This window comes from Glycine soja, chromosome 6 (assembly GCF_004193775.1).
Source record: "Glycine soja cultivar W05 chromosome 6, ASM419377v2, whole genome shotgun sequence".
NCBI lineage: Eukaryota > Viridiplantae > Streptophyta > Magnoliopsida > Fabales > Fabaceae > Glycine > Glycine soja.
Genome location: NC_041007.1, coordinates 1,126,015 through 1,191,416, shown reverse-complemented (window position 1 = coordinate 1,191,416; position 65,402 = coordinate 1,126,015). Strand labels below are relative to the sequence as shown.

The following is a 65,402-nucleotide window of genomic DNA, read 5'->3' as shown; positions in this document are numbered from 1 at the left end:
ATGTGTCTTGTTTCTTCAAAGTTAATTATATATATATAGTCTTCATCTTCATGTATTTGTTGTCTCACAACGGTTGAATTATTCATTGTGTTGTTTGTTTGAAATCTTGAGCTAGTTAAGGCATTTATTGATTGTATTAAATACATGTCTCTTCTTCATTTAAAGTTCATCCTGGTAGGCTAGCATGTCTTCTATTTCAATAGGGAAGTCATTTTTTTCATCATAGCAGGTCTGCAACAACAGATCGTGAATTTTGATGAGGATCAACATTTTTCAGATTGTGGACTTTATTTATTCTTCATATGACTTTGACAAATCTAAAGGAAATGTTTTATGCATAAAAGAATCTCAGGCATGGAATATTAGATGAAGGTCTTAAATGCACTATTTAAATACAATATCAAATTGTCTTACGAATGCATCGTTTAAAAATATAGACGCAAATATATAGATTATGATTTGACAACATATCAAACAAAACTTTTATCATTTGTATTTATTTGTATCTAATCAAAATAATTAAAAGTCATGATTTATCTTTAAAACATAAATATCTTTTGACTTAATATTAAGAAATAAAATAAATTTAAAATAATAATTAATTTTTAAATTTTTTGAGTGACCAGTAATTAAGTTTTGTAAAGTCTTGTTATTGTATGATGTTTATTAAAGAGTTTGAGAGTTGATAACAGTTAAATATGAACTATTTTTTATAATAAAAATATATTGGAAATATTTTTAAAAATAGTTATTTAGCAGTTATTTTTTGCTTAAATGATAGGAATTGATATTTTTCTTATTTATGACTTGCAGGTATGAAAAAGAAGGATTAAAAGTGAAAAAGATTCAAAAAATACAAAAAATATGAATAAGGAAGATTTTTCGCATGAGGCTCAAGTCGACTCCACCAATTATAGAAAGGGAGTCAAACCCAAGTCCACTTCAGTAGCTATAAAAAGGGAGTCAAGCCAAGAAGAAAAGACACCACCCGAGAGAGTCAGAGTTCTCTAATGAATACATCATAAGTTTGAGTGTCTTTAGGGAAAATCTTTATTTTTCCATTCCTTCTCCTCCATCAATTTCTATACCCCTTTTCAAGTGTAAGGTCCCTTATGGTTATGAGAGGCTAAACCCTTAGTTACAGTCTGACAAGCCTAAAAAGCCAAAAGATGTAGTGTACACTTCATATTTATCAATGCAAACAGGTGTTTTCTTTCCTATTATCTTTTCTTATTTTAATTTCATGTATCATTCATCCTTGCATCATCTTTAGGGGTTAGGTGCTCAATAGAGGATAATCCTAAATAGAAATACAAGGAAGGTCTTGCATGCATCAATCTTAGGAATTAGTCGCTCGACAAAGGATAATTTATAATAGAACTGAAAGGAATGAGTATTTTAATAACATCATTGCTAGACATAGAGTGATTGCATTATGTTCATGTATCAAAGCAAACATCTAAAATTAGAACTTCATGTATTTTATCCATCGAGTGTTTGCAAAGACATTTGGGAGATAGATAGGTAAGATAGGTTTGTCATCCTGAGAGACATCAGGGGCAAGTATTCTAACAGATGTAGGTAGGAAAAAATTCACCAAATTGATAGTGAAAAATAAGGCAAGCTAGGTCTCATTCTAAATTTATCTTTCTTTATCTTCATCTTTTATTTTTCTTGTCTTTTACTTTTCTTATCTTATCTTTTTTTATCTTCTATTTTTTATGTTTATAATCTTTTAATTTAAATCTTTTATCTTTTCTATCTTCTATTTTTATCTTTAAATCTTTTATCTTTTCTTTTAAAACTTTATCTTATCTATTGTCTTCCTTTATCTATTATTTTTCCTTATCTCTTCCTTGTAAATTGGGTTTGCATCAATCTAAATACAAACAAAGTCTCCGTGGATTCGATACTCGGACTTCCGAGTACTTTACTACTTGTGACAAATTGGTGCACTTGCTAACTAGTTAACAAGTTTTTGGTGCCGTTGCTGGGGACTTTGTTCTTCGTGTTGCATATTCCAATTTTAAAGCAATCAGTTTTATCCTTTAACTTTTTATATTTTTTTAAAAAAAAAACTATTTTCAATTTTTCTTTATTCACTTATATTAAAAAAAAATTCTTGTGAATCTATGCTTGCAGGGTGGAACCTAAGAAGAACTTAATCCATGGAAGACATTTTAAAGACTGAGTATCTTGACAACACATGATCAAGGGTCAATCATCCACCACCGATACATTGTGATTTTTGTGGAGGAAAGCATTTCAATGACAACTGTCATCTCTACTCCATGAAAAATTCTTGGTGGGGACAGGAGTTACACCCTTACAATCAATATGAAGAAGAAAGAACTTCTAATCTGGATGAGGTGTTCGCAGAATTCACGGCATACCATACTAGCTCTAAATCTAATCAAAACTTAATGCAAAACCAGGAAATTCAGGTTGACAAGAGCTACTCCATGGAAAATTATCAGTGGGAGCAAGAGTTACAACCCTACAATCAATATCCAGAAGAAAGAAGTTCTAATTTGGATAATTTGTTGATGCAATTCAAAGAAACAATTGAATCTACTCAACGAGCATCTAAAAGTCTAGAAATTCAAGTTGGTAAGTTAGCAAAAGAAGTGACTAAATTTGTGGCCATAAGGGAAGAAAACTTTATAGAGGTTAAGCTTCATGAGGAAAGCCTTGTAGAAGAGCATGATTCAAGAGAAAAAGATGAAAAAAAAAGTGAGGAGAAAACACAACATAGAAGGAGTGTTCACAAATAGAAATTCAACATAATTAAAAAATTATATATATATATATTAAGAATAAAAAATGAAAGAAAATATAAAAAAATAGAAACTAACATTTTAAAATACCTTACTTCAAGTACCATTTCAAAAATCGTTAGAAACTACTAAAAATATTATTTACTGAATAATCAAACAAATTTTTTAACTAGTAAAATAAATAAATAAAAAACTAGTTGAAATATCTTACTTTAAAATAATTATTATCCGTTAATATGAAATTATCGTAGGTATATTTTTCAAATTAAATTTTCCTACATAACAATTTATAACTGAATGAGAACACAATTAAATGTTTATTGTCATTTTTCTTCACTTAACAATTACATATTTTGTACATGTATTATAAGTACGTGGAAATAACAATGGAATTAATATTAGAAAATTGAATGTTGTTTAATATAAATAAAAACATTAATTGTAAATTTAATTTATGTATGATATTTTAAAGTGGGTCATTTTTTTTAAATGCAATATAATGAATGAATGGACGATTCATTGGATATCGTTGGCTGTTATGGGGTATAGAATCATAGAAGGAGGAGACTTGGCTCTGCCAACTCTGATGAAAATTGAGGCATAGCCATAATGGGAATGGCCAATATTTTGCAGCTTTTAGTTTTCATTGGATTTGGGTTAAGTTGTCCTTTGTTAACCGATGCCCAAATCATGCGTATCTCTAAATAACATTTGAGATGTTGACACCCAAAAAATGAAAATGCAACAAAAGGGCCAAATGGACATTGTCAATGAATAATAACTCAAACTCAAATCCCTCCTCTGTATATCCTTCGGCTTTTTTAAACATTAACGAATGTCTTGAATTAGTCAGATTGAACAAACCGTTTGAACCTCTCTCCATTCACGATTGTTGAATTAGTCAAATTGAACAATACAAGTGAGAAGGAACTCTTTGCAGTTTGTCCACAATCTGAGGGTTTTTTTTTATTAAGTACTGGTTTGTTAATACTTAAAAAAACGTTTTAAAAACAAATCAAATATATGAAATTTAAAATAAATTGATCAAAATATGTAATAATAATCAATGTTAACAAAAATTTAGACATGCGACCAAAAAATTAGTGATGTATTGGACGTACGTAAATGGGTAGTAAATTATTTGAATCCATACTCATTTATAAAGACAAAATCTGTTTAACGAGTAATTCTTTTTCCATTATCAATAGAAAACAAGTAGCTTCCCTCTCGTGACCATTTTTATAAGTATTTATTGAACTTGAGTTTAATTATCACATATGCTCATTAAAATATATGTAAAAATTAGTTATAGTATATTTTTTTTTAAACCAAGAAGGCGAGCACAAGAGTTATGAGGTTGATGTGATCCCAGCTATTAGACAAGTTAAAGTAGTTCAAAGTTAATGAAAAACTAGAATATGAACTAGTTTATTTTAATTTTTTTTAATTCAATATTTTTTTAATCAAATAAAAATCTAATGTCAAATTATAAAATCTAGCTATGAAGTTCAATACAAATTATTATTATTATTTCTCATTTTACATTAATGAATTGTTTATATTATCAACCAACGAATCCTAAATTAATACTTGGTCCAAAACTTCCATAGTTATTTCGAATGACACGTTCAATATTAAGTCATCGAATCCAACAATTAAATTTACTCGTGGCTGCGGTGTCTCCTAAGATCCCGCTCGTCTTCATAGGGTATTGGAACCTTGGTGTACGTGGACAAATAGTTTTGAGACAAGTCAATTAATGATGCCACATCATTATTACTTTTCAAATTTTAATGTTTTGCAATTTAGTCCTTCATGTAGTTACTTTTTCTTTTCTTTTCATTTTGTTCTTTTTGGCTTACAAATTGTCTGAGAGATAGGGAAACTTTGGGATTTAGTAATTGTTGCAATTATTAAAAATATCTCAATTATGCTTCTTCAACAACCTTTTAGTCTGCCAATTAAGTTTTCTTAATGATTTTCCTGGTAAGTTGGATGAAGACCAACTAATAGAAGCCATCTTGTTGAATCCACATTCAGGAATGCTTTATGCTACTAGAGATGCAAATTAAACCCAGACATGATGTTCGGCAGAAATTCTTCATCCAAAGTTCTATCAAGTTTCGAAAATTGTTTCTAAAAAAGTGTTTTGACTTTTAACATCTAAAAAACAGAAACAACCGAGACATTTTCCAATCCTCTTTTGTTATCCTCAAGTGCTCGAGTGACAAACATTTATAAAACAGAAATGTACTAAGGAACCAACACTTTCAAATGTGCCTATAACTTTTTTTCCTCTCTCCACACTAGTAGATAAAGTACATAAAAAAAGATCTCAAAAGGAAAGGGATTGTGTATGATATGACCAGTGAAAAGAAGATCAACCCAAGAGATTAACACTAACACATCACAAAACAGTATTGGAGGGACAGATGGAATGAAACCACTATATTTACTGAAAACAAGGACAACATTGTTTTAACTGAAGTCAACAATAGAAATATAAGTTGGGTCCAAGGAAAACTTTAATCAATAAAAAAACCGTGCAATTATTGTATGAATTTATAGTTCTAATTCAGGAAATTGATTACTGCTGAGCACACGGTAAAACCAAACAACTAGTTGCTTGAAAACAATCATATATGTTAAGCTATATATCTACGACTTGATGACAGATTCAACCGTTACAGATGGTAGACTACCATGGAGCAATGGCATCTCAAGTTATCATCCACTGAAAGATAGAAGTCCTTCAGTAACATGAACTTGTGGGTCCAAAATCCCGTGGAAAACAAATCTAAAAATAAGAATAATACAATATAATCAATTTAGGGTGCATCTTCCAGTCACTTTCTTCTCATCCAATATTTGGTACAATTCAAGGATAAAAAATGGATTTCATAAACTACAATCAGCAGAGTTTCAAACAAATTGAATCTACTAGGCAAAGAAAGATCAGTAGAATGATACTTGAAACCAAGTTCGTTTGGTCACTGTTAATGACAACCTACTGATAAAGAGCCTGTCAGGTAATCTACATGTCTCCTCTCCTATACAATTCCATCCAGCATTTCACCTACCTTCAGTTTCTGCAGTTAAAATTCAAGCAATTCTTCCCTCACCAAAATAGAAACTCAAATCACAATTTTGTATTGAATAATAATAATAATAATAGTTTACACATGAACAAATCAACGTTTCTTTACTAATTATTTCTCCAAGAATTAAATTAAGTTCAAACCAGACAACCAGAGTAACCAAACTTATGTCGTAAACCCATGTGTAAATTGTAAGCAGATAACATTCAAAATGTGAACAGAAAAAATTGTAGGCAGCATTTCTACATGATTTTTCAGATTAAAAACACGTAATTGATTCAAGGCCATTGAGCTAAAGGAATGTATATTAAACAAGAAGGCGATTGTTGCACAAGCTGTACAAACAACCAGAGACTAATATTCTATCCTTTCTTGTTGACTCCTAATACAGACAAAGTATAATAAAATCATGAAAGCCAGCCAGAGTTACTGAAGTTTACCTTTCATTTTCCAAAGAACTAAAAGCAAAAAACACCTTATGTGAAGTGGGCATGGGAAGCCCAAAAGGCAATCAAGTTAAAAATCACTCCCTTGTGTGATCATTGGAGAGGTTCTTAGACTTGAGAGTCCTTTCTTTTGGCATGTATAGGTGTCTCTTCCTCTAAAAAAGAACCAAAGAAGAAAAAAAAGGTCAAACTCCTCCATTGTTATGTCTTTGTCCGCTGAGTTGGTTAAAAATTTATATGCAATTGAACTTATCTGATTCCCTCCCACCACTGGGGCAGTGCTTGACTCTGCCCAACCGCTTCTCATAGTGACACATTCGAGATTGGGGGCAGATACCCCACCAAGATAGGAACAAAGTTTCAAAAAATCATTTCTTTCTCGTCCACTCAAGGGGTGAAGACACCTGCATAACATGTGCTATCAACAACCTTTTTTTTTTTTTTTGCTTTCAAGAGAAGAAGAAGAAACATCCTAAGAACTTCATACTTAACAATTTATGGCCATAAATAAGGAAATGTGAGCATCAGTGAGAGAAAGTACCATTCATGGTAACATTTCAGGCACATGACATGGTAGTAGTGAGGCAACACAATCTTACTATTCATCTCCATGCATATTGCACATTCTTCTTTTCTTTCAATGTCTATGTCTGAAGACTGTATGTGCCCCTCACCATCTCTTCTGCGATACCTCCTCTACTGAAAACATTAAAATTATTTTCTCTACTCTACTTTATGTTAGCTTAAATAAAGACTTTTAAGGCTGTAGGAATAGTAGAAGGCAAAACGATGAAATATCAAATTTTGAAAAAAGAAACCAGGAAGATCCATAATCTTATAGAAAATTATTCTAACTAATAGTTATTTTCTTCATGAATTCTGCAGCCCGAAATTGAAAATGGTGATAAAAGTAAGTTTCCACATCTAGCCAGGTTTAGTTTTATATCGTGTAATCTATTACCTGTCTAATGTATTGAATATGCCATGACTGTTGCTGCTTCTGATGTTGATGTTCAATTGACAAAATATGAATTGGTTTTGTTGAATAAAAAAAAAAAAACAATAATGAACTCAACCTAACTCATTGAGATAGCCACATACACGAACCTGGCTGGATACTGGAGAGATTCACGCAGAAAGGCGACTGTTGGGTTCGACTTCACAGATTTGCAAACGAACTTGACGGTAGCGGCGAGACAAGTTATGGGATACATTCATTAGGTATCTGGAAATCAAAAATATAAAATAACAAAAGGACTACATTGCAAATAACAAATTTCAAAACAAACACATGACGTGGCAGGAGTAAATGATGTGGGGTACCAAAACCCTTCTGGAATTCGCGGGCACAAAAAACATTTCATCACTGAAAAGTGAAAACCGTTCGATGAATAAGACTCCACGCATAATAGAACAAACAAGTAAACGACAAGGCTTGTTGCAAATTAAATGAATAAATAATTTAATGGCATTATTTAGACCTAAACCCGTGAAACTTAAGCATGTAAATTGTCTTCCAAGGGCCGGCTTTAACATTATTAATTAATTAACTATGTATGTCATGTTTTCTAGCTAGAGTGTATGTGGTTCCCGCAAGAGCAATACCATTACGGTCTGTAAGCATATGACAAAACATCATTCTCTATAGAACTGAATATATATTACTAATAATAGCATTCTTAATATACTAATTAAGCTCGTACCGACGTTGAGGCTAGAGAATTAATTGGTTGTTTGAGAGCAAATTAATTAACATGGCTGGTGGTGGTGCTACTGCAGAAAGAAGCTTAGAGGAAACACCCACATGGGCAGTAGCTGCTGTTTGCTCAGTGTTCGTCATCATCTCTGTATTAATTGAACACGGAATCCATTCACTTGGAAAGGTACGTGCATGGTGCTTCATCCTTTATTTTTTGTTTTATTACTTGCAGTAACTAAATTTAATTAATTTCCTTCCACACACTCCCTATCTTATAATTACTTTCTAATTACAGTGGTTTCAAAAACGACATAAGAAGGCCATGAATGAAGCCTTGGAGAAAATCAAATCGGGTAAGCCGCAAAATTAGAACGAGGCAAAGTTTTTTTGTTCTTTTTTTTTAAAAAAACTCCCTTCAAATTTTAATTATATATATATATATATATATATATATATATATGTATATGGTTTTTGTTTTTGCAGAATTAATGTTATTAGGATTCATATCCCTATTAATAACTTTTGGTACACAATATATTGCGAAGATATGCATCCCTGTGTCAGCCGGTGACATAATGCTTCCATGCAAGAAGGTGGAAGTGTCAGATTCAGATGATGACTCAAATGACAGAAGGAAGCTACTTTCTTTTGACGACAACATGGAATGGCGTCGAGTTTTAGCAGCTGCGTCTGGGGGTGACTATTGCTCACAAAAAGTCAGGATCCGTAATTAATTATCTCTCATACTAATACTACCCCTTTCTCAATTAATTAACTCTTAATTATATGTATTGTTAATTTCTCTCAGGGTAAAGTGTCTTTGATCTCTCAGTCTGGGGTGCACCAGTTGCATATATTTATATTCGTCCTCGCTGTTTTTCACATTTTCTACAGCGTCATGACTATGGTACTAGCCCGAGCAAAAGTAAGTTAATTACTATTCCAAATATAAGATTTTATAAGTTATGGTTCTTCATCAGCATGAATATCATTAAAATTCTAAGATGTTGATAAATGAATTGACTGTCTTTTTAAGATAATATAAAGTCAACTCATTGGAATGACCAAATGATTTGGGTTATTTGTACAAGGAAAATGATTGCCTACATTATTAGAAATAATAATTTTTATAGGTTTAATTACCCATTTACTTTTTATCGTTAATTTTTTTTAACTTCTTTAGTTAATTTAACATGTGACTTTCTAGTTATTAACACAACACTCTAACCAATTAAGTTAATAGATTAATTATGATATAAAATAATTAATATCGCTATATATAACACTAAATTTTTTAATATATATTTAATGCACATGTAAATTTTATGATAATTAATTTTAATCTAATAATTAATTTGTAAAAATTAAATTTTAAATAAAAATTATAGGTTTTATTTATAATTCATATATATGTAAACAAATTAATTATTATAACAAAATTAATTATCATAAAATTTATTATGTAAATTTATATTTATATTAAATATACATTAAAAAATTTAATGTTATATATAAGGACATTAATTATTTTATAACATAATTAATTTATTAGTTCAGTTGGTAATAACTCGAAAGTCACAAGTTCAATTCTATAATTGATTTACGGATTCGTAATCTATAAGCCAATAACAGAAGGATAATATGGGAATTACATATGTTATGCTGGGTGTACCAGCAAAATGAATGGTGCGTTTAGCAATTCCCATTAACTTAACTCACCTCATTTGTCTTAAATAATTACCGTCTATGCTACCTAACTTTTTTTACAAAAAGAAAAGAAAAGAAAAGAAAAGAATAACGACAACGATATGCTTAACAGATGAAGAAATGGAAGGCTTGGGAAGCGGAAACATCTTCCCTGAAGTATCAATTTACAAATGGTAATTCACTAATTCTTATTGCAATTTATAAATATAACATACAATGGACCTTTGTCTTTTGTATTTTCATTATCATGGCAGATCCTTCAAGGTTCAGGTTTGCGCATCAAACATCATTCGTTAGGCGTCACTCTGGTTGGTCTAGGATGCCAGGAATTCGATGGATAGTGAGTTTCATCCATTGTTCCTCAGGAATAATTTAAATGAAAAACAAAATAAATACCATAATTTATGCAATTAACAATTAATAAACCCTTTATTTGGGTTTTTTTGGTAGGTGGCATTCTTCAGGCAATTCTTCGGTTCTGTCAGTAAGGTGGATTACATGACCATGCGGCACGGATTTATTAACGTGGGTGCCAAAGCTTACAGTACTATAATTAAATTAAATAAATGCAACTGTTTTTAATTAATTGAGTTTGTTACGGAAACCCAAAAACTTTACCAAATGCAGGCACATTTTGCTCCGGATAGCAAATTTGACTTTCAAAAATACATTAAGAGATCCATGGAGGATGACTTTAAAGTGGTCGTGGGTATAAGGTATCTGTCATATGACCTAAAGTCACACTAATGCATTAATCTTATAAGACTTTTTAATGCCAAGTGTTGTTTTTTTTTTACTATATTAGTTTTTGTTTTGCAGCATTCCGTTATGGGTTTTTGCAATCGTCTTTATGCTTGTGAACGTTTACAGTAATTCCCTCTTCATGATCCCTCTTTTTTTTTTTAAACTGTCCAATTCACACACGCAATGCACAAAGCCGTGTTTTTATTGGCTTACTTTTATAACTTTGTTGCTGCAGAATGGTACACGCTCACTTGGCTATCATTAGCACCACTAGTGGTAATTCATAATTGAAAAGTTATTAATTATTAACCTGAAAAGAAAATTAATATTTAATACTACTAGCGTCCATCGAACTTCATTGCTTTGCAGATACTTCTATTAGTGGGCACCAAGCTTGAACTTATAATCATGGAAATGGCCCAACAAATCCAAGATCGAGCCACAATTGTTAGAGGAGTCCCTATTGTAGAGCCAAACAACAAGTATTTTTGGTTTAACCGGCCACAGTGGATTATCTTCTTAATCCACTTTACCTTATTCGAGGTGATAGTTGGTGTGTCTATGTATAAATATAAATTTGGGATTTGTGTGACTAGAAAATTTATTATATAATTTGAGATTATCATGTGACTGTCATCCCAATCAATTTTTATATAATATATAATTAAATTTTAATTTATGGAAAAAGATAATAAAATATAATGTCACATAAAGATTGATTGAAATTATGATTATTCTGAACCGTATAATAATTTTTCTTGTGATTTTGACATGCTTAATTGGTAATCCAATTTGACTCAAAGCTGTTTATTCGTTGTTTTTCAGAATGCATTCCAAATAGCCTTTTTCTTGTGGACATGGGTAAGTAACCTATATAACCAAGATATTTTATTCGTTATGAGAAATTTCGAGTTTTGGGGTTTCAAATTTAGAGGATTCATTACTTTTTAATGATATTTTAAAAAATGCAGTATGAGTTTAAGATCACATCTTGCTTCCATGAAAGCTTGCCGCTAATACTGACAAGGGTTGTCCTTGGAATAGCCTTACAAGTCGTGTGCAGCTACATCACATTTCCTCTCTATTCCCTAGTAATACAGGTATACAATGTCAAACTAACCCATCAAATTACTTGATTAAGAAATTATTACCCTTTTCTTATTACTATATAAATGTTACCTTGTAGATGGGATCTCACATGAAGAAAGCAATCTTTGAGGAGCAAACTGCAAAGGCACTTAAGAAGTGGCAAAAGGCTGCAAAGGACAAGAGGAAGTTAAGGAAAGCAGGGATAGATATGAGTGGGGAAACAACACCAAGCCAAGGCACATCACCCTTGCATTTGCTTCAAAAGTACAAGCCAAGCCACACAGACACCGATAGTGTTCTCTACTCTCCACGATCATACCAATCTGACACTGACTTGTCTGAGACAGAGGGATCTTCACACCAATTGAATGAAATAACACAAACGCATCAAGCTCCAAGGAATGGAGAAACTCATAATATCGATTTTTCCTTTGTGAAGCCTTAACGATGCTTAACTCTAATAAGGACTTGTGGCTATGTCAAAAGAATTAATGGTTAATATCAACCAAGATTTGTGTTCAAATTAAATACCATATATAACATGATTAATATAGTAATACAACAATATAGCTGCCCATAAGAGTCATGGCCTGCCCAACCTCTTCCGCAGGCTAATATTCAAATACCATTGTAGCTAGATAGTTACTCAGCTAGGTCATTTTTTTGCTTGCATATTCTTTTATGACATTCTTAACTAAATAATATTAGTTATAACACAAGCAAAGTTTACATAATTACTAGTCAAATTCAAGCATATTAAATTGATAATAGTCAAGTTATCGCCTGGTATTCAATTTCAGGATTTGATTTGTCACGTGCTAAGTTTTGGACACAATCGTCAATTTTTTGCAAGTCATTGATATATATATTTTTGGTCAAAATTCATGATTTTGATTTATTTTTTATTTAGTTAGGTTTTTGGTGTCAAGTCATCACGAGTTTCAGAGTTTAATGTATATTTTTCTGATGAGTTTAACTTACGTTTAATATCACATTAACTTGTTTGCAATAATTATAGAAATTATTGACATTAGCATTAAAAAATTATCAAATAAATAACTAAAACCAACAACATTTGTATTATAAATGAGATTAACTTTATTATTTTCAAATGGATAAAAATAATCAGATTTGCCAAAATTAGAAATAGAAATTAAATTTTATCTAAATAATGACATTACAACAACGAATAAGCCTATTGATTAAATTGAGTCACCTTTTAACCAATCAACAATGAAATAAACTAATTCAGATAAGCAAGGTTGACCCACATTCACACTCTAATTGCATGAAATTTAAATTTGGAGCTTGAAATTGATTACATGATGCTCTGACCCTTACCAGGACATCTATGTTACCCTTAACCCTTTATATTTGATGCCTAGGTGTAATAGTGAAAGAACTAGACTGAGATTCCATGTGCTCTAAGAGAAGGAAATAACCATGTAGAATGTTTTTTAGGGCAAATTACATCATTTCATATCACATTCTTGTTTTTTAAAAATTTCTACAATATTTTCCTTAATAGTTTTAAATTACACTGTTTTTATTGTCCAAATAATATATTACGTCGTGTATTTTGTAAGAGGTATTATAAATATTAAAAAAAATGTTTCAATCACAACTAATGTCAGTATAGTTTACCTTATTATTTAAGTAAACTTGCTGCAGCAAATAATGACAAGCTTCGAATCTTCCATTCTCCATTTGGAGCCATTACCTCGCACTTGATGGAAAACGCCATTGGCGTTTCCTTCCTCATTATTGTTAGTATTTTGTTTTGTTTTATTTACCTTTCGTTTGCCAAAATAACTATTTAAATTGAAACTGAATTCAGAAATGTAACTTTATATTATTTTTTCTGACAACATAGACCATGTGTCTTCCAATTCGTTGGATAGATACTGATTTCATGTTAAAAATATTGTTAAAATTTAGTATGCATTTCGATCAATTTATCTTAGGAGTAAAAAAAGTAAGTTTTAACTCTTATGTTTTATAAACTAATTCTCTTAAAAAATCTAAACAGGTACACTTCACTTTAATTTTTTTATTTTACACTTTTTAAGAACAAAGTAATCTGCAAAAGAATTAAATAATCCAATTACGGTTGGTGAGTCAAATCGGTATGCTTTTCATTCTTCTGTCTTTCCGTTCTGCATATACGAAAGAAATATGTTTTCGGCGTATTATTAGAGGTTGCTAACAAGTTTCAGCAACTCACGGCATTGCTTTTGTCACTGTCATATGAAAGTGGAATCGGAAGGAATGGTTTGAACAAAAAAATGATTACTCGGAAGATTCCAAATCATTATGTTCTAAGTGAGGACGGCATATTAAATAATTAATTATTCATTGAGACAATAAAAAAATGTCATTGTATCTAGTAGATTATATAAAGCTAATCATCAAAGTATTTCACTAAAAATATAAATAAATTTGTACGAGTATTTATTAATTTTTAAAATAATTATCTTAAAATAATTCTAATAATAATTTATGATTAAAGAATTATATAAAACTACTATTTTATACCCACGTTACATAAATATTAATCTCATTTTTTAAAGTTAATAAAACAAGTTCTATATATAAGACAATTGTGATTGTTACTATCTTAAAAAAACATACAAAGAAATCTAAACTCATCCACATGTGACTTTCATTTTTTTTAAGTCACTTTTAAAGTACATATAAAAAACAAATAAGTATATAAACATATGAATTAAAACTATTTCAAACAATATGAAACTTGATCTTTTCTAATATTCTTCAAACTACAACAAATTTTTAACCATTATTATTGAAAATTAATTCTCTTAAAATGTAAAAATTAATAGAACACAAACATTTTTAACAAAAAATGGAAGAAAGCATCAAAATAAAATATTCAAAAACAAAAAAATCAGAATAAAACTTTTCAAACTTAATGTAATAACATGAAACAACACTAAAATATAATTAGATAAAAAATGATACTTAGCAAAAAAAAAAACTATCATATGTTTCCGTTGTAAAAAAATCATGTTTTTTTAATAATCATTTGGGTGAATTGAGTTTTAGAAAGTGACTAGAGTAGTAAGTCTTTGTTTTTTTAAAGGCATAGCTTGACAATCACTAATTAAGAATATTAGTTTTTTAATTTTATTTTTACAATGAGAATATTAGTTTTTTAAGAAGATTAGTTTTTTTGTTACATAATTAAAAATATTAGTTTGATATATGTAAGACAAAATTTAATTTTGTAAAATCTCAATGATATTTTTATCTTGGCATGTAATGTAATTGAGTACACCATTCCCATTTTATTTAACTGTTTAATTATCTTTCCATTAGCTTTAACGAAAGATTAACAATGTGGTGTCCACTTACATCTTTGTAGCGGCGGACACCACCACTGTTAACGACCCTCAAAAAGCGACCAAAGCCTCCCCTACCTCCTTTTTCTACCTTGGTCAATGCCACCACTAATAACAGAAAATGAATAAAAACAAAGAAAAGGAATATCTATCCAACAACTTTTAAATTTATTTTTGCCAAAAATTAAATTATTTATACACCTGGAATATATTATTTGTTTTAATTTTTTTACAATGTTAAATTATTAAATAACATCTCTTTTATTTTCTTTAATTTTCTACAAATATCCTCTCTAGAAAGCAATTTTTTCAGAGACATGATTAGTTAGAGACTAAAAACCTATTTGATAGATTCGAAGGAAAGTGAAAAAAATAATGAAATATAATGTAAAATTATATGAAACTCGTACTTTTATTTTTTTTTACCTTAAATCAAAACTCTCATCACTTTTCTTTTTACTATACCAGTCATACATTAATTGTAGCTGGTAACAGGTCTAGACCCAACTCATTGTTTAAAATAAAACATTTATTACAAAATTTAATGAATTTTAATGATACGACAATTCAAGATTAGTTGATAATATATATAATTAGATTGATATATTTTTTAGGATTAATTTGATGATTATAATTATCATATTAAAAAGGAAGAAACCCGGGCTTTTTATTTGCATTTAATTGATGCACGTTATTATACTGACAATCAACTAACTTTTTAATATACAATTACTTATTACTTTAATTGAATTAAAAAAAGTATTGAAAATGACATTAATATTTTTCCAATTGAATTTTTTGTTAGGAGGAGGTTGTGAGAAGATGTTTGATGTGAGTGTGACTTTGATACTATGAATGAATGAATACAAAGACAAAGGGTAAGGAAGAGTAGAGTAGGTAGGAAGGAGTAGGAGTGAAACAGTGAAAGTGATTATGTGTATAAAAACGATAATAATAATAGTCGGAGAGTGAGTGGCCTCATCTCACCTCACTCGTTCTTTTCTCACTCTCACATCACCCAACAACCTCTCTCTCTCTCTCTCTCTTGGGTTGAATTTGACTTGGCAAACCCTAGCCTGGGAATTCTTCAGAGAACCCGTTGTTCTGCTATTCTGAATCTGTTTCATAGTTTGCAGCATTCAGAGCAAAGTTTGGAAGGGTGAAGCGGAAATGCTTCTGATTTGGTAGTAGTCCGTTGGAGATTCGGTCATGGCTAGGCGTCATGGATGGGAGCTCCCCTTTCACACTTTTCAGGTACGTACTCTAGTTTTTCAATGCCACAGCAATCATTTGCAACTTTGTTTTGTTTTGTTTTTTTCTCATTAGTTTCAGATGAGGGCTTTCTTTCATCTTTCCCCCTTCTTCTTCTACCCTTTTGACTTTCTCCTTTACCTCGTTCCCTTTTAATCCGACTGCATTCTTTTTTCTCTCCGTTGTTTATTATGCTTTTTCGCCGTTAATTGATCTTCTAATTTTATGCGGAATCTCATGCGTTTTGTCGTATATATCGTGTCCACGCCTTTTCTCTCTCACTTTCTTACGGCGATGAATGTTTTTCAACTCCAATATCCATCTATCAAAGATTCTTTTTTTCTTTTTCCAGTATAGAAACCACGCCAATTACTTAGCATTATTGTGCTTCTTCATTTCAGGCTATGAATTTAGTGTTATCATCATATTTTCTCATTTGCAGAAAGATAATTTCAGAGTTAACATACTTCAGTATATTGTTTAGTATGTGTGATAAATTCTTGGGTAAAATAGCGTTTTGGTCTCTAAATATTTTGAAATGTTGGTTTTAGTCCAAAAAAAAAAATTAATATGTTTTTTAGTCCCTATTATTTAACAAGAAACACATGTTTTTAGTCACTGAAGACTGAAGAGGGACTAAAACTAAATCACTTTTGGTAAATGCGTGGACTAAAAACACGCATTAAATTTTTATAAGTACTAAAATCAACAGTTTCAATTTTTTTTGGTGAACCTATATACCTTCACAATGCTGCAAATTGCCAAGTATTATTTTAGTTTCATGTTTTAGAATTGAAGATTTGTGTATTCTCATAAAGCTTTTCCCCCCCTGCTTATTATGAACAGGTCGTGGCTATAACTGTATTTTTCTTGCTATCTATAGCATATTATGCTTTCTTTGCTCCTTTTCTTGGAAAGGACATCTATGAATATGTGGCTATTGGTGTTTACTCTGTATTGGTAAGCAGTACTCTGATTCTTCTCTGCTCCCCCTCCGCTCATGTGTTTTTCATACGGAAGATTCGTTCTAAAAAATGGGATTCAATATTCCTTCATTGACTTCAACTTAAATGTTGAACTGCAGGCTCTCTCTGTGTTCTTTCTTTATGTTCGATGCACTGCCATTGATCCCGCCGACCAGGGAGTCATGGTTGATTGTGACAAGACATCAAAGAATAGATCAAAACTTGATGAAGAGTTGGCAGGTTGGACTTTGAATGCTAGTGGCATCTATTGATTTTTAAGTTTATTCTTGGGAACAGATTTCTTAGAAATAATGTAATAATAGGAATAGAGCAGATTATACATTATGTAATTGTGTTAATTAGAGTAACTGTATATTCTTGTAATTGTTATATAATTATCCTTGTATTTATGACTCTTGATATAAATATCTGCTCTGTTGTGTTAGTCAACACGCGGAATTCATTCCATGCCTCTTGTTCTCTCTCTTTTCTCCATAAGATTCATCATAACCGTTGACAGTTCCCATAAATTTAGTAGTTTTTTGTTTGATCAACAGTGCTTGCTAGAACACCAAAATAAAAGAATTGTGCTGAATTTAATTATCCAGTAGTGACACTGTTGGATTAGGTTGTTACTTGGCTGCAGACAAACCCTAAATCATATGTAACAGATTTATATATGCCTTTTTGTAGGTCTGGAACTGATCATTTAGACTTTTACTTGTTCGATGAAATTATGAATATATAGTCACTTTGTTTGTTACCTCCTATATGGCTTATACAGACAAATTGTCATATGAATATATTATCTTGATTGATTTGGCAATGATACTGTTTGGAATATATTGGGATATGATGGCAACAATTGATGGTTTCCTATGCCTTTAATAGCAATTTTTCCAGTGTAGTTTGATAGTTTATATTTAGGATTTGCATCTCCTATTGCAGAACCCAGCAAGATGGGACTAAAGGGTGAAGGAATGTCTGATCGTCACAATTCAAGTTGGTGCTCTAAAGTTGGGTGTTTCTTCTGTAGTTTCCTTGTTAGAGAAGATTGCCGCAGTAATGAAGATATTAGTCTACAGCAACAATCTGGAGAAGAGGAGGCTTTGTTCTGCACTTTGTGCAATGCTGAGGTTGACATGAGCTATCTGAAAAATCTTATTTCATTTTCCATTACTTCTTCAAATAAATCAAAAGGAGAAAAACAAGTGATGAAAGAAAAATGGAGAAAGAAAAGTATAATATATGGTTTCGTAGAATGCAACACAGATTGATTCTAAGTAGATGAATCCAATTTTGCTTCCCAAAACTGCCATGATTATAGGCAAAACAGGAAAAATTCTGTTATAGAGATCCCTTTCTTGATGGTTCATGTTTGTTCAAGAATAAATACAAACCCTTTCAACGAATAGCCAGTCAGAGTCTTTTTGATTTGAGAAAACATTTTCTGTTTTAATTTTTTGTTTTCATAAATAACTATAAAATACCAACTTGATTTCACTTTGATTCTTGTTTTATCTTTTAAAATATCTAGTTGAAGAGTTTTCTTTCCTTTCCTTGCCTCACCAGAATATGGAAAAAAAACCATGATGTATTTACATCTTTTTAGTTATATTTTGCAGGTTCGGAAGTTCAGTAAGCATTGTCGAAGTTGTGACAAATGTGTTGATGGATTTGATCACCATTGTCGGGTAAATTTGTGTTTTAATCCCACCCCAAGTCAGTTACTGGGTATTTTTAATACTCACTGTTGTAGTGTCCTAGTCTGAGGTCTAATGGTCCATTGTCATACTAATAAAAAAATTGATGATAAAAAAAAGTGGTCAGGTCACTTTTACACTTATCCCTTTCAGAAAAGATTTTTTCCCCTTCTGTTCTTTGAGACTTATTGTTTATCTGATTGTCTCCAATGCTTGATAATTATTTTTCTTCAAAGTTATTTTGCCTGCAATACTTGCAAGTTGCAATGTATAATTTTTTTATGTTTGGGACCTGAGATGTTGTGTGCACTTGTGCACTTGTCAGTGCTTGTTTTCCGTAACTATTAGGTTCTTCAAAAATTCATTATCATCATATACTTTCTTTGTTTTGTTCAGTGGTTGAACAATTGTGTTGGAAAGAAGAATTACATCACGTTTGTGTGTCTTATGGCAGTGAGCCTAGTTTGGGTAAGTTGCATAAAGTTGTTCATCCTGAATCTAGTTCCTTGCCCAGTTGCCCCCCTCCTCTGGTCCTTCAGTTTTACATTGGAACAATCCTTCCAGATTAGAATTTTTTATTTTCTTACTTAATGCTCATACATGTAACAGCTTATAGTTGAATGTGGAGTTGGGATTGCAGTACTTGTCAGATGCTTTGTTGACAAGAAAGGTACAGAGAATCAGATTGCTGAAAAACTTGGAGCTGGGTTCTCTCGAGTCCCATTTGCTATCATTGTGGTACATTCACTCTCTTTTTCTTTCAGATTTTTATATAGGATAAACTGAAATAAACTTTACTTGACAAATGCTACTTTTCTATATGCTATGAGTTCTGTTGGCAGGAACGATGCATAATAGGCCTTGTATGGGCTTTCCATAGACTTTTTTCATTGCATCTTCTATTGGTGCACATCTCATGTTAACTTAAAATGCTGGATTCTGTCTACTGATGGAAGCCCTTATTTGGCTTGAAATGTCAAAATATGCATTGATGTAAAACATTCAATGCATCTCATACAAGCTTTTTTTTTATTAAAAAAAAAATTAGTTCTTTTGTTGTTGGTTAGTGATCCTGATTTGAAAACTTATTGGTTATGTTTGCTGAAAATTATTCAACATAAACTTCAAGTAATCATCATTATCCAATCTTTGAACATCATTAACTATTTGAGTGGTTAATTGTTCCTAAATGATAATGTTTTTTTTTTTTACCAAGAATTTCTTTCTTGTTATTTTCACTTCAATAAAGTATGAGTTGCTATGTTTCACATAATTTTCAATCCTTTGACAGGCCATATGCACAGCAGTTTCATTCCTTGCAACTGTACCTTTGGGAGAGTTATTCTTTTTCCATATGATCCTGATACGAAAGGTATATTCATGAACTTTTCCTCCTATCGACATGTATATTCTAAGCTGTCTTTTTCTTTTACAGGGTATCACAACTTACGAGTATGTTGTGGCCATGCGAACTCTAAGTGAACCACCTGGGCCTTCAGTTGATGGGGGTGAACAGCAGAGTCTACCATCGTCTCCTACTAGTTCAGCTATCACTGCAATAAGTGGAAGAAGCTCTGTTGGAATGAGTATACAGTACAAAGGTGCCTGGTGTACACCGCCAAGGATCTTTATGGACCACCCGGTACTGCCATCTCTGTGTATTTTGCCTGAATCATATGACCAGTAATTTCATTGAAAGACGTCTTTCCCATCATTGAACATTACATATAGTCAATTATGGTGAGAGATAGGAAAGGAGAATTGAGTGGAACAAAATGATTTTGCAAAACACAGTATGCCATAGCTCTATTATATTTTTGCTTATATAGTATGAATTTCCATGGTCAATAGAAATAAACAACTGCTATAGGTGAACAGTTGAAGGAAGGAGTAGTGCATTGTTTAAATGCATGCCCAATAAGAACTGTCACAAGAGCTACTGTGCTCATTCTTAGTTTCTGCAATAAATTAAGTTCTTAGTTTATGTTGATTAACTATCTGGCCTTGGATAAGCAGGATGAAATTATACCACATTTGGAGCCAGGACGCCTACCATCCACTGTTGATCCAGATGCAGTACAATCACCTGACAAAGGGAGAAAAATGAACCAGCGCCCTGTGCGAATAAGTGCATGGAAACTTGCAAAATTGGATTCTAATGAGGCAACTAAGGCAGCAGCTAAGGCCAGAGCATCATCGTCTGTGCTTCGTCCTATTAGTTCTCGACCTCATGCATATGATGTGGATCATTTATCCAGTAGCAATGTGAGTGGAAGAAGCAGCCCAATTAGCAATCAAGGATTTCATATCAAATACGATACAGCGGGGACATCAAGGTTATCTCCTTCCAAGAGCTCATACCCTCCTAGTCATGCAAGCAAGGAAGACATCGATTCTTCATGTCAACACAGTATGAGTAACATTAGCAGTCCACAAGTCTCCAACCTTACTCCTTCACCAATGCAGAGGCCAAGTTTGAACAGAGACCATTTCAACCCCATGTATCAACAACCATCGGGAAATCAGTCTCCTTCGTCAGGTAAAGGAATTGAAGGGAACACAAATCCAGTTCACGACAATGTGGCACGTGCACCAATGAGAAGCAACACCTTAGGTGTTTCAGATAATAGAAGATCGTCTGTGTTTTGGGATCAAGAAGCTGGACGCTTTGTCTCATCCTCATCAAGAGGTCCCGGCAGTTCTCAGATTCCCGGAACAGAGTTATTGTACACGGGCCGTTCTATATTTTTTGGCAGCCCCGTTGTGAATGAACAGCCAAGTACGGGAACAAGAAGTAGCAGTTCAGTAGTAGCTGGTATTCCGGATAGAGATTCTTCTACATTAAGGGATTTTCAGCAAGGTAGATCACATAGGGGTGGCCAGCTTCCTGTGTTTGTTCCTGGCTATGCCCAGCAAAACAAGTTCCCTTAGATTGCTTCCTTGACCATTAATTTGTTACGGCAACTGTTTCTTATCCTTTTTTAATTTTTTAAAAATTCCTAAACTTTTTCTAAATGTCCATCTTTTTACTTCTTCGTTTCTCCCGTATGACGGTATGAGTGCATTCCCCTTTCCATCTGTATAGGCTAATGGATCACGACCTTTTTCTGTACAAAATTATTTACCACTAGCTTTGCATTTTAAGTTTGAATATGTACGTCAGAGAGTTGATGTAGCTTTGCGTACTGAGTAGTTTTGTAAGTTTATTTGATTTAAATTAAAGTGTTTGTAATTTTTTTTCTTACTATTTTAGTACATTTCCTTTTTATTTATCTTAATGATTTTCAAAAGTAAAAAAGAAATGTATAAACAAATAGAGTTAAATTATTTTAATTATTATTCTCTTTTTACTATATTTTTGGGGGGTGATCATATAATATTATTCATATACTCAATGATTAATAATTAAAAATGCCTATTAAACAAAACTAAAAAATTCATATAAGTTTTTTTATTTATGTTATTTTACATTTATTAATTTCTTAAATAACTAATGTTATCAAACACATTTAATTTAAAATTTATCTTACAAGTTATCAGGTTTTAGCTAGTAATTATATAAGGTTTGAACCTAATTTATTATGATAAAATATTAGGGTTTGATATAATAATAATAATAAACTTAACATTTTACAAGTTCACAAAATATTTTCTGTCTGTATTTAATTTAAATTTGTTCCTATGTTTTTGTTCTTGCCTTTTGTTATCGTTGTAACATCACGAGATGGTATGAAATTGTAGTGAAATTGCTAGGGGAATTAAATAGAAAATGACTATGAAGTATATAGGATTCAATTTAAAATGATTATTAAGCCAGTAAAAATGTTATTAATAGAAGTAAATTATGACTGTAAAAATGATTATGATTTACGAAGTATATAGAATTAAACTTTATTGTATTAAGTCAGTTCCTTCGCTATTCAGCAAAAAAAAAAAAAAAAAAAAAGTCAATTCCTTGGCTTAAGTACTGTAACATAAGTATAAATAGTATATTTTTTCCCATGTTCATAGAGTAGGGGTATCACTCAAAAATTATATATTAATTAGGGTCGTGATTTGTGATTGCTATTATTTTAAGGAAATTTTATATAATGTAAAATTTAAATACATATTCTCTCACTGAATAAATCGGTCACACTATATGAATCTAATATAATCTTACACGGCTACATAAATCCTTTCGATTAAAAAACTTATTATGTCTTTAATATTACTTTGAGGATCATGTGAGGAGTACAATATGTATACTACTGTATGCCCTTGTCAGAGGCTCTATCCTTAATTATTCGGTTTATAACTTCGTGTTGTAACTTGTAAGCTTTTAAGTTTTAAGTACACGTGTGGACAAAAAACAAGGGAGTACATAACTGTTAAATTTTAACAAAAAGTGCACTTCTTTAAACTGGAACGTATATAAAAACTAAAATCTAATTTGTTATAGTACAGTGTTAAGTATTTTGGCCTTTCACACGAATGACCCGTTCGATCTCCGGTAACAGCGAAACTTAATTTTTTTTACATAATTTATTTATTTTTGTTCATAATCATATATATTATTAAAAAAAACTAGAGGCAGGGAAACAATTATAAGAGTAATAATGGATGGGACCGAAATTAGATGAAAGGTAGACAAATGGCGATGGGTGTAAAATGCAGAGTCAGTTGTTCCTCTCCGTTCATTTGGATCGTTGTTAGAATGCTGCAACTTAGGAAAACAACATGAACATCATCGACAAGACAATGCCATCCAAGAATGTTCTGATTTTCATTTTCAACACAAAACGCACACTCTTTAATAATAATAATTAAAATTCTGCTCATCACAAACACATTATATCATCATCACCGTCACAACTTTTTTCTTGCCAACAATTTATTGAATATATATGGCGGGAGGAGGAGAAGGCGGTGACAGCAGGCAGCTAGATCTCACACCTACATGGGCCGTCGCTGCGGTTTGTGCAATTATCGTTATCATTTCTATACTCTTGGAAAAAATTATACACAAATTCGCAAAGGTACATTACATTACATATAATAACAATAACTTGTAACAATGTACATATTTTCGTTAAATAGATTCATGCATGATGGATGATTTACGTGATGAATGAATTTATTTGTTATTGGTCTCAGGTGTTTGAAGAGAGAAAGAAGCATGCATTGCTAGAAGCTCTTGAAAAGATTAAAGCCGGTGAGCAACCTCATTAAAATATAGTAATGTTTTTCTTGTTGGTTTGTTTGTTCTCATGAATAATGAATTATTTCCTTGTTGGCATGCAGAGCTTATGGTTTTGGGATTTATTTCCTTGCTCTTAACATTTGGTCAAAACTACATTTCTAAAATGTGTATTCCCGCGAAGTATGCACGCACAATGCTCCCCTGTCTTCCCCTTGAAGAACGTCATGGAGGGGCTCCTGCAACCGAACATGGAGCTCAGACAGAGGAGGGTGGTGGTGGTGGTGGTGAGGCCGAAGGTGGTGGCCATCACCGCAGGCTTTTATCATATGAGCGTAGGTTTCTAGCAGCTGAGGGTGGAGGCCAAAGTTGTAATCCGGTAATCAACTCTTCCCAACTCAATGTTCTAACTTTTTTTGTTTGTCTGTTACCTGAACCAAATAAAATCATTATGGGTGTCAAAAACTCTCTCTTCAAGTTACATACTTTAGTCAAAAAACTCTAGATACTAGTGAGTTGGAAAAACCCCGTACCAAGTTCGGTTGTTAAAACCTGTTTTTTTAGTATAGTATAGCATTTTACACTTCTAGTAAAATTTCATGTTGCACCATATCAGAGTAGTTGCAAATTTTCAATTTAGTCCAGATCTTAGTAGTTTGAGAAAAGCTCATGCTATCGAATGTTGGCTATGTAGGGATACACGCCTCTTATATCAGTGTCCGGATTGCATCAGCTACACATTTTTATATTTTTCTTGGCTGTCTTCCATGTGATATACAGTGCCATAACAATGACGCTTGGAAGAGCAAAGGTTGGTTGGTATTGATTCAGGCCTAAAAATCTTGATTCATTCAAGGAATCGAACAATAGGTGAATCAGTTTTTCATTATATATAGTAAAACCTTTCTTTCTTCTGATAGATTCGTGGATGGAAGGAATGGGAGGAAGACCATATCGTGGATCAAGATGCCTTGAATGGTAAAGCTATGAGTCATTAATAATTTGTTTCTAGCTTCAAGTATCATCAGTACTAGGTCCCCACAGTTTTAACATCCTCAATATCTGTTCAGATCCTAGAAGATTCAGACTCACTCATGAGACATCATTTGTGAGGGATCACAACAGTATCTGGACTAAAACACCAGTTTCCTTCTATTTTGTAAGCAATTATCACTGACAACTCTTTTTCCAATATTAGATTATTAAGCGGTTATTAAAGGTATCACCAAAGACCTCAAAACTAAGTTTTTGGTTTAGAAAATTGTATCTCCCTACCTATAGAGTATTCATTCTTTTATGAATAATTCTTGTGAGACATATTTAAGTTGCATTCTTTTAAATATAGTTTATTTGTGAAACCAATTCTTGGTATATTGAAAGAGGGTATCGAGGTTGGTTCATTTTTAATTCTTATTTTTTGGTACATATGATTGGAAAATATCATGAATTAACCAAGTTAGATGGGGAACAAAAGTGTGATATTAATATCACAATTTATTAGTCTTTTCATGTTTTGCTTTAATTCAAGGTCAATAATATGTTCTCGATCAATTTTCAGGTATGCTTTTTTCGACAATTTTTCAGATCTGTTCGTAGGGCCGACTACTTGACCATGAGACATGGATTTGTGACTGTTAGTAGTTTTGACAATGCAACTTCAGTAATATGCTTGCGCTGTTTGTCTTTTTCATTAACTAATGTTAATGCCCCCTTCACTTTTGTAGGTTCATTTAGCACCGGGAAGTAAGTTTGATTTTCAAAAATATATCAAGAGGTCATTAGAAGATGACTTTAAGGTAGTTGTAGGAATCAGGTAATTTTGGCAAGTTCGTCATGACTTTGGTTTTATGTGTTATAGTAATTTAGCTTCATGGAGTCATGTTGTTAAAAGGTACTTCATTCCTTAATCCCTTAATCTTTGGTTTCTTCTAATGAGGGTACATTTGTGCTTTTGATAGTCCACTACTTTGGGGATCAGTGGTGTTATTCTTGCTTGTGAATGTCCATGGTTTGTCTTTCACCTAAGTGTCAATTGGTTTCCTTATATTGCAGTCAAATTCTTAGTAATTGCTAACTTGTTTTCAGGATGGCATGCTGCTTTTTGGGTGTCTTTTCTTCCACTAGTGGTGAGCAGATTTATATCTTCACGGCCAAATGCCAATTGCGTGTGTGTAATTCAGTTTAGACTAATGATTGATTAACTTGAAGGTGATTCTGGCCGTTGGAACAAAGCTTCAAGCAATTATAACTCGAATGGCACTTGACATATCAGAAAGGCATGCTGTAGTGCAGGGAATCCCTCTTGTGCAAGTCTCTGACAAGTATTTTTGGTTTGCATGGCCTCAGTTAGTTCTTTATCTCATCCATTATGTCCTCTTTCAGGTACTCGGTCAGTCCTGTGCTGTTCATTTTACTATAGTTTAGTAGCTTATGCAAATCTGAGATCCTGAATATTTGAAGAATTTCTCACGACTTTGATGTTTTGCTTCACATGTCCAGAATGCATTTGAGCTGACATACTTCTGGTGGACATGGGTAATTAACAATTCAAAATTCCATTGTCTTCTTCTCACACTCATAATTGTGTATTTGACTCTTGTTTGTTTCTGGTGCAGTATGAATTTGGTTGGGCATCTTGCTTCTACGAGGATGATAGTCTCATGATTTTTAGAGTAGCTCTTGGGTAGGTCATGTCCCATGGCAGTGATGCACATTTTAACTAACATAAGCAGAGAATTTTATGTAATTATTTAAGATGCCATTGAAGTTGCAGTGTTTTACAAGATGAATTTGCAGGTTAGGAGCTCAAGTGGTTTGCAGTTATGTGACACTTCCACTATATGCGCTTGTTACTCAGGTGCATTCAATATTATTTTAGCTTTGGAATTTGGCCTCCGAGGAGTTCAATAGATATTGAATGAATTTGTTTCAGATGGGGTCGACGATGAAGAAGTCAATATTTGATGAGCAAACATCCAAGGCACTGAAACAGTGGCATAAGAATGCTCTGAAGAAGAAAGTATCCAAGGGACGCACCGAAACTCGAACGTTAGGTGAGGCTGTGGGCCCAGGAGATCATTCACCGGAGCAATCGCCGAGGTCAACGGGAGCCGGAGAAACAGAAATGGCTGAGCAGAGTGCCACCATAGTCACCACCCCCTATGATAATCGCGACCTTCTAAGTGAACCGTGACACGTGTCAGAACATGCTGTAAAAACACAATCATAGGTCAATTAGAACCACTAGTAAACTAGCTATTGCATTCGTTAATCAATTTTGTAGCACAGTTTAGATAGTTATATACATGCATACGCTTGTAAGCCCATTATCTTCATGAATGACGCAGTTTATTTGCGTTGCGTCGCATGTGTAATCATCTATCATCACATCCTAGACAATGCCATTCTTTACTCTGCTTTAGGCATTAATTATCACTTCACAAGAAATATTTAAGCCTCAAGATAAGGCAAATATGTTAATCAGTGAGAAAGTGGAATAATACATAAAATTAGGTTGTTGATTATATTTTTCAATAATGTTAACAATAAATATTTTTCTTATTTCCGAATTAATGTTCTTAAAATAATAATTATGACATTGATTAGCAAGACCTTGCGATAACAGTTATAAATATATGTCACCTAAAACTAAGAAAAGAGAGAAAAGGGCATATGGGTAATTTGTGGTTCGAGAAGACCAATACATTACTACCCGCTAGTCTCTAACACTTATTTTCCTTTCCTGTAATAATCAATTTCAGGTTTCTCATCTCTTGTTTATTTCTTCTCTCGTTTACTTTTCATTTCTAGTTCTCACTCACATTGATTGCTTATATCGCGGAATCACAGCTGTCTCCAGTCGACAATCTAAACTCCTAGCTGGAAATCTTATCATTGCTCAGGTTCCAATCTTTTCATACTAATGGAAAAACTTAGGCCCAGTTTAGATACAAGCTACAATAGCTTTTCTATTGAAAATGTATGACTTTTTCCATAACTCTTACTTTCTTTTCGAATTTTATCTCCCAAGTCCAAAGTCTTGTAAAACCTTGTTTATATACACTTCTTCACGAGTACTTTTAAAATATTAGATGAGATAACTTGTATAAAAAGTTAAGTGCCTAAGTTGATTTTAGTTTATAAGAGAAACTCATTTCATTTTATTCAGACAGAACAGAACATAAATTTCTTAGATACTATTAGAAGGTGCAGGGTTGCTTAAGTTTGCTTGAGTTGAGTGGTGCTGAATGCACCCAAATGGTTTATTCTCTGCTCCAGCTGCTGTGTATACAATACTGGAAGGAATGCGAGTTCATTTTATGTTCATTTTATGCTTACAAGAGCCTGGAGCTACATTTGAACTAAATGTTGAGCTTCTGCAAGTTGTAGTTACCTGAAGACTAGACCTCAGCTTGACTCCATTCTCATGAAGCGGTTGATGATTTAACTTCAGAATTTGTATCCCGTGAGGCTGCGACTGTTATTGTTTTTTAACCTATGTTTCGATAGAGGAAAATAAGATAGCGAAGAAAGAATTTTTTTTGAAATACAAAAGAGAAAATGAAGAAAAAAAAAGTTGACTTTAAAGCTTTATTTATTTATTTATTTATTGAAATTGTAATGGACTCATCTTCTGCCATTTCGAAAGTGATCTTAGTATAGATTGAATTGATTTTTTTTATAAAAACTTTTCAACAATATTGATCATTATAATATTTCCATCCATATTATAATATTGTTCAACAAATTGAGTTAAAATTTCTTATTGTTTAACATTATAATTTAGATAGATAAATGAATAGATCATCAATTTTATTTTTTAAGAGTATTACCCTCTCTTCTAAATGTTTCTTAATATAAGAAATTTTTCAAGAATTAAAAATCATGATCATGTAGATCATGAATGAGAGGAGGAAAAACGAAACTTTTACGTTCAATACAAAATCAATGTGTAAATCAAACAAAACTTTGTCGCTCGGCCTAGATCATGAATGTGACCAATGTTTGATTATATCCTCCTCTTAACTACTTGTATAAACCTTTGACGTCAACATGAACCTTGTGTTCTACCATATATAAATTAGTATAATTATATTGGGTAAGAGTGTTTTTAAGAGTTATTAGTCAACCAGAGTCCAGAGTGTTTTTTAAGAGTTATTTTTCTATGGAAGTATTTTTAAAGATTTTTTTAACCTTTTTATCCCTTTCAATTTATTTATTTTTATCTTTGTTTTCAAATTAAATTTCAATATTTTAAAAATAAATTATCAATAGTTAAAAAAATAATTTTAAAAAATTTAGATGAATTAAATCTTGAGAGTTGATTAAAACCAAAACATGTTACAAGGCTCAAAGAACACATACTTAAAAATGTGGTTCACTAATAAGATCCTTGTATTAACAACATGGTATTATGTGAGATATGAGTTCAATTTTTATGAATAGGACTAGCCTTTATTAGCATCTAATACTTTTAATTGTTGATATAAAAATATTTATTTATTTAAAAATATACATTATTTTATTTTATGTAATGCACAAGTTAAATTACTAATTAAAAATATTATGTGTTATTATAAAATTAAATTTTATTTTGATGTCTTCCAGAATTTTAATTATGTAACACGCATATATATATATATATATATTAATAAAATAATGGTCATAAAATTTAAACCAACAACTCCGTATAAATTATAGAAGTTCTTCATGCAATTTCAATAACTTGTACATATTTGTTGATTGTTTTTTTAGGTTAAATTTCTTGTGACTGTATTAAAAAATGATTTCGTGGAACTGGTGATTTTTTGTAGACGAAGAATAACTTGAATTTATTATTTTACTTGCATTGTTAATTTTATCAAGGGTGGACATACTCTAGTTGGAAGTGGTAAATTACTCGCTAACAGGGAAGGGGAGTTGAACAAGAAACAGCAGTGCCTGGCGAAGAAGAGAAAGAAAACAATCATGAGCTTCATTCTGTTTCCGATTCTCTTTGCATTTACCTTTCTGTCCTCGCCCGTTCTCTCTGCTTCGGATCTGATCCTCGCCAAGGTTGACCGTCGCGTAAGTCTTCTCACATCTTTCCTTTTCTCTTCACGTTTTAGGGTTTCGATCTCTCATCTTTTACTCTTTCTCTTTTCTTCACAACACATTACAATACACCGAGCCCGTTTAAATTACACACTCCCAAGGATTTCCTCCGATCTACATTTTTTATATATCGCTTGCCTCTATTCTATTCAATGTCGACCATATAATCAAAAGGAATGAATCGGAAGGATTCACGATATATGAATTACTTCACTTGCTCGCTCCTATGTTTTCTGTGCAGTATTCTAATGAATTTAGGAATCAGACTCGCTTATTTTCTTATGTAGCTGTAAATGTTCAGTTCTCTGTATCTAATAATTGTCGTTGCAGGTGTTTGCTTCTTCTTCTTACCATCTTTTCCTTGTGCTTTGCAGATTGATCTGACTTCACAGATTGTGCGCATCACTACTTCACTAAAGGTGCTTAAAATATCATTCGTTTTCTATCCTTCATATATTTAGTGTAATTTCTTCATTTATTCTTTAATTTTCTGTGACGAAGACACGGGTGTGGTAGGTGGTAAATGACAACCTAACTTCTGTAAGAAACACAACATTAACTCTAGTTTAGAAATTTGGACTGAATAATAATAAATGCATTTTTAACTTGAATCGTTTTCTTCTTCTGAAATTAGAGGTTTAAATTTGAAAGAAAAAACTGTTGTTAAAGCCACTTACCTAATAATATTTTTTCTTAGCATGTCCTATCTCTTTTAACTTTCATTTTCTAATATAATTCTCTTTCTTATTATATTTGTTTTTATGTCACACTTTCTGTCCATTTTTTGCAGGTGCAGAATACGGGATCTGATGTTGTGTCTGAGATTTTGCTGTCCTTTCCTGAGAACCAGGCAAGTAACTTGGCATACTTGAAGGCAACACTTGGTGATGGGAAGGGAAAATCAAAACCATCTTCTGGTGTTGGTTTACCTGTCCAAGTTGTCCGGCCTAAAGATGTGCCACCTTCCTTGACAATTTATTCCGTGTCTTTACCTAAGGGGCTTGGGAAGGGAGATAGTCTGACGTTGGATGTCTTGGCTGTTTTTACCCACTCATTGCAACCATTTCCAGAGAAAATCAACCAGGCTGACATCCAGCTTCTACTGTTTCAAGAAAGTGCACACTATCTCTCCCCATATGCAGTCAAGGTCCAATCACTCACTGTTAAATTGCCTGATGCAAGGATAGAGTCCTATACAAAACTAGAAAATGCAAAACTTCAGGGATCTGAATTAAAATATGGTCCATATGAAAATCTTCCTCCATTTTCATACCTGCCAATAGTTATTCACTTTGAGAATAACCAACCCTTTGCTGTTGCTAAAGAGTTGGTTCAAGAGATCGAAATTTCCCATTGGGGCAATGTACAGATCACAGAGCATTACGATATTATCCATGCTGGTTCTCAGAGCAAAGGAGAATTTTCTAGGTCACCTTGTTTCTTTGATTCTTAGTTATTTGATTGTTTTCTTAGTTGAGCAGGTCATAATAGTTTGTTTTCTGCTACAGGCTTGACTATCAGACCAGGCCATTTTTAAGAGGTGCATCAGCCTTTAGGCGTCTTGTTGCCAAGCTACCACCAAGAGCTCATTCTGTGTACTACAGGGATGAAATTGGCAACATTTCCACTTCTAGTTTATGGGGTGACTCAAAAAAGGTGGATATTTTCACATTTGATAAATTTTTACTGTGAAATACTTTTTAAAAAAATTTGCCGAAAATAATTATTCTTTAAAAATCAGACAGAACTGGAGATTGAACCTAGGTACCCTATGTTTGGTGGCTGGAAAACTGCCTTTACCATTGGATATGGCTTGCCACTTGGGGACTTCTTATTTGGATCGGATGGAAAGCGCTTCCTTAACATCTCTTTTGGTGCCCCTATTAATGAGTTGGTCATTGACACACTATTTGTGAAGGTGACCGAGTTTATTTTATCTTGATTCTTGATAATATATATTTCACTTTTTATTTTTCATTTCTGTTGGTTGGAAACTTGGAATGTGATCTTACAATGGAGAATTTATCAGTTTGGCTTGTGCAACATCGCATTTCGCTTTTACCTTTTCAAGGGAGAAAGAAATATACCAGGGGAAAATGAATTTCTATATATAAATATGACCATTTCAGTTGTCTATGATTAAATTATGAGAATATAATTGTGATTTTATTATATTAATTAATTGGCACCTGAGTTGTTAACAAGTAACCACATCTTGACAATTGTTCCTAAGTTGGAAATGTTTTTTTACCAAGATTCTTTTTTCCTTTGCAATTTTTCCTAGACTCTCCCCCTCTCCCAATTGTAGTCTGTGTAATATAGTTATACCAGTTTGAATAACTATTACATCTGCCTGATTCTTGTAAATTCCAGGTTGTTTTGCCAGAGGGTTCTAAAGATATTTCAGTGTCTGTTCCATTTCCTGTGAAACAATCGGAGGAGGTATTTCTATATTGATATCTTCTGCCAAATCATAGTTTTTCCATTCTCTTGATTAGGTTTTATAGTCCTTCCATGTAATTGTTGCAGACAAAGCTTTCCCACTTGGATATTGTTGGTAGACCTGTTGTTGTGCTGGAGAAGAACAATGTTGTTCCTGAGCATAATGAGCATTTTCAGGTATTACTGTTGCATCTGTTCATGAAGCTAAAAGTGCTAAATTTGTACTATCTAGCCATAAAAGAAAAAAACAGAATGTTTTGTCAACTTCATATGATCCACAAAGATCATGTTTTCCAAGGGTGATATTAGCACTATTCAGATTTTGATGAACATGACAAAAGTAACACATTTTTCTTAGTTTTATATTACAAGAAAAGAAGAATTAATATCCCTAAATTTCATGGAGTGGTCACCTTATTGAATTGGGTGCTCATTGCTCACTGCCAATATAATTATAAGTGGAGTTTTTTTGTTTGTTTTTATATAACCTGCTTCCAATGTTTCAAGTATACCCCATCAGAAAATGAAATACAAGGGTTAGAGTGATTTGCTAGAGACACGAACTAAGGACAAGAGAAAATTATAATTATGATTTGATTACTTAGTATATACAATATTTGTTTTCTTCTGATATTTGATTGGGCATACTACTTATTACCATTGCTTATCTTGCAGGTCTACTATAAGTTCAACAGTCTTTCTATGCTCAGGGAGCCTTTGATGTTGATTTCTGGCTTTTTCTTTCTGTTTCTTGCTTGCATTGTCTACACGCATGCAGATATATCAATCTCCAAATCTTCTGCATCTTATTTGGCAAAGCTCCAGTTGGACGAGGTAATCAACTTGTTGTATTATGTACAGAGTTCGGTATTTGTAATTGAATATAATACTTGTGTTTTGCTATGCAGGTGCAAGCAACTATTCAGCAGGTCCATGGTATCATTAGCCGTTGCTTAACCGCACATGACAAGCTAGAAATGTCATTACACGATCTTTCAAGGACAGGAGACATTCAAGCCTGTAAAGCAACTCGAAAATCAGTCGATAGCTTACTGAAAGAGCTCTCTAAAGAGTTGAAGCAACCATTGGCAATTTTGCAATCTTCTCCGCAAGCTGCTCAAATATTACCGAAGGTTATGTTGTAAATATTTTATTCTGTGTTATTTCCCTCTCGATTTATAGTTACATGATTTATGTTTTTGTTTTCAGGTGGAGGAACTTGTTACCAAGGAGAGAGAGTTGCAGGATAAACTTCTAGTAAAACACTCTACAGTTGTAGACGGCTATGAGAAGAAGTCAGCAGGAAGGGAAATTGAGAATCGGATTGCTTCACAACAGCTGAAAATTACTGCTTTGAGACGGGAGATTGATGATCTTATGGACTTGATTGATGAGATATGATACGTGACTATGCTGCTCGAGATGATGATAATATGGCTCTCATTTTGACCTTGTTTTATAGTTGCAAAGAGATTAGCGATACTTCTGACGGTTGGAATTTTGGTGCAGTCTATTATTGTCTAGATCTTAACTATCGCTAATTTTATATCCATGCTTATCTATACCTATGTGAAAAAATGGATTGCATGCACTCCTAAATGGTCGTTAATACCCTTGAACCCTTTGGTTCAAGTTATGACTCGAATCTTGTGTTTCACAAATGTACTAAATCACTCGAGTGCATGTCTGGAAAAATTATTTTTTTCAAAAGTTCTTAGGCTTGATTATAATATTGCTGGTTTTTAATATCTTGCGAGTTTTTTAGACAAATGATATTTACACTCAACTTTATTAATAAATTCACCTTCACCTTTCAATTAATTTTCCTAAATCTTGTAATTTATTTCTCATATTCAAATAATTTTCATTGAGCAAACTTTATTTCCAGAAACCTTTTCCGCTCAGCCCCTCTTTGTGACTCTCTCTTCAGTCACTCTGCGTTGATTCACCTTTCTTGTGTTTTCTTCCTCAGTTCCTCTCTTGTCTGGTAATCGAGACTTTCATTCTAAATTTGGTAATATTATGAAGAAAAAAAACATAAGTTCAATTGTACCTTGAACATGCAATGACTAGTACTTGAAAGCGCAATGACCACGTGTTTAAAGAAAATACATTTTACTTTTTTCCTTTATGCTGGGGCCAGGGAGGGTTAGTCAACAAAAACAAAGTCAATAGATGTTAACCCCCTCTAATTAGTAATAATCTGTTACCTAAATCACACAAAGTATCATTAATGGAAAATATTTAAACACATTTATTTGTACCTTCTATTCAATTTAGGAATAAAATTATAGTAAAGTTCTATTATTTTTTATTGAGAAAAAATAAGGGAGAAAATAGATGCAAAAATAGGATTTAAAGAATAACGAAGATGAGGATTTGAAAATAGGGTTTGAAGATGGAGTTCAAGAATAAAGGGCATTTTGGTAATAAAATTATATAAAAAAGGAGGGGAATTATTTAGCTATTAAGGGAGGTGTAAATATTACCCCTCTTCCCCCGCTTTTTTTTTATCACAATACATAATAAAAAAAAAGCCGTAGTTTTTGGGCTTATCTCACATGAAATTGGAGTTGAATGGGTCCATGTCCATACAGAAATAAAAAAAAAAAAAAAAAAACGAAGTCCTGGACGACTATTATTAGGGTTGTATGTAAAGTAGTAGTAATTAAAATTGGAAGTAAGGATAGCATATTTTTATCCGGAACGGAAAATGGAGACCTCTCTGCGATACGGAGAAGATTCCAAAGCTTTACGAATCCATGCGAAGCAAAAACTCCGAATCGACTCCAACACCTACTTTCAGGTAATCCTTAATCTATGACTCAATTTGCGTGCGTTATCTTCTTCCCCTTCGTCAAAATTTACACGTGTGATTCTCGTTCGTCCTAGTTGCGCGGAGAGCTTGATACAAGACTTGGACAACCAAGTTCGTCCAGTGCCCTCATCAGACATTTCTATCCAAGTGTGAGTCTTCATTTGGTCTTCTTTTTTTATATTCAAATGATTATTGTTTCTTCTGACTCTATTATATTGTTTTGTAGTTATCAGCAACCCTTGGCGTAGGAGTGCGTTATGATAAGCGTGACAAGTTGCGTTACACTGTGAGTGCAAAGAAAACATTTCCTGTCACTGTTGACGGCTTGCTCAATTTTAAAATCAAGGGTGGATGTGATGTTGACAAAGACTTTAAAGAGGTAGTTACATGCACTCATTTCCCTTCTTTTTACTCCATTATATAATCTTTAGGTTAAAATTCGCCATTTCGGTTTTCACATTCTTTTATTTTCCAGAGGAAGTCCAGAGGAGCCGCCGAGTTTTCATGGAACGTGTTCAATTTTCAGAAGGACCAAGATGTTAGACTTAGGATTGGCTACGAAGTATTTGATCAGGTTTGGGTTGCTTCCCCTCTCAATTGCAACTTGCAAATATTATAACCATCATTACAATGGCGTGTCTACACTTTATTCAATTGTTATGTTAGAGTTAGAATATCTGAAGCTCATTTGTGTTCCTTTTCCTATTGTGGTGTTTTCAAGACTGCTTTTGGTTATTAGCATGGTTTTAAATTGCCGTGGCAGTTTGGTCATGTTCCTTGATGTTGTGGCCAAAATTATGGACAAATGTGGCTCATACAGTTATATAGTCTAAAAACCTTCACATTGCAGCTGAGATCATGGTCACAGACCATTTTTAAAACCTTGGTGATTAGCAAATAGCAATGTCCATATTGTCAATTTAGAGGGTACACCTTTGCCCTGGTAATTTTTTTGGATGAGAAGAGATTTATGAAGGATTGAAAATATGGGGAAGAAAACCAAATTAAAATGAGAAGAATATTGTCTTGTGGTATCTTGTAGATCACCTATTGATAACAATGATTTTGAGTTGAATGGAGTCTCCTCATTGTTGATTTATATTGCTGTTGAAGGAAGAATAGCTTCTGAAGTTTGATGCTGCCAAGGTTAGTTGTGTGATCAAGGCTGTTGTGCTCATTGTGTTTTCATCATTTGGGAAAGTTTTCGTGAGCCCCAATGACTTCACTTCCCATTTTCCTGTCAGTGCCTATATGAAGAGAAATCCCTTTTCTGCAACTAATTTGTTTAATTTTATTTTCTATCATTCTCTTGTTCCCCATGTTGTTATTGTTAGTTAGTTTTGGGTTTCTTGACTCTGCATAAGACTCTGGTTAGGTAGAGCTATATTGAACTGTCTTTTGTAAAAGTAGTTAGCCCTTAGGTTTCTTGACTGCGATTTTGGCTGCAACGTCAAGGTTTTTAGGGTGGCGATGACCACAGCCACAATGCAACTACAATTGGGGCCTCATTTATTTGTAATTTCCTGCATTATCAAGTAATGTGACAAGATCATGACCATGACCACAATTTAAAACCTTCCCTAATTGTCAACTATATAGATTTTGACCTGATAAATAAGTGTACCGTGCATTTTACCAAAAGCTAGCAATTGTATTAAAGTCAAAGTAGTGAATAGTAAGCCTTCTATTTAAACTTTATCATTTTATCTTTACGTGCAGAAGTAGTAAAATTGCTATAATCTGTTGCTGATGTTTCGTCTGGTGCCAATCCTATATGGTTTATGGAATTAGGAATTAGCAGAATTCGTGAAGTTGCAGTTGGTGTCATTTTGTCAAAAGTTATTTTGATAATATAGTTCAATGTACCTTTACCCAATTTTGGCATGCTATACTATTATTTATGATGTCTTTTCTTAATGCTACATTCCATCTTAAAACTCTTGTTTCAGGTTCCTTACCTGCAGATTAGGGAGAATAATTGGACAGTAAATGCAGATTACAAAGGTAGATGGAACGTGAGATATGACTTGTGAGAAGTGCAGAGAGCTTTTTCTGTAGACGTGTTCTGCTTGTCATTTTTTTGTAGACGTGTTCTGTTTCTCACCCCAACCTTGAGCTCCGCCCTTAAAAAAGGGACCATGCATAAATTTATGTTTAGTCATGCATGCGAGTTACTTTGCATGAGGAACTAAAGTGATTCTGATTGGTTGAAAATGAAGTTCGCATATGATTTAATAATTTTCTGTATTAAAATAAAATTCTTCCCTGCGTATGTAGGATGAATCCACATGTATGACTAACTTGTGTGCTGGAATTGGATAAATTTTCAATAAAGACTTGGTAGAGAATATATGAAATAAATCAAATTCTTTCTTTTAAGTTAAAATTATGCACTTTTAACATTTTAAAGTTGAAAAGTATAAAGTAGTTTTTATCTTACAACTTTTTTTATATATTAATTTTATTTTATTTATTCTTTCTATAACTTTTATGGCAAAAAGTTTAATTAAATTATCCGATAGTGATTTCCGGGATGACCCAAGTCCATCTTTGCCGTGAGATTACTGGGTTTTTTATTTTCAAACGGCCCGTGATATTGCTGTTGAAGAATTGAAAAAACCAGGGGCGGGGTATTTTATCTGTAATTTTATTTATTTTTTATAAATGAAAAGTAAGGATGTGGTATCTTTTTTTTTCTTGGATATGATTTTTTTTGTGTGTCTGTTCAAGTCTTAAGGTGTAAAATATTGATAGCTTGAACTTATTTGCACGTAACTTCTGTTCAACCACTAGAACAATTGTCTCTAATTCGTGTTTGGCTTTCCTGGACTTTAATATCATCAAAATTCAATTTTAGGTATACGTATCGCTTGCGGGTTCTCTTTTTAGACTAAAATTTCAAAGTAGATGATAAAGAATTTAATTATTCATTTTAGTCTAGATGAGTCAAATCTTACATCTAATAATTGACAGGATTTTGAACTGAAGTCTTTGATGAGCTGAATTTTAATATAGTAGAATATTCTAATGAAATTGCAAATAAATTCGTCAACGGTGAAAATAAAAATAAAATAACAGACTATTAGCATAAATTAAAAAAAAATAATAGGGAATATAAACTTTGTATAAAAAAAATGAACAAATAAAAAAATAAGAAAGAGAGGTGCAGCGCAGTAGTAGTTACTTATAGTGCTACTCCAACGCAAACAAGCCAAAACTTGAAACGCACACTCTTTACATCTCTCTCTCTCCAAAGCAAACAGAAACAGCGACAATCACATGACTCGTGCCTTGAGATATTTAGGCGAGCGAAACTCGGCCACGGACTCCGCCGTCGTCGATTCCGACTTCGTCGTCATCTTCGCCGCCCTCCTCTGCGCTCTCATCTGCATCCTCGGCCTCGTCGCCGTCACCCGCTGCGGCTGTCTCCGCCGCCTCCGCCTCTCCTCCTCCAACGCTACTCCCCAGCCTCCTCCCGCCTCCGCCAACAAAGGCGTCAAGAAGAAGGTCCTCCGCTCCCTCCCCAAGGTCACCGCCTCCGCCGAATCCGCTGTCAAGTTCGCCGACTGCGCGATCTGCCTCACCGAGTTCGCAGCCGGAGACGAAATCCGAGTGCTTCCTCAGTGCGGACATGGCTTCCACGTCAGCTGCATCGACGCCTGGCTCAGATCGCATTCCTCCTGTCCATCCTGCCGTCAGATTCTGGTGGTTTCTCGCTGCGACAAGTGCGGCGGGATCCCGGCTCCGGCGAGTTCCAGCTCGGCGCCACCGCTGGCGGACTCGGGGGACAGATTGAAGGGAAGGGAGGAGGACGCGAATAGATTCTTGCCTTAGCTACTGCTTTCGGTTTATATCAACTCAAAATTCATGAATCCTTCTAAAAAAGAAAAACATTGTCTATATAGTGTGGAAATAGCAGGTGGTGTGTAATTTGATTTTTTATAATTCTGATATGGTTAGGGCTGTATGTATTATTGCATTTGTGGGCATCAGTTGGATCAGCTGAATTCGCCATGTCTCATTTGTGGAAACTACTTCATTTTTTTTTAATCATATATTTTTCTGTATAAAGAAATTAATTTGTTTTAACTAGTAGAGCAGTAGTATGTATGACTGTGACTTTTACTTTGCCGTGTGCTAATCGCTACCAAATGACGCCACTAAATTCACTGAGAAATGATTTTGACACATAACTATTATTATTATTATAAAAATTTATACCGTTAATTAATTTAAAATAATTTAGATATATGATATATGATATGAATTGAATTTTAAAGATTCAGGTTTTTATTTGGGCCAAGCTGATGATCCAAGTTTTTATTTTTTTATAATTTTCTGGATTTTATTTATTTAGACTATATATTTTGCATTAGCCTGGATCTTAAAATAAAATATGAAGATCTAGTTAAGGAAAAGAAATTGAGACGAGTTTCACTAAGTTATTAATATATATATATATATATATATATATATATATATATATTAATGTAATTTTGAAGTGAATTTTTCGTTCGAAATATAAACTAAAAAAAGTAAACCAATGGGACTATTATAAGAAATTGTTAAAATAGAAAACAAAAAATAACAATTTTATTGTTTCCTATGCAAATTTATAAAAATAGAAAATAAAGTGAAAATATATACCTTCTTGAATATATTTGTTTTATAAACAAGAATAAAAGACAATACCAAATAATTTATACTCCCATTGGTTTACTTTTTTTAGTTTATATTTCGAACGAAAAATTCAATGAATTGAAGTATACTCTTTAATTTTTCTTGATGATATGAACTCCACTCACTCAAATGTAGGAGTGGTTATTTATTCTACGCTTTTGAATTCGGACACAATTGCTATTTTAAGTTCCAACATCTGTCAAAAGTAAACAATAATATATAAGACTTGAAATTATTCATTTAGTTTTTATAGTTTCTAAATTTATTTATTTTATTTTCTATATTTAATAAGTGAATTTTTTAGTCTCTGACTTTTATATTAATATCGTGTGTAAATATTATAAATTTTCAAAAATTACATGTGGTTAAAATTTTTTAACTAGCAGAATTAAAAAAAATTAACTACAAAGATCTTGGGAATTAAAATATAAACTTGGGATTAAAAAATTCACACATTAACTATAAAAACTAAAAGAAATAAATTTAAAAAATAAAGAAACTAAATGAGTAATTAAATTTTTTAAATAACATAGTCATCTACATCTAATTATAATAATTTAAAGAGAATAATTTCTTTAATAGGAAATGAAGTGGTAGTAGATACATAACTTTTTTTGAGTAAATTACAATGACAGAGGGTTTGCTTTTACTTTTATTATACTGAAGAGCTCTGTTTTTTTAATCCTATAAAAAATATTTTCATTGTTTATATTTTTTTAATTAATTATAACAACTACTCATGTGACTTGCTTTTATTACACTCATCATCCTTCTCGGCATTATTTTTAATCTCATCGGTTAACTATATGAAACTTTCATTAGTAAAATTAATAGGAAATGAAAATGGTAGTAAAAATACATAACTTTTTTTAGTAAATTACAATGATAAAGGCTTTGCTTTTATTATACTATTACATTGAGCATCTCTGCTTTTTTAATCCTATAAAAAATACTTTAATTGTTGATCATCTTTTGATGTTTTTAAAGTCAATTATAATGATCATCCATGTGATTTATTTTTAGTACACTCAGGATTTTTTTTTTTGGCATTACTTTTAATCTCATCAATTAGTTAATCCTATGAAACTTTCATTTAGTAAAATTAATAAAATAAAAAAATCATTCATTTATGAAAGTAAAAACAAAAACATTAGAAAATGATATTTAAATAGTGACATGAAAAATTCGGTCGACCGACATTTTAATATTTAACTACATGTATTTTTTTTGGATTACTTAATTGAACTTAAAATCTTGATTTACCTTAGTTGAAATTTAATGTAAACTAATTTACGTACATACACTTCTTGGCAGCCATGTCAATGTGGAGTAATTGCAAAGTTAAAAAGAACAACTAAGAATATTTTGGGTAAAAAAAATCATAAAAAACCATGTACTTTTCATGTGATAATTTCAAACTAACATTTCTCACGTCTAAACCATCAAATGATAGCTTCCAAAAAAAATAAAAAATAAAGGATAGCTAAAACAAAAAATCAGCTATTATGATATTTTTTATAGGATTCAAAAAAGGAAGGATGTTCATTGTAATAAAAACAAATCAGATGAGTGATCATTGAAATTGACTCTAATAGTAATGTTAGAAAAAAAAAATAACAAATAACGAGTGTAATAAAAACAAACGATAAAGGTGATTATTATAATTAACTAAAAAAATATGAAAAAGTGGTTTGTGAAACGAAAGATTAACAACTAAGATATTTTTTGCAAGGTAAAAAAAAAAAAAAGCAAAGATACTATGTGTAATAAAAGCAAATCAAAGACAGAGACATGTTAATTCTAATTTACTCTAACTTTTTTCTATTAGTTTGTACACGAATACATATCTTAACTTTAACCTTGGTTGATCAGTGACAGTGTGTTGTTTTAAGTATATTTGATGGGATTCTTGTAGTGGTTTTGCACACAACTCATGATTGAGGCAAAGTCAATCCCACATGCAAGAAAATTCTTGAGTGCTATTTTAGTGCTACCTTAGCCTACAAAACCAAACACAGTTTTCGGTTGACTTTAGATTGCATTAAAATTAGCCACCAAATGATGGAGGACATGGTGGGTTGGTGTTTCTGTTACCAAATCAATGTGTAATAGTTTGTCCACGATTGAGTTAACCCGGTCATCACACGTCTAAATTTTAACCTTTCATCTTTCATTTTCAAACTTCATAAGATAAAAAAATAAGAAAAATAATCGAGTATAACAATGTTTGAAGTCTCCTTATATCAGCGCTCTCTCTATTCAAATAATGTATTCCCACAAAAATACGGAATTTGAGTATTAAAATGAATAATGTGGCGCCACTGCCATCCATATATATGGCAACGGGTGGCGTAATTTAATTCTTAAAAGGAATCAAACTTGTCCATTTCGAAACCAGTTATGGTAATGAGAAGTTGATATCCCACTTACAATCAATTATTGGAGAATTAGGACAAAAAAGAAAGCTTAATATTCTAAGACGCCATATATCATTAAATAATTGCTTGACTTTCGTTAAAATAAAAGTGATTCCATCGGGACGGCTATTTTTTGCCACTACCCAACTAAAGATGATGTTCCAATTCGTTTATTGATAACCATACATTTTGTTACTTTTTATTTTATTTCTTAAACAAAATCAATCAAGTGTTTTCTTTTTCACTCAATATGTTCAACGTAAAATCTATCATATCATTAAACATTTCGTAGATTTTAAAATTTAAATAAAAATTCCATTATTTGAATAGAGACACATAGGAGTAGTATTCGAAACCGCAACCATGTTATTTGGATTTTGGGGTCATTTTTTTATTTTATTTTGAATAAATAGTCATTTTTGTCTCTAAATGTCTGATTCGTTGATAAATACATCTCTAAAATATAAAAATACAAAATTTAATTCCTAAAGTGTAAAAAATGCGATAAATATATCTAGACGTTAATAATAAATTGTGACTAATTATTATAATTTTGGAAAAATCTATAATAATTATGATTTTTTTAACAAATCTGTAAATTAAATTGAGTCTAAAAGAAAAAAGAATACTTGTTTTATAATCTCGTAAATAATTTGTTTTATACTTTGATGCTTGATTAAAGGTCAAGTAAAAAAAATGTTTATTGTAAAAAAAATTTAGTTAAATTAGATCCATGAATAGTTTTTAGAAAAAAAAAAATATAATGGCGATGACATTTTTAATTTATAAAAAACACTCACCTCCTTTGGAATGATTTGTTTTAAGGTTGTGGTTTTTTAAATGATCGATCAGTAAAAAATAATTGTATATAATTTTAAAAAAATTAATTTAAAAATCAACAAATTTTTATTATAATTTGTAATTTGATGTCATTGCATATACTAATAGACATTTATATTTTATTATGAAAAATTTATAAAAAATAATTAAATAAATAATGCTTGTTTAATCAGAAACAATGATTTCTTTACTGTTTTATATTAATTTTTTTTTCTATGTTGATAACATCTATTCAAGAGTTACCAATAGATTAATTTTTTTTATAGTTGAATAAAAGCAAAAAAAATTCATCAAAGCGATAAAAATTCACTCCAGTTCATAATATTTTATGCAAAATTTTGTCAATGTGATATATCTTTCCAAAATTTTGTTGCAATCATTATAAAAATTTTCAAATTATAATAATTAGTTACAATTTACTATTAATGTCGGGATATATTTGTTGAAATTTTTTATATTCCCGGATACTAAATTTTGTATTTTCATTTTTCAGGAGTAGAAAGACGAAAAGTAAAAAAAAAAATATTATATGACAAATATACTCTGTTAACAAGGGATTTGACTTTTCTCCTATCACATATGATCCATGTGTTGTTCCTTTAAAATCATACTTTTTAAAATTAAATGTATCATTAAATATTAATACAACTGTTATGTACACTGTTATTTTGATGGACAACACAGAGATCATATAAAAATAAATAGCAGAAAACCCAAATTCACTAACCAAAAAAAATGATCATGTTGATATATTAACGGTGACATAGATGAAAGTTGACGGTCACATCTTTTTATTATCTTTTAGGGATACTATCAGCCAATTAGCCATGTTGAGGAACAAAATTCATTATTTATCATTTTATTTCTTATAATATTTTAGCCCTAACTAACATTTTAGCTTGAGCGGAGCTTGAGGTTGGATTGGAGGAGATAGAGAAAGGGAAATGGAAGCGGAAACCTTCATTTGAGTTGCCATTGCCACCACCGTTTCCCATGGCGTCTGTTTGGACACTGCACTTCCGCTCTCTTTCTCTTCGCGTAAGTCTTTCATTCAATTCACTCTATTCACACATAGTGACAACGATTACTATTAACGTTCCAAATTGAAAAATTGCAGCCATGCCTCTACATTAGTAGCAATTGCAGTAGCGCTGCCACTAGAAATCGCATTAGCATCAGAAATCAAATCTCCAATTGGCGCTCTTGCGCCCAACAACTCAAACACGATTCCATCAATTCCATTACCAAATTTCACCATCAACTTGTTCATTCCGTTACCATTCCTCCATTCCTGGTACCCTTTTCATTTCGCACTCTATTTTTATTTATTTATTTATTAATTGCTGTTATTATTATTATTAGTTTAATCAAAATGGTGGAAGCAATTTTCCGATTTGGGTATGTGTTGCGGTTGTGGTTTTGGTTGTGGCGGTGAGAATGAGGGTAGTAGTGTCCAGAAAAAAGGAGCGTCCTGGTTCCGTGGCTGATCTAGTTAGACGTGGCCAACTCAGATCTGATAGAAGAGGCATGTATGATTTTTATCCATACCCACTTATTATTACTCTTTTTTGCTTTCACTCCTTCATTATTGTGTATTTATCTACCTAATTTGCATATAAAGTACAAGTAACAAAACAATAATTAGTATACATACATTACAACTAGTTGATAAGGTTTGAACTAGTGAGATTGAGTTTCCTGCCTAACAAGTAACAATCGTGACCCCCCCATTTGTCTATCTGCATTTTTTATGCATGTTTTCAGTTCGAGGCCTCTCAAGTATGAAGACCCCTTCAATAATCCCTTTGTCAAGGTTGGCAAAAGCGACTCAACTGTTGAGATGTGCGGAAAGGTTTACCGTTTAGCCCCCATTACTCTAACTCAAGAGCAACAAGCTACTCACCAGAAGAGGAGATTGCGTGCCTACCAGTGGAAGCGACCCACCATCTTCCTTAGAGAAGGGGACTCGGTTCCTCCGGATGTTGATCCCGACACTGTCAGGTGGATTCCGGCTAATCATCCATTTGCTACCACTGCTACTGATTTGGATGAGGACTTGGCACAAAACAATGTGTATCAAAAGCATGGAGTTCCTTTTCGGATTCAAGCTGAACATGAGGCCCTGCAGAAAAAGCTCGAAGCCCTACAAAATGTAAGTTTTAGCAAGATAAGGAAAATCAACAGTCCCATGCTTTTGATGTGGTTTTACAATTTCTTGTGTAAATGCTGTCATGCTTTCATCCTAAATCCTAAGCTTTTGGGGGGTTAGCTTTAGCATTCTGGCTGACACTCACAGAGATCTTGGTCTTGAAATTCGCCCGTAGTTCAACTAATGTAACCCACTCTTTTATTAAGATATCACAAATCCATTATAAAACTAAGCAAAGAAGATACTCTCTGATTTTGGTGTATTTTGTATGATGGAATGTCATTTGGGTTTAAGAATAGTTTTCTAAACCAAGCTTTGTTTCTTAACCAGCATGAATTAAAACATTTTAATTATTGGTATTTTGGTTATGTGACCCAGATCCTTGATATCAGAAATTGGCTAATTATGTATACAGACACACACATGTGACTTTTTTAAGTGGTTATTTGACTTTTAGTAGCTTTTATAGTCTTGACCATTTATATGGCCAAAATTTGTTCACTCATTCTCATATTAAAGTAATCCTCTCACTAGATACATCACACACAGACATGTATATTGCTGAAGTGCTTTTACCTAATTTGGTGCACCACTGAAGCCTTTTATTTTTTTTTTATGCTACAGGACCAGAAACTTGATAAACTAGTGATAGATCCTATCAATGCTAAAGAATTTGAAAGGCCGTTCAACTCTCACGCCAGATTAAATGATCAAGCAGATAAGAGCTCTGTAAACAATCAGGTTAGTGGTCCTACCAATGCTAAACAATCACACACACACATTGCTAAAGTGCTTTTGGCACCACTGAAACCTTTTATATTATTTATTTAATGATGCAGGAGCAGAAACTCAATAAACAAGTGATAGATCCTATCAATGCTAAAGAATTTGAGAGACCATTCAACTCCCACACCAGATTAAATGATCAAGCCGAAAAGAGCTCTGCACACAATCAGGCGAGTGATTCTGACTCCCCAAGAATAGATAGTGGCCCAAATCACTTTGAAAGTACATCATCCGAAGATCCAACTCTTTAGGTTCTTTGCACACAGCTTTTACCTGTATTGGTCCTGTTAAAAGTGCTATGAGGCGGGCTATAAATCTCCTGTAACACTAAAAATATAGATTTGAATTTGCTAAAAAAATTTGTACTATTCGTCTTGGAGTCTTAGAACTTTCGAATTGTATAGGTGAGGACTGTAAATATAATCTTATTGGTGCTTATCGTCAAGTTATGTTGTTACTAAGATTTCACTGAACATGGTTTTTTTTTTTGGGGGGGGGGGGTTGGAATTTTACACTTCCTCCTGTCCCCGAACCCAATTTATCCGTAATGCAATTTGATTGTACATAAAACTCAATTAAAGTTTCTGGTTCTGCAACCTGATAATTGGCTAACAGTTTAGCCAGGAAAACGACGAAGGACGAAAACACCTTTTACAATGTTGTGTACGTTGAACTTCATAAAAAAAATGTTGTGTATGTTGAAGTTGAAGAGTTACTACATAAAAGGTTAAAGTTAAATTACTTTTTTTTTCCTGGATCCAACACTGACTGTAGATATCATCAGTCCATCGCCACTTACCATTGCTGCCAAATCTAGAGTAACTCCACTCATGATTACCTTTGTTAAAGGTATCTAATATAAAATTAGAATTCATCCTAAAATTATAATTGTATTTTTTTAATTCTTTGTCCAACCCAAATATAAAAATTATGTTCTAAAGTAATTTCAATTCTGACAAAATAGGAACTGGAATTATAATAAGCTACATTTGTAATTTCATGCGCCAAACTGATCTTTATAGAAGTTTTTAAAAATTTCAAATGTTTTTGTAAAAAATTTCTTTCTTTGATCTCTTAAAAGCATACCATTGTGTTTTTTTCTATCATCTCTTAAAAGCATTGCATTGTGTTCTATTACATTTTTATCGTATTGTAAAGAATTTAAATAATAACATTAATATAATCTTTAAATTAAAGTTCACTGTAGTCACATGACCTGACCTTTCTAAACGTCTATACTGTAGAGTTCGGTAACATTAAGATTTAAGAATATTAAATTGAGCATGAGAATTTCGTTGGGAAGGGTTGATAACTTACTACAAGTGGAAATAAAGTTGCACTGCCCTGTTGTCGACCCAACATACACGATTTGTTGAAAAATCAGTTTTCTAAAAAAAAAATATGTGAACACTACGCATTTAAAAAAGAATTAGGTGCCTAATTTTTTGTATTGTGAGTGTAAAGAATTTTACATTCTCTACCAATTAGAATTCACCCGAAACATTATTTTTAAAATAGTTTTTGTAAAAATGTTAACAATTTATCCTACATGACATATTTAATTGGTTGAGAGTGTTTTACATTGTCAATATATTTAAATTAAATCCTTATATTTTATATAAAATTTTATATTACTGTTTCTATCTTTCATCATCGTCATATCAAGTTATCACATATCAATCAAATTTATCGAATACTTCTCTCTTTTCTTTTGTTTCTCTTTTTTATACAAATTTTTAATAAAGAGATTGTGTGAATGCAATTTGTCTTAAAATAAAAGCGAGAAATGGCCAAAAGAAGAAAAGCAAAGCAAAAACAGGGAATTGAGGTTGTCTTTAAAGGAAGTAGTCCCCTCTAAATCGCAAAAGTATAAAAAAAATCTAAAGTATGCAGTAAGGTAAGTATAATTGGGCAAGTGTACATAGGGCACTGGGACAAAAGTGCGCATTGACCCGACACAATCTCCTTCCCACATGAATGAATAAAATTTGGAGTATAACGCCAACAGAGTTTGGTCATCACTTGGTCAACGATGGTCAAGGGCAGACTAACGCTACTTGAACAAATATGCTCTAACTACTCTATTTCTTGGATCGGCACACTATCTTTCTCTTACATTATGGTTAGTTGCAACGAAAATAAAAAGAAAAGAAAGAAATAGAACGAAAGAAAGTGATTTTCCTTGCTTGATTGACACATAAAATTAACACATTATGGAAAGAACAATGTGGTGAATTTCATGCTAAAAGTTGGTTTCTTTCTAATTTGAAAAGAGAAGAGAATATCTAAATTGAATTAAAAGACAAAAATATCCTTCAGTTATAAAATATTATTTTTATTTTAATCGGTAAAATATTTTTTAATTTATCTTGTATCTTGATTAGATTTTTTGTATTAGCGAACGTACATTTTGTCTTTTTATTTTTATTATATTTTATTTTTGCTTAAGAATATTAATATTCTTTTATAAATATAGATTTTCTTTTTTACTGATTTTCTCCTCAATTAAATAAGAGAAAAAACCTGTACTTTTCTTCTTCTTTTTTCTTTTTTTCTGTCAAACAACTAAACAATCATATCACTTTATACTCCTTTTCATCAAAGGCGTTCATACTCCTAAAGTGGATTAATCCAACAGGCTATTTTCACTCTAAAAATGCAAAATTTTATATTTATGAAAGAATAATACATCCATATGTTTCAACATATCTTCCTCCAAATAAACTTATGACAAGCAAAATCTGTGAAGACAAGAGATGATGGCTTTAGCCACTAAAGTTACAGAGTATATAACGACTTGTGTTGTGTCACTCGTTCTTGGCAGAAGCAGCCTGCTTTGCACCAACAGAAAAGAATTCAGAGATGACTTCAAGGGGCATGCCCTTTGTTTCTGGAACCTTCAAAAACACAAATATCCACGAGATGAAACAAACAACTGCGTAAATGGCGAATACACCACCAAGTCCTAAAGAGCTGAGCATCACAGGCAGCGAATATGTGATGATGATGTCTCCAATCCAGAATACTAATGCACAGATAGCAATGCAGAGGCCACGCACTCTAGTGGGGAAAATCTCTGAGCAAAGGATGTTTGGAATTGGTCCATAACCCATCACAAAGCAGCAGAAATAAACCACAACGCATACTGTTGAGATTGCTGCATGGGCAACATTCCCAAAATTTACCAGGCTTCCAATGACCAAAATAATGAGTGACACAATCAACACGGGGATTGTAGTAAGTAGCAACTGCCTGCAAATGACGGAGTATTAAATCACAATAAATTAAGATGCATAGAAGAAAATACTAAAACGTGTGTTTTGAAAAAACAAAAAATAAAATCTGCAAATTAGCTTGAGTAGAGACCGGGGCAATTCATTTATTTTCCTTTAGAATAATGCACGTGTCTGGAAAACACTAGTGGTCTTACTTCTTGAGTAATCTTTTAAGTAACCGAATGAAACAATTTTTAAGGTTAATGACCAGAACACGCACTAAATTTTACAGGAGTTCTCTTTCCTTGGTAGTTATGCTTCAACTTGTGTTGTGCAATGAAAGGCATTAGGATATATATATATATATATATACCTCAAGGAGAACAGCGACAAATTCTGTTTTTGCTCCCATCCACCAAACCGATGTCATTAAATTAATGAGGTATCAATCGAGTTCGGTATTAATTATCACTTTATCAAATGCATGAAAAAGAAGAGACCCTTGAATACAGGCAACCAAAAATGTAAACAGGGATACATCCAGAAAACTACAGATCAGGGTAAAAAATAGGGAGCATGCGTACCTTCTGCCTGAAACATCCATGAGCTTCATGGCTACGCCTATACATGGAAGCATCAAGAAGGTTGTGAAAGCACTGATAAGGAATGATGCAGACTCTGAGCCAATGCCTATATCTGAAAGAAGAACTTCAACACCAGCCTCTTCAAGGATTTGAGGTGTGTAATATAGAACCCCATTTATCCCTGAAAACTGCACAAACATGAAGAATTAGGTGTCAGTCATTGATTATAAGACATAAACACTAAAATTGTTGCAGTAAACTGGAGAAGCAAACTAGAAATTCTGCAAGAAATAGTAAGGCCATACAGACTTCAGTCAGGTTAAGCATGATGATGTCATGACTTAAGTTAATATTTTACTCCATCTGAATTTTTTTCACATGAGCATGATGATTGAAGTTCTTTACAAATGATCTTTGTAAAATTACTAGGGAATAACAAACAGTACTACAAGATAAGTCATATAACATTTACGTGCTAAAATAATAAACACAAGTAACAACATAAGCAGACTTCAAAGAAGAAGGCTTATGTAAGGTTTTCGGACTAAATAAAATACTAAATACCACCCTCCTATCATTATAATAAACAAGGCCAATGAAGAAGATAATATGAATAGTAACCACACATTACCTGCTGAAGTATTTGTATTCCAACTCCAACAATCAATGCATGCTTAACCCCTGGTTCAAGAAGAGCTTTCCAACTTGGCCCTTTTGAAGCTGTCTCAGATGGGTGAACCATTGCAGGCCCAACTGGATGTCCATCGATAAGCTCCTTGGAGTAAAGAGCAGGTTGGCTTACTAAGGCAGCAGCCTGGACAAATTCACCTTCACCAGGAATTGATACAATGGATCCACGATGAGATGCAGAAACTCCCTCCTCATGTAAATAAATCCTTTTAAACCCTCCTTGTTGTTTTCCATCCTCATCTTTATCAGTCCATTTCCATGCAAGTTGCCAGCCACCACCAATGCCTGTACTACCACCTTGCTCACCTGACCCTTGCATGAGACTACTGTGACGCCTCATGCTGCCTAGGATACTGCCATGGGAAGGAGGGGGAGGCAAGTCTTTTTCAAGGCTTGTTGTTTGACGTGAGATTAAAGGACTATGCAAATTATCATCAGAGTCCCCATCAGCTGCATCTGACATGTAGTCCTCACCTTCCCTTTGTAAGCTCTCTTCATCCCACTGTTCATTTTTAACATGCGGCTCAGCTGTGCTGAACATGCTTCCAAAATTTGGAAACAGAGTGCTTCGCATGCTTCCTCCTGCTCCTGTCTCGGGGAGCTTCTCATGAATGCTACCAAACAGTGTCACTAGAGGATCCATGAGTGGCATGCTTTGGTTGATGATGCTTCCATGGCGTGATGCAAGGCCAATAGAACTCTGTCCAGTGACAGGTTTTGCTAACCAAGAGAGGCCTGCTTGGGATCCATATAATCGAATTTTATCTTTCTCTGTTGCATGTTCATGACCATCAGCCACCTTGTCAGCAGGGCCAATTATGTACTCTTCTATAGATGTATCACCCCCAATCCCGAGACCTTCAACCAGCAATGCCATCTCGCCTGTATGAATTAGTAAAATCATAAAATGATTCGTCATAGCATTTACAAACTTCGATAGGGGTTGAAAATTACATCCTAATTATATAGTCATGTAACTATTCCAAAGTTTCAGTATGGCAAAAATCGTCATCTTTACAATATAAAGTGATGTAACAAGTATGGTATCAGAAGCACAGGGCACATGACACAGGAAATATATAAACAGGAGCTCACTCTCTTTTACAGATCCGTTTACTTTTTACGATCATTACTTGGCAGTATAACTAACAATGGAAAATACCTTCGATTTCTCATATTTTTAATAATAAAGAATCCAGTGGTTTTGAAAAAGAGTTACCAGTGACCTACCACTATTGAGGTCTCAACATCAAGTAGGGAATTGCATCAGCTTCATTTATTAACAAATTTTGACACAATAAAAAACCGCAACTCAAATTTAAAACCTTCACATGTGTGCTCTAGAGGAGAGAAACCCCATCCCTGTAAATATGTATGCGCAAAAATTTAGGAAGAGCTGGGATAACACTGGGTAGCAAACAGAGAATGGCAAGAAGGAGATATGCAACTATGGAGCAGTTATTTGGGGCCCAAAAAGTCTGAAGATGGTACAATAGTGTACTGTAATAAAAACGTCAAAGGTTTTAAGTTACTGTTACAGCTACAATTTTATCTGAATCCTTAATAATATTTTTAGAAAGTTACATAATTGTGGTTGATGCAGCGAAAATTGCGGTTACAGGTACCCAAAATCCTTAATGTGGTGACCGCAAATTGTGATTATGGACCGTATCTTAAAAATCTTGATCCCGATATTACAGCGAATTCAGATAAAGATAAATCATAACTAGTGATTAGGTGGTAACACGATTCTCACATCACATTAACAAGATAGAGAAAAAAGATGAAAAATGCTATGTAAATAAATAATAACATTACCCGACACATCCTCCCTTCCGCGCAATCTTTGGAGCACTTTCTTAGCCTCGAGCATCCTTCCTTTGCTGACCAGCCAGCGAGGAGACTCGGGCAAGAAAAAAATGGTCAATGCAAAATACAAGAGCGAAGGAATAGACAGAACCCCAAGCATGAGCCTCCAGCTAGGGGCGGGACTCAATGACATGCCAAAAACCATACAGTAGGACAAAAACATTCCACCAGAGCCACTGAACTGAGGAAGCGTGTTCAACGACCCTCTTATCTCAGACGGCGCTGTTTCAGATATATAGACCGGGACAAGGGTCACAGCAAGCCCAATCCCAAATCCATCAAGTAGCCTCGCTAGGCACAACACATACACATTTGGGGACCACAGCATCACCAAACCACCCAAGAAATAGAGCACAGATGAGATTATCATCATGGGTCGTCGACCGAGCCAATCGGCTACGGGACCAGAGCATGTGGTGATTACCGTTGCCCCAATCAGGGACATGGCCACCACAAGCCCTTCCATAGTTGTTTCCAAAGCAAGGTCTTTCTTAATGTAAACAATAGCCCCTGCAGAACAAGAATCAGTATATGTTTCATAAGCAATTTCGACCAAAGACCGAGAGTAATCACTCGTCAGAACTAAAGAGAGCAGAGACCATATCAGATTCAATCTTAGGTGATACTTGGTTAATTCGCATAAATAAAGGTCAATCTAGATTTCTAATTATGTTAGGGAAGTAAAAAAAAAAAAAAACACTGAAAGCACTTATGCAACTGTATGCAAATATAGTTCAATATTGAATTTGTGGTGAGCAAGGATAATAAGTAATAACCCATGATGATATAGAAACAGAATGAGCAGGAAGCATAAAAAGAAGTAGGAATTGGAATCATACCGGCGATGGTAGCATTATCCCATCCCTGGAGGAAATTACCAATGGAAGCGGCAATAGCAACAAGGACGGCACCTTTCATTACTGCGATATGGTGAAGAAGGAGCAGCAGCAAGGAACCTGTTAAATAAGAAGCAGGAGTCACGCACCAAAAACGGCTTTCTCTCTTTATTCAACTAACCAACCAACAAAAAGAAGGGTAAAAGTACTGATACTGCTAGTTAGTTGGGATTGAGGTTGACGGAGTATCTATAAATTGAGTTCGGTCGGTGAAAGCGAGAAGCAATTAAAGTATCCGAAATTTCAGATCGCCATTCCCCTTGCTCACTCACTCAACAAGGGTTAAGCAACGAGTCACTTCTCTTGTACTTGTTGGGTTCTAGAGTCACTGTATTTTATAAATGATGGTAAAAGAAAAAAGAAAGAGTGAATCTAGTGATAGAGTATGAAGTAGATGGTTGGAGTGATTCATAGATGGAATCTGTATGAGGACAAAAAGGGGTCCAGCCAGTGCCAGATCACTCCAATTATGAACAAACACTGATGCGCTAAACAATCGTCAACCCTGAAATCATCACCCATTTCTCTAATCGATTATATATCTTACACTACTACGTACGTATTAAAGAAGATAGCCAAAAAAAAAAAATCTAGTTTGGAATCAAATGATCTGGCCAAATTGAATTAAATAATTTTACTTGAGGCGGTGACTGTGAATTCTGGAAAGTGGAACAAATTTTTCCTTCTTCAGACACCTCAAAACCCTCCAACCTTTCTTGCATTATATATATTCGATTTTTTTGGTTGTTCTTTCTGTATTCTAATATTCTACGCTATTTGTCTTTCGCCGTTGGCATGGCATAGCCGAACGGACAAATTTTTCCTTTGCTCTTTTACAAGTTTGTTGTAGATTTTTTTCTTCCAATTTCCTCTTATGTTTCGTACTTTTTTTTTTCTACCGTGTTCTAATTCCTAACAAGCAACTATCATGATTTTCGGAATTTGGACAGTAGCAATTAATTTGCCTTTCCCACCAACAAAACATTAACGATTTGCAAAATATATATATATATATAAAAAAGTGTTCTTTATTTATTAGATTTCTTCTAATAAGAAAATAATATAAATGGCTTCCTTTAATAAATATTTGACATCCTTATGATATCAAATCTTTATTTAAGAAAATTAAATTTATCACTTTTTATTAAAATGAATCAAATCAAATTTAATAAATGAATAACACATTTTCTTCATATTTTATCACTTATCAATTATTATTAGGTGTCTTATTTTTTATCCTTAAGAATTGAAATCATGTTTAATCAATTAAGTTAAGCTAGTTCCTTTGGTTGGTGTTGGGGTGTGTGTCTATACAAAAAAAAAATAGCTCTTTTCCTTTATGCTTTAAATTAATATCAATGGTATAGAAGAAAACAAAATGTCATTTTGTATTTTTTGTTACACAACGCTATGTGCAAAAAAAAAAACTATACAATAATACATACAATTTTAAGAAAATGATTTCTTTTCGTGATTCCTTCTAAGAAGATATTTGTGATTATTTTTTGTAGTTTAATGCGTATATCATATCGTCTCATCTCAATTATGAATTATTACGTTAACATGACAATTTTTTCTTATAAAAAAAATTATTTTCTAACAAATTATTTTCTAACGTATGTGACATTACACACAATAAGAGTAATTAATGACTTAATTTAGATTAACATTTATTGTTAATGATTTTTATAAATTAATTATTATCATTTTTCTTATTTAGACTAATAGATTTACTTCCAATTAAAATAATAAACATATCTACAAAAATTATTAATTATTTTTCTAAATTTTTCTCTAAAAATTTGAATCTCAACCTCTTAAAATTGTCGTAAACAATCTTGCATAGAAGATGTAAGCTAGACAATAATAGATAGACAAAAAAAAGTATTGTTAGTTTTATTTCTTTTCTTTAGGAGGATTTTTATTTCTTTGAAGGTATATGAAAAATTGATGAATATAATAATTATGACATTTATATATTATTTTGATTTTTTTTCCAAAAAGTGAAAAATTATTTTTAAAAAGAGAAAAAAGGATAATAATTAATTTATAAAAATCATTAACAATAAATCTATTTTTTGTCAAAAAAGAGAAAAAAGGGTATTGCTACTCTTTTATACAAGGTATTTATTATTTTTATTTTCTAATTGAGTAATTAATAACTTAATTTTAGTTAATTTAGATTAATAATTTTTTTGCTGAATAATTTAGATTAATACTTATTACTAATTACTATTGATTCTTTTAAATTAATTATCATAATTTTATTATTTAGATTAATGAATTCATTTTCAATAAAAATTAATAAATACATCTCATATTTATTAAATAGATTAATTTCTCTATAATATTTTTTTGGAGGGAGAGATATTATAGGAATTGATTTTTTTTACCAAGAGAATTGACTTTATTTAATAAATAAGAACTAAATATTATTTTTTAGGTAGAATATTATAGGAAATGAATAATTATTTTTTAGGGAAAACTAAAGAAAATAAATTTATTTAACGAATGAGATAAATATATTTATTATTTTGATTGAAAGTGAATCTATTAATCTAAATAAGAAAAAAATATTTAATTTGTAAGGATCATTACTAATAAGTTAATGCTTCGATAGTGTATTTATAAAATCGTTACTAATTACACTATGTTACTCTTACTTTCTATGGTAAGATGATGATGGGAAAAACTGAAAATGTATAAAAATAGTTGGGATAAAAAGAAAGCGTTTTTTTTAAGGAATAAAAAGAAAGTATCATAAAATATTAATTAGTCCCATGACATTATGATTTATGTGATCTTACGTGAACTTGGCTATTATATAAAATAAAAGGCTTGCACTAAACCTTTACGTGTACGTTGTATTTGTCTAAAAAATAAAATACGACAATTTTATTAATTCAAAATATGCTTAGAAACACATGCGCTTCCTGCATCTTCAATTATGATTGATCTTTTGAGCCTGAATGAGTCACTCTGATCTTAAAGAAGAATTAAATGTCATAGTACCCCTGTATTAATGGCGGACATAAATAAATAAAAAAGATAGTAAAATAATTCAATTAATTAACTAAGTGTGCAACATACATAATTCGAAATCATAATTTGAATAAAACTAAACAGTCCATGTACTTGTTAACCAATTATAAATTGTCATATGTGATGATTTTTAAAATTATAATAATTAACTTTTTTTAAAGGTAAAATTATTTTATTATTATAGATTGGATTTGAACACATGGTGTGTCAAAATCAAAATGCAAACAGAACTACAAGAAAATCTCCATAAAGACAAAAGAAAACTTCCCACCCAACTTACAAAGATGCAAATAATATGCTACAAGAAAAACCATAGTTCCAAATTAAACCTACTAACATTTCAAATTAATGTTGAAAATAAGTGTAAGCTGCCAAAAATTAAATGCGGTTGACCAGATCGAATTGAACAACAAAATAAAGAAAAATCATAAATAATAAAATAAAGAAAGAAAAAAAAAACAAAAGAAAACAAAATAACTTCAATTTTTAACTAAATCCTAGAATTGTTTTCGTTCATTTGACAGAAAAAAAATCAGCATAGAAAATAACAAAATAGACAAAAATGTTGAAGGCAGGAGGAATGGGAGAAAACAATTACTACATTTAAAGTGGGGGGCCAGAATACTAGGTAGTTGATAGCTGGGTTGGGGGTACAAATGTCACACTAGTTGTTAGACATGCACCACATGGGCATACTTAGTTAAGTGGCGCAATTTCAAGATTAGTCACATAATAATTCACGACTTAAAATTGTGTTTTTAGTGTTGTAAAAAAAATGTGGTTTTAGTACTCTTTTCATTTAATACTTGTATATGCACCGCACGGGTATACTTGTAATTTTCTTTTAGCTCGCTTTTGTTTTAAAGTTTTCTTTCTACACTATTTAATATCCGACAATCTAAAGGATGAAGTACCTACAAAAAATACTAATGGTCCATTGTTTCTGGTACAGAATTTTCTATAAAAATGAAAAATATCCTACCTTTGAGTGCGATTTGAACTATTGATTTACGTAATTGGAAGTAACCAACTAGGTTTACGATAAAATCTTGAAATCGATCACTGATCCAATTGGAGTACGTCTATAGGATAGACCTCAACAGAAAACTGAAGAGTAACGATAACAAGTGATTGAGTTCAGTAATCCCTCGTATAATTATTGATTCTCGAGATATAGTAATATGGAGAAGACAAAATTGTTTCAAGCACCGACAGAATCGGAAACACCCTTTGTTTCAAAGTTTCAAAGAGGGGAGGACGGGTTATTCACATTTCATTTGATGGTCAAAGGTGAATTGAAAGCTAAGCTGTGATAATTCTAAGGATTCCCCCGAAAAAAATAGAGATGTCTTCTATGTTACCCATACCATGTGAAAGTAGCGACGTAATTTGATAGAGTCATTAGGTTGCTACATAAAGAACATAAGCCAGATGAAGGAACGAGAAGACCTAGGATGTAGATGATCATAATATGAGTGATTCGGCAGATTTGGATTCATGCTCAAATTAGATTTTGAGCGAGAGTAATAAATGAGTATCTAATAGAGTGAACAATATCTTACTTCTATATTCTCCTAATTATTTATACAAATCTAAATGAGTCTTGAACCTATGGGTCCTTATAGATCATCATCCTATTAGGTAATGCTCTTATAATTATCATTAATGATTTTCTTATAACCTTAATAGCTTTATTTAAGATAATCATGTTTTTGTGGATACACTTGGGCATATGGTGTACTAAGGTACTTGGCTAGACCAAGTACTTAAGTAACTCCATAAAGGAGTATCTTCATGTAATAAGTATGATGGATATTCATGTACTCGACTAGGTTAAATACTTGAGTATCTTTCCAAAACAAATTCCTTGGTTTACTAGGAGATATGTGTACTCGAGTATTCGATCTAATTAAACACCTAAGTACTATTGATAAGAATAATCTCTTTATCATATTTAAAATGAAAAGTATTTGAATATTCAATCTAGTCAAACACCTGAGTACTTTTCAAATGAGGTTCATGCTTCAATATCTTAAAGGTCTTAAGGGTATATCCAGATTTTCGATTAGACCAAATTTGTGTACAATACAATACCATATATCACTTTAAGATTTTTAGTTTATTTTTAAAAGTAATAAAATATTGATTGTTTGTAGTAATAGTGTATACATATTATCTAAATTCATAATTATATTCTTACTCTTTTAAAAAAGATGTTCTAGTCAAAGAAAACCATTTTCTTATAGTAATTAGTATCATTTATAATATATTTAATACATGCTAATTATTTAAAATAAAAAATAGTGAGATAAAGAAATAATATCAAAGGAAATTTAAAAGAAAAACACATGAGTAAAGTTATTTATCAAATATGTCTAGTTCAATTGGCAAGTGTTATTAATATCATGTTAATATTATTTTAATCTTTGTGAAAAACTTCATCTCACTACCACAACAAATTTTTGCTTTGATGAAAAATACTTTGAAATATGTATTTTGACCACCAAAAATTGTTTAAATCGAATTAGGTTCGTTTTTAGAATATCCTATTTTGTTGCCTTATAAAAATCCTACTTTAATATCTCTCTCACATATGTGCGCGCGCATATATATATATATATATATAAAAGTCGATGCAAGCAAATCATTCTAGTTATAACATTTCCGTACGTAAGTTCACGTGACAACTTAAGAATTAATTTGAATCCTTACAATTATAAGTCTTTCCCAAATGACGAGAGCATCCGGAGTCCGGACCTTTCTACCAATAAAGTGTATTTTATTTTTAAAATTATCAATTAATGTAATTTTTTAAAAGTTATAAATTTTACGAGAACGATTTTTTTTTTGCAATTTATAAGAATTTTTATAAAGTTAAACATCATACTCATAAAACTCGATTTATATAATTTTTTTCTTTCAAAAACTATATTAATTTAATAATTTTAAAAACAAATTATACTAGTTTAATGAAGGAAAAAAAAAACGATTCCAGGAGAAGACAAAAGAGCGCCGAAGAAAATGTGAGTGGAGATAATGAAATTAGGCATTCGGATCTGAAATGATTTCAATTGAACTCAAACTTGAACGCTAGAACAGAATCTGAACGCCAAATCTGGAATATACCACTCTCTATTCTTGTGGACAACAATGGTAGGTCCTTTCTCCATGTGCCATGCATATGCTTCATGTCTCGCGCACAATATTATCCACATGCACTACTTGATAACGATTTTTGTTCTGCTTTACCATGCCAGACCCAGTTAGTAATTGAAAACTTTCAAGTTTCAAAGACACTTTTGTTTTTTAGATGAAATCAAGATATTCTCTACTAAGAGAGAAAGATGATTTTTTCAAGATAATGAGATTTATTTAATGAGATAACGCTATATTAGTTGAAAACTTTCAAGAGAATGAATGGCTGTTGTAGCTTTTAAAATTGGCTTGAAGGAATTTAATCTTATAAGGGTACATAGTATTCAGTTTGTTAACTAACCTTTTTTTTTATCGGAGAGAGATAATTTTATTTTAAAATTACTGACATAGTGTAGAATTTAAACTAATTATTTTATTTAGAGGGAATTTAAATTAAATCTAAAAATGGAAAGTATTTATTCGTATTTATGATTTGTAAGGTGAAGTAGTAAATATGAATAACTACTTATTATTTTAATTATAAATTAATCATGAAAAAAACATTAAAATAAATAAAATTATTGATAACATTAATTATTTTTGTTTTTTCATTTTATTTTTTAATAATAAAATAAAAGATTGTACTTTACATAATTTATTATTATTATTTTAAATGTTTTAAAGTCATAATTGTTACTCCATATATGAACTATAATTAACTTTTTATTTATATACTTCTAAAGTCATATATATATATATATATATATATATATATATATATATATATTACTTTTAATTCATAAATAATGACTTTGGGAGTGAATGAATTCACATATACTAATATACACCAGCAGAAAAGAATACGGGAAGAGGAATGAACACAAACACACGGCTTTTTTTTACCAAAAGGAGGCATTTTTATCTTTCAAAATTATCAAATGGTGTAGATTTTAAAATATATCTACCTAAGGATAAGTCGTAAATGGAACCACGATTTTGTACTTTGGTGTATGCATAAGTAAATTAAGAATCCTTGAAATTAATTAAATACTAGTGTTAATGGCAAGCAGCGGGAAGCAAACGCAGCTCAAAGCAGGAGAGTTGAGTAGCCGCGAAGAGAAAGGGAAATTAAACTGGAAGGGTTGCCAGTTGCCACTAGAGAGTAGTAGTCCATACGATGATGTAGAAGAATACGAGCTTAATGAAATTAATTAATCAAGTTTCTAAATTTTCAATCTTAAGCCAAACATTGTTTAATGACTTCTATATTTCTTCTGAAAAACACAAGGGAATTAATGAGATTGAAACAGTGACGAATTAATTTATCATTTAATTAACTAGATTTCTAATTGTTCTTTGATCGAGATCCATGAATACTACTATAACATGGTTACTTAATTTTCAACAGATATGGTATAAGAATTTGAGTGTGGAGGAATTAAATTCTCAACAGAAACATACTAACAAAATTTAAAATGATAGGAGTAATTGACTAGAGCTGAGAGATTTGCAAATAAAGACGAAGGTAGAGAAAAGCAAAAATCTGACTCAGATATACGCCCAATATTAATGGCAATAGGCTGGCTGTTTAAATACGGGTAATGATCAATTGACAGGGATGATGTGTAAGAGAGATTGGAAGAGATCGAAGACGGATATAGTTATAGATAAGATATGAGTAGAATAAAAATGCATCTGATATAAAAAGAAATAAAAGATATAAATTGGGCCTAAAAATATAGGGTACCAGTGTCTTAAATAAATAATTTAATTAAAAATCTCGGCATGATTGCGTTGGAAATCAGGAAGGAGTATGTGGGTAACAGTTTTTCGAAAACATATTGATTTTAATTTCTTAATCCACGACACATCCTACTATTCTCTGATACTTTTTGCTGCACTTATTTATTAAAAAAATAGCATGCATTCATCTAATTTTATTATTAAAAATGTAATATAAGAAAAATCCAATAGAAATAGTATTTATATGTACACAAAGGTCTGGAGTCCACACATGACAGCGGTAGTATTATTGAGAGATTAGAACTGCTACAACTACAAGGAATAAGAAAAATATTGAGAGTACTGAATTGAAGAAACAGTGACATTGATCATGACTGGTGAGTAAGCAGCCTCCCAACTGGGCTACGTACTGGCTGTGCTGGCATGATTGCTGTTCCCTGGTAGTGCTTGTATTGTATGCCCCTTACAACAAAAACAAAAACACAATTATTAATTAACTTGGAACTATATTATTAATTATTTATATAAAGTTATGTAACAAAATTTTGCAATACATCGTTTAACACTATTTTTCTCTCAATTTTTTTCGCATCACATTTATTTCTCTTTCTTTTACCCCTCATTTTTTTATATAAAAAATTTGGTACACTTTATTTAATATATCGTATCTCTTACTTCGGGAGTGATGCTGGAATGTCACAATTTCTTGCGCTGTGGTTTTTCGACTCTCTTTCAAGTTTTAACGTTCCTTTTCCATGTCTGATTAATTGATAGTTCTATAATTAAAACATGAACGTGTGTGGATTGAGTAATTATCCTTTATGTACTTAATTTAATTAGCACTTAGATTTGGTTAGCCTGAATCGTCACGGAACAAGATTCCTTTCAAGAGGATGCTTTATTGGTTGATGTAGAACGAGGTTTCACTAGTTTAGCCAACTTGAATGAAAGGTTAAACTTCTGTTATTGGAATTTTTGCAAATAATTCTACGCATTCCCATTTTTTATCTTTCATAAATATTGTCACGAGGGACGCCTGTTGCTCTCGAGCATTCTAGTTCTAGTTCTAGTGTAATATATGTATCTCTTAACAAGCAAAAAGCAAACACTTGATCTATATATGTTACGTTAAAAACAAAGGTTTTCACAAATAACATTACTTTGCAATAATTCATACAACTTGGAACTTTCTCGATTTAACTTATCCTAATAAGCTTTTATTCATTACAAATTATTCATTCATGGAAAAAAAATACTAGCCTTATTGTTTGAGTTAATTAGTACTCTTTGTTTAATAAAAAATAAGTTATTAATATAAAATTATAAATTCATACTAATAATATAATAGTATTATCTGAATACTTAATATTTTAATTACATATCAGTTAATTTAACGCTAAACCCTTATAAAAACTTATGGCATGATGATCTCTTTGCTGGATCAGACATCCGAGAATCTGTTACATATGCGTCTTGTCTGTGTGTCAGGTTGTAGTAACAGAACGTTACAAATCTAGTACAAGATCTAGCTTGACATATGCATAGACGCGCGAGTTATTTAATTAATCATATGCTATGTAGAGTTCAAACACATTAATAGGGGTCTGTTTATAGAACAGTAATTATTACATATATACACACACACACATATTTCAAACATGCTGGGCCAGAGGCCAAGAATCTAGCGTCTGCTGCAAGCCTACCCTATTAAAGGGTGTTGAAGTGGATATGTCCCTAACTTGAGCATTTGCAGCTCCTGAGAATGCCATCAAGCCAGCATCCACCTCAAAAGGGAAAGTGTTGAGTAAATTGCTTGGATTTTGATTCAACTTGTTCACCCAGTGCATGTTATTATGGTCATCTAGTAATTGATGATATTGATCATAGAATGTAGCGTCCTCCGTTTTGGTTACTTTTGGAAGAATAGTTTGTTCGTTGGTCTTCAGGGTGCAATTCTGCTGGAGGGGCTTGAAGAATAGGTCCGAAAATGATGATGGGTGGTTTCTGGCGTTGGTGATTTCTAATGGGAAAAGACGAGGGTTATGAGAGTGGCCATTTTGGTCTTGGTGGTGAATCAGAACCGGGCTTTGGAAGTCTCGCTGAGAATGAGATGAACTTTGGGATTGAGATTCTGGATCAAATGTAAAGCAACTTGGGCTTGCAAGTAATGGAGGTAAAGCACTTTCTCTTGGGGACGAAGAAGCATCTGAATGTCCATGGACTTGGAGCACTGGACTTCTCTTTTCCCCAGATTTATGAAATATCCTGCATATAACCCACTCCTCCTGTGAAAAACATTGGAACTGTAATTAATAATATGTAAGTTAGAGATCTTACTATTTTGCACTAGAGATTAATTAATCACAAGTGATGAGATGTACATATAATTAAGACGCATTGAATTACAATTTAAAAGGATAAGGATCATTAACAATTTCACATGTTAATTGCTAGTAAAAATGACATCCAAAAAGATTAATAAATTTTGTGAAGGAAGCTGTGAAAAGGAAATGACATGAAGGTGGGTCAACCCAGAAGCAGACAAAATTAAAGAGGAATGGGAGATAACTTGATTGGCACGGCGCACGTGGCAAATATTCTGTAGTACCTTAGAGGGGTGAGTGTGGGGAAGGGAAAAGTGAGCATCCAAAACCAAACGGTACTCGTGCATGACCCATTTGGTCTTTTCACCACGAGGGGCCCTGCCTTTGTAGAAAACAAGGGTCTTCTTCATTCCAAGTAGGGTTCCACTGGATGCACTGTACACTTCCTTGTCCTTCCCAGTGGCTTTCCAGTACCCAGCTCCGGTTGCTCTGTTTGTTCTTAGCCCAGTTGGGTATTTTCTGTCCCTCAAGCTGAACAGATACCACTCTCTCTCCCCCATCTTTGCCACATCTGCTTCCTCACAGTCACACAACACTAATTAACATCAATAACACAATATATATAACAACAATAACACTACACTTGTTCAATCCAGGGCATTGACAAATGTTCAAGATCATAGATAATACTATGTATTATGGAAGAATTGAATGATGTCCTCCACTAATCTCTACTTCTCTTGTTTTAATTCTTTCACATATGCTGCTCATATGCGTCTTAGATCTATAAGTTGTTTACTGTATATACCCGCACACGAATCTTTCTCCCACAAGCTTAATTAGGCAGGCATTTTCAACATTTCTATATTTCTATCAGAACATATTGCCTCTAATTAGTATGTTGGATGGATGAAATTTTCAGGACATTTAAAATTAATGCATGTTGGCGATTATCTAGGGAGGCATAAATTAGTAAAAAAAAGTGAAAAATTAATTGCAAGCGGGCCTGGGTAGCTCAAATTTTGTTCAAACTTTCTTAGAATTAAGTTACTGTCCACTCTCGATCATTCAGCACAGTCTAAAATTAGGGACAAGGAAAAACAATAAGAAGACCCAAAGCGGGGAAGCTGATGACGCCATTAGAAATTTGAAGTGACATGCTAGTAGATAGCCCACAAAATATGTCTTAGGTTCACTGATTAACCTAAATATAAGGCCAGAGCCAGCAGGAATTGAAACTAACAACGAGAAAACATTCTAGCTAAATAACATAACATACATCTGATCTGACTCTAAAAAATTCTATAATGTAACCACTAACCATTTAGTAAGTATTTTTTTTTCTCTTTTATTTTGGTTGATGGAAATCAACGTGTGTGAGGGTTCGGACGGGAGATTATATGTATATATATGATACCTGGAAGTTCCCAAGGCTCACATCTATTGAGGTCAACCTCAGCAAACTTGACGTTAGAGAAGGTGCCATTAAAGACCTTTGAAGCCAAGTAAAAGGTTACAAGTTCTTCATCAGTGGGGTGAAACCTGAAACCCGGTGGCAGACCTTGCTCGTTTCTCCTTTCATGATCACTAAGTTCACACAGTAGTTCTTCCATTGCCAACATGACCCTTTTTCTTTTTTGTGCAAAGAGGAAAACAATATTG

General features: G+C 32.3%; 9 protein-coding genes and 1 long non-coding RNA gene across 13 annotated transcripts in view; 7 read left to right on the top strand and 3 right to left on the bottom strand.

The window, feature by feature from the left end:
* Nucleotides 1-5,575: 5,575 nt before the first annotated feature.
* Nucleotides 5,576-7,508, bottom strand: LOC114414093. Its single transcript, XR_003667118.1, has 3 exons — nucleotides 6,863-7,508; nucleotides 6,316-6,725; nucleotides 5,576-5,866 (listed from the first exon to the last, which is right to left on the bottom strand). It is a non-coding gene; the product is annotated as an uncharacterized LOC114414093 (long non-coding RNA).
* A 500-nt stretch (nucleotides 7,509-8,008) lies between these two features.
* Nucleotides 8,009-12,059, top strand: LOC114414514 (MLO protein homolog 1-like). Of its 2 annotated transcripts, none has more exons than XM_028378801.1 (14): nucleotides 8,009-8,204; nucleotides 8,316-8,373; nucleotides 8,504-8,736; nucleotides 8,829-8,945; nucleotides 9,840-9,900; nucleotides 9,982-10,067; nucleotides 10,178-10,252; nucleotides 10,355-10,443; nucleotides 10,547-10,596; nucleotides 10,707-10,747; nucleotides 10,841-11,014; nucleotides 11,297-11,332; nucleotides 11,443-11,571; nucleotides 11,658-12,059. In XM_028378801.1, exons 1-14 carry the CDS (start codon nucleotides 8,076-8,078, stop codon nucleotides 12,003-12,005), a joined length of 1,626 nt encoding a protein of 541 aa, XP_028234602.1. In that variant the 5' UTR covers nucleotides 8,009-8,075; the 3' UTR covers nucleotides 12,006-12,059. The 2 variants fall into 2 exon arrangements, with proteins under 2 accessions (XP_028234602.1, XP_028234603.1); XM_028378802.1 differs by having other exon boundaries at nucleotides 8,064-8,204; nucleotides 8,566-8,736.
* Nucleotides 12,060-15,876: 3,817 nt separating this feature from the next.
* LOC114414512 (protein S-acyltransferase 21-like) lies at nucleotides 15,877-22,013 on the top strand. The gene is made up of 10 exons (XM_028378800.1): nucleotides 15,877-16,173; nucleotides 17,017-17,130; nucleotides 17,255-17,375; nucleotides 18,084-18,271; nucleotides 18,761-18,829; nucleotides 19,235-19,306; nucleotides 19,448-19,576; nucleotides 20,130-20,210; nucleotides 20,274-20,480; nucleotides 20,855-22,013. The coding sequence occupies exons 1-10, from the start codon at nucleotides 16,129-16,131 to the stop codon at nucleotides 21,767-21,769; spliced, it is 1,941 nt and encodes a 646-aa protein (XP_028234601.1). The 5' UTR covers nucleotides 15,877-16,128; the 3' UTR covers nucleotides 21,770-22,013.
* Nucleotides 22,014-23,635: 1,622 nt separating this feature from the next.
* Nucleotides 23,636-27,337, top strand: LOC114414515 (MLO-like protein 9). Its single transcript, XM_028378803.1, has 15 exons — nucleotides 23,636-23,856; nucleotides 23,975-24,032; nucleotides 24,122-24,396; nucleotides 24,712-24,828; nucleotides 24,938-24,995; nucleotides 25,088-25,176; nucleotides 25,576-25,650; nucleotides 25,742-25,830; nucleotides 25,976-26,025; nucleotides 26,103-26,143; nucleotides 26,226-26,399; nucleotides 26,517-26,552; nucleotides 26,633-26,700; nucleotides 26,814-26,874; nucleotides 26,950-27,337. The coding sequence occupies exons 1-15, from the start codon at nucleotides 23,725-23,727 to the stop codon at nucleotides 27,208-27,210; spliced, it is 1,584 nt and encodes a 527-aa protein (XP_028234604.1). The 5' UTR covers nucleotides 23,636-23,724; the 3' UTR covers nucleotides 27,211-27,337.
* A 2,502-nt stretch (nucleotides 27,338-29,839) lies between these two features.
* Nucleotides 29,840-34,298, top strand: LOC114414511 (dolichyl-diphosphooligosaccharide--protein glycosyltransferase subunit 1A-like). The gene is made up of 10 exons (XM_028378799.1): nucleotides 29,840-30,083; nucleotides 30,485-30,529; nucleotides 30,901-31,538; nucleotides 31,619-31,766; nucleotides 31,852-32,028; nucleotides 32,484-32,552; nucleotides 32,640-32,729; nucleotides 33,228-33,386; nucleotides 33,461-33,685; nucleotides 33,762-34,298. The coding sequence occupies exons 1-10, from the start codon at nucleotides 29,985-29,987 to the stop codon at nucleotides 33,951-33,953; spliced, it is 1,842 nt and encodes a 613-aa protein (XP_028234600.1). The 5' UTR covers nucleotides 29,840-29,984; the 3' UTR covers nucleotides 33,954-34,298.
* A 911-nt stretch (nucleotides 34,299-35,209) lies between these two features.
* Nucleotides 35,210-37,684, top strand: LOC114414510 (outer envelope pore protein 21, chloroplastic). Its single transcript, XM_028378798.1, has 5 exons — nucleotides 35,210-35,358; nucleotides 35,445-35,519; nucleotides 35,597-35,749; nucleotides 35,846-35,944; nucleotides 37,320-37,684. Exons 1-5 carry the CDS (start codon nucleotides 35,266-35,268, stop codon nucleotides 37,401-37,403), a joined length of 504 nt encoding a protein of 167 aa, XP_028234599.1. The 5' UTR covers nucleotides 35,210-35,265; the 3' UTR covers nucleotides 37,404-37,684.
* Nucleotides 37,685-38,569: 885 nt separating this feature from the next.
* Nucleotides 38,570-39,462, top strand: LOC114414509 (RING-H2 finger protein ATL80-like). Its single transcript, XM_028378797.1, has one exon. It carries the CDS (start codon nucleotides 38,650-38,652, stop codon nucleotides 39,202-39,204), a length of 555 nt encoding a protein of 184 aa, XP_028234598.1. The 5' UTR covers nucleotides 38,570-38,649; the 3' UTR covers nucleotides 39,205-39,462.
* Nucleotides 39,463-44,172: 4,710 nt separating this feature from the next.
* On the top strand, nucleotides 44,173-46,715 carry LOC114414508 (protein MULTIPLE CHLOROPLAST DIVISION SITE 1-like). Its single transcript, XM_028378796.1, has 6 exons — nucleotides 44,173-44,345; nucleotides 44,425-44,601; nucleotides 44,670-44,836; nucleotides 45,072-45,459; nucleotides 46,081-46,197; nucleotides 46,296-46,715. Exons 1-6 carry the CDS (start codon nucleotides 44,301-44,303, stop codon nucleotides 46,491-46,493), a joined length of 1,092 nt encoding a protein of 363 aa, XP_028234597.1. The 5' UTR covers nucleotides 44,173-44,300; the 3' UTR covers nucleotides 46,494-46,715.
* Nucleotides 46,716-48,884: 2,169 nt separating this feature from the next.
* Nucleotides 48,885-54,245, bottom strand: LOC114414507 (monosaccharide-sensing protein 2-like). 3 transcript variants are annotated; one of them, XM_028378792.1, is made up of 6 exons: nucleotides 53,652-54,074; nucleotides 53,440-53,556; nucleotides 52,550-53,110; nucleotides 50,673-51,613; nucleotides 50,042-50,229; nucleotides 48,885-49,494 (listed from the first exon to the last, which is right to left on the bottom strand). In XM_028378792.1, exons 2-6 carry the CDS (start codon nucleotides 53,516-53,518, stop codon nucleotides 49,050-49,052), a joined length of 2,214 nt encoding a protein of 737 aa, XP_028234593.1. In that variant the 5' UTR covers nucleotides 53,519-53,556; nucleotides 53,652-54,074; the 3' UTR covers nucleotides 48,885-49,049. The 3 variants fall into 3 exon arrangements, with proteins under 3 accessions (XP_028234593.1, XP_028234596.1, XP_028234595.1); XM_028378795.1 differs by lacking the exon at nucleotides 53,652-54,074 and adding an exon at nucleotides 54,135-54,245 and having other exon boundaries at nucleotides 48,939-49,494; XM_028378794.1 differs by having other exon boundaries at nucleotides 48,939-49,494; nucleotides 53,646-54,075.
* Nucleotides 54,246-62,973: 8,728 nt separating this feature from the next.
* LOC114414506 (protein CUP-SHAPED COTYLEDON 3-like) overlaps nucleotides 62,974-65,402 on the bottom strand; it is a 2,578-nt gene continuing 149 nt past the window's right edge. Inside the window, exons 1-3 of the mRNA XM_028378791.1 lie at nucleotides 65,158-65,402; nucleotides 64,025-64,311; nucleotides 62,974-63,701 (exon numbers count right to left, since the gene is read on the bottom strand). The exon at nucleotides 65,158-65,402 is cut by the window's right edge and continues 149 nt beyond it. Coding sequence (XP_028234592.1) covers nucleotides 63,069-63,701; nucleotides 64,025-64,311; nucleotides 65,158-65,362 — 1,125 coding nt within the window. The 5' untranslated portion in view covers nucleotides 65,363-65,402 and the 3' untranslated portion in view covers nucleotides 62,974-63,068. The remainder of the gene's footprint in view (nucleotides 63,702-64,024; nucleotides 64,312-65,157) is intronic.

What these genes read in the sequence shown, in the direction of transcription:
- LOC114414514 (XM_028378801.1), top strand. Translation starts at nt 8,076, where the DNA reads ATGGCTGGTGGTGGTGCTACTGCAGAAAGAAGCTTAGAGGAAACACCC. An exon ending in TGCGGCACGGATTTATTAAC is followed by an intron (nt 10,253 to 10,354) that starts GTGGGTGCCAAA and finishes TACCAAATGCAG; the next exon opens with GCACATTTTGCTCCGGATAG. An exon ending in TCTATTCCCTAGTAATACAG is followed by an intron (nt 11,572 to 11,657) that starts GTATACAATGTC and finishes GTTACCTTGTAG; the next exon opens with ATGGGATCTCACATGAAGAA.
- LOC114414512 (XM_028378800.1), top strand. Translation starts at nt 16,129, where the DNA reads ATGGCTAGGCGTCATGGATGGGAGCTCCCCTTTCACACTTTTCAG. An exon ending in GATTTGATCACCATTGTCGG is followed by an intron (nt 18,830 to 19,234) that starts GTAAATTTGTGT and finishes TGTTTTGTTCAG; the next exon opens with TGGTTGAACAATTGTGTTGG. An exon ending in ATATGATCCTGATACGAAAG is followed by an intron (nt 20,211 to 20,273) that starts GTATATTCATGA and finishes TTTCTTTTACAG; the next exon opens with GGTATCACAACTTACGAGTA.
- LOC114414515 (XM_028378803.1), top strand. Translation starts at nt 23,725, where the DNA reads ATGGCGGGAGGAGGAGAAGGCGGTGACAGCAGGCAGCTAGATCTCACA. An exon ending in TCTTGAAAAGATTAAAGCCG is followed by an intron (nt 24,033 to 24,121) that starts GTGAGCAACCTC and finishes GTTGGCATGCAG; the next exon opens with AGCTTATGGTTTTGGGATTT. An exon ending in CTTGCTTGTGAATGTCCATG is followed by an intron (nt 26,026 to 26,102) that starts GTTTGTCTTTCA and finishes ACTTGTTTTCAG; the next exon opens with GATGGCATGCTGCTTTTTGG.
- LOC114414511 (XM_028378799.1), top strand. Translation starts at nt 29,985, where the DNA reads ATGAGCTTCATTCTGTTTCCGATTCTCTTTGCATTTACCTTTCTGTCC. An exon ending in TCGCCAAGGTTGACCGTCGC is followed by an intron (nt 30,084 to 30,484) that starts GTAAGTCTTCTC and finishes TGTGCTTTGCAG; the next exon opens with ATTGATCTGACTTCACAGAT. An exon ending in AGCATAATGAGCATTTTCAG is followed by an intron (nt 32,730 to 33,227) that starts GTATTACTGTTG and finishes CTTATCTTGCAG; the next exon opens with GTCTACTATAAGTTCAACAG.
- LOC114414510 (XM_028378798.1), top strand. Translation starts at nt 35,266, where the DNA reads ATGGAGACCTCTCTGCGATACGGAGAAGATTCCAAAGCTTTACGAATC. An exon ending in TCAGACATTTCTATCCAAGT is followed by an intron (nt 35,520 to 35,596) that starts GTGAGTCTTCAT and finishes ATTGTTTTGTAG; the next exon opens with TTATCAGCAACCCTTGGCGT. An exon ending in TTGACAAAGACTTTAAAGAG is followed by an intron (nt 35,750 to 35,845) that starts GTAGTTACATGC and finishes TTTATTTTCCAG; the next exon opens with AGGAAGTCCAGAGGAGCCGC.
- LOC114414509 (XM_028378797.1), top strand. Translation starts at nt 38,650, where the DNA reads ATGACTCGTGCCTTGAGATATTTAGGCGAGCGAAACTCGGCCACGGAC.
- LOC114414508 (XM_028378796.1), top strand. Translation starts at nt 44,301, where the DNA reads ATGGCGTCTGTTTGGACACTGCACTTCCGCTCTCTTTCTCTTCGC. An exon ending in AGATCTGATAGAAGAGGCAT is followed by an intron (nt 44,837 to 45,071) that starts GTATGATTTTTA and finishes GCATGTTTTCAG; the next exon opens with TTCGAGGCCTCTCAAGTATG. An exon ending in AGCTCGAAGCCCTACAAAAT is followed by an intron (nt 45,460 to 46,080) that starts GTAAGTTTTAGC and finishes TTTATGCTACAG; the next exon opens with GACCAGAAACTTGATAAACT.
- LOC114414507 (XM_028378795.1), bottom strand. Translation starts at nt 53,518, where the DNA reads ATGAAAGGTGCCGTCCTTGTTGCTATTGCCGCTTCCATTGGTAATTTC. An exon ending in GGATAATGCTACCATCGCCG is followed by an intron (nt 53,111 to 53,439) that starts GTATGATTCCAA and finishes CTTGTTCTGCAG; the next exon opens with GGGCTATTGTTTACATTAAG. An exon ending in ATGGATGTTTCAGGCAGAAG is followed by an intron (nt 49,495 to 50,041) that starts GTACGCATGCTC and finishes CGTCATTTGCAG; the next exon opens with GCAGTTGCTACTTACTACAA.